The 72089-nt window shown below is 44.0% G+C and overlaps 1 protein-coding gene across 1 annotated transcript; it reads left to right on the top strand.

Moving 5' to 3' along the window:
• Positions 1-43014: 43014 nt before the first annotated feature.
• tinagl1 (tubulointerstitial nephritis antigen-like 1) lies at positions 43015-68244 on the top strand. The gene is made up of 12 exons (XM_069681421.1): positions 43015-43134; positions 46419-46729; positions 49504-49570; positions 56680-56772; positions 56871-56985; positions 59857-59983; positions 60361-60511; positions 60612-60798; positions 61788-61833; positions 62814-62937; positions 66899-66944; positions 67072-68244. Exons 2-12 carry the CDS (start codon positions 46426-46428, stop codon positions 67234-67236), a joined length of 1425 nt encoding a protein of 474 aa, XP_069537522.1. The 5' UTR covers positions 43015-43134; positions 46419-46425; the 3' UTR covers positions 67237-68244.
• Positions 68245-72089: the final 3845 nt, after the last annotated feature.

The following is a 72089-nucleotide window of genomic DNA, read 5'->3' as shown; positions in this document are numbered from 1 at the left end:
TACCTGTTGTCTTGATGTGTCATCCTACTGCGTCATTATACCTGTCGTCCTGGCTGTCGTCTTACTGCGTCATTATACCTGATGTCCTGATATGTCATACTACTGCGTCATTATACCTGTCGTCCTGGCTGTCATCTTACTGCGTCATTATACCTGTCTTCTTAGTTGTCATCTTACTGAGTCATTATACCTGTTGTCCTGCTGTGTCATCCTACTGCGTCATTATACGTGTCATCCTGGTTTATCATCTTACTGCGTCATTATACCTGTCGTCCTGGCTGTCATCTTACTGCGTCATTATACCTGTCGTCCTGATTTGTCATCTTACTACGTCATTATACCTGTTGTCCTGGCTATCATCTTACTGCGTCATTATACCTGTCGTCCTGGTGTGTCATCCTACTGTGTTATTATTCCTGTTTTCCTGATGTGTCATCCTACTTTGTCATTATACCTGTCGTCCTGGCTGTCGTCTTACTGCGTCATTATACCTGTCGTCCTGGCTGTCATCTTACTACGTCATTATACCTGTTCTCCTGATGTGTCATCCTACTGCGTCATTATACCTGTCGTCCTGATGTGTCATCCTACTGCGTCATTATACCTGTTGTCCTGGCTGTCATCTTACTGCGTCATTATACCTGTTGTCCTGATGTGTCAACTAACAGCATCATTATACCTGTTGTCCTAATGTGTCATCCTACTGTGTCATTATACCTGTTGTCCTGTTGTGTCAACTTACTGCGTCATTATACCTGTTGTCTTGATGTGTCATCCTACTGCGTCATTATATCTGTCATCCTGGCTGTCATCTTATTGCGTCATTATACCTGTTGTCCTGGCTGTCATCTTACTGTGTCATTATACCTGTTGTCCTGTTGTGTGTACTTACTGCGTCATTATACCTGTTGTCCTGATGTGTCATCCTACTGCGTCATTATACCTGTTGTCCTGGCTGTCATCTTACTGCGTCATTATACCTGTTGTCCTGCTGTGTCAACTTACTGCGTCATTATACCTGTTGTCCTGATGTGTCATCCTACTGGGTCATTATACCTGTCGTCCTGGCTGTCGTCTTACTGCGTCATTATACCTGATGTCCTGGCTGTCATCTTACTGCGTCATTATACCCGTCGTCGTGGCTGTCATCTTACTGCGTCATTATACCTGTTCTCCTGATGTGTCATCCTACTGCGTCATAATACCTGTTGTCCTGGCTGTCATCCTACTGCGTCATTATACCTGTTCTCCTGATGTGTCATCCTACTGCGTCATTATACCTGTGCTCCTGTTGTGTCAACTTACTGCGTCATTATACCTGTTGTCTTGATGTGTCATCCTACTGCGTCATTATACCTGTTGTCCTGATGTGTCATCCTACTGCGTCATTATACCTGTCGTCCTGGCTGTCGTCTTACTGCGTCATTATACCTGATGTCCTGATATATCATCCTAGTGCGTCATTATACCTGTCGTCCTGGCTGTCATCTTACTGCGTCATTATACCTGTTCTCCTGATGTGTCATCCTACTGCGTCATTATACCTGTTCTCCTGGTGTGTCATCCTACTGTGTTATTATTCCTGTCGTCCTGATGTGTCATCCTACTGTGTCATAATACCTGTCATCCTGGCTGTCATCTTAATGCGTCATTATACCTGTTGTCCTAAAGAGTAAACTCACTGCGTCATTATACCTGTTGTCCTAATGTGTAAACTTACTGCGTCATTATACCTGTTGTCCTGATGTGTCATCCTTCTGCGTCATTATACGTTTCGTCCAGGCTGTCATCCTACTGCGTCATTATAGCTGTCGTCCTGGCAGTCATCTTACTGCGTCATTATACCTGTGCTCCTGGTGTGTCATCCTACTGTGTCATTATACCTGTTGTCCTGATGTGTCATCCTACTGTGTCATTATACCTGTCGTCCTGGCTGTCGTCTTACTGCGTCATTATACCTGATGTCCTGATATGTCATCCTACTGCGTCATTATACCTGTCGTCCTGGCTGTCGTCTTACTGCGTCATTATACCTGATGTCCTGATATGTCATCCTACTGCGTCATTATACCTGTCTTCTTAGTTGTCATCTTACTGCGTCATTATACCTGTTGTCCAGATTTGTCAACTTACTGTGTCATTATACCTTTTGTCTTGATGTGTCATCCTACTGCGTCATTATACGTGTCGTCCTGGCTGTCATCTTACTGCGTCATTATACCTGTTGTCCTAATGTGTAAACTTACTGCGTCATTATACCTGTTGTCCTGATGTGTCATCCTACTGCGTCATTATACCTGTCGTCCTGGCTGTCGTCTTACTGCGTCATTATACCTGTCGTCCTGGCTGTCGTCTTACTGCGTCATTATACCTGTCGTCCTGATGTGTCAACTTACTGTGTCATTATACCTGTTGTGCTAATGTGTCATCCTACTGCGTCATTATACTTGTTGTCCTGGCTGTCGTCTTACTGCGTCATTATACCTGATGTCCTGATATGTCATCCTACTGCGTCATTATACCTGTCGTCCTGGCTGTCGTCTTACTGCGTCATTATACCTGATGTCCTGATATGTCATCCTACTGCGTCATTATACCTGTCTTCTTAGTTGTCATCTTACTGCGTCATTATACCTGTTGTCCAGATTTGTCAACTTACTGTGTCATTATACCTTTTGTCTTGATGTGTCATCCTACTGCGTCATTATACGTGTCGTCCTGGCTGTCATCTTACTGCGTCATTATACCTGTTGTCCTAATGTGTAAACTTACTGCGTCATTATACCTGTTGTCCTGATGTGTCATCCTACTGCGTCATTATACCTGTCGTCCTGGCTGTCGTCTTACTGCGTCATTATACCTGTCGTCCTGGCTGTCGTCTTACTGCGTCATTATACCTGTCGTCCTGATGTGTCAACTTACTGTGTCATTATACCTGTTGTGCTAATGTGTCATCCTACTGCGTCATTATACTTGTTGTCCTGGCTGTCATCTTACTGCGTCATTATACCTGTTGTCCTGATGTGTCAACTTACTGTGTCATTATACCTGTTGTGCTAATGTGTCATCCTTCTGCGTCATTATACGTTTCGTCCAGGCTGTCATCCTACTGCGTCATTATAGCTGTCGTCCTGGCAGTCATCTTACTGCGTCATTATACCTGTGCTCCTGGTGTGTCATCCTACTGTGTCATTATACCTGTTGTCCTGATGTGTCATCCTACTGTGTCATTATACCTGTCGTCCTGGCTGTCGTCTTACTGCGTCATTATACCTGATGTCCTGATATGTCATCCTACTGCGTCATTATACCTGTCGTCCTGGCTGTCGTCTTACTGCGTCATTATACCTGATGTCCTGATATGTCATCCTACTGCGTCATTATACCTGTCTTCTTAGTTGTCATCTTACTGCGTCATTATACCTGTTGTCCAGATTTGTCAACTTACTGTGTCATTATACCTTTTGTCTTGATGTGTCATCCTACTGCGTCATTATACGTGTCGTCCTGGCTGTCATCTTACTGCGTCATTATACCTGTTGTCCTAATGTGTAAACTTACTGCGTCATTATACCTGTTGTCCTGATGTGTCATCCTACTGCGTCATTATACCTGTCGTCCTGGCTGTCGTCTTACTGCGTCATTATACCTGTCGTCCTGGCTGTCGTCTTACTGCGTCATTATACCTGTCGTCCTGATGTGTCAACTTACTGTGTCATTATACCTGTTGTGCTAATGTGTCATCCTACTGCGTCATTATACTTGTTGTCCTGGCTGTCGTCTTACTGCGTCATTATACCTGTCGTCCTGATGTGTCAACTTACTGTGTCATTATACCTGTTGTGCTAATGTGTCATCCTACTGCGTCATTATACTTGTTGTCCTGGCTGTCATCTTACTGCGTCATTATACCTGTTGTCCTGGCTGTCATCTTACTGCGTCATTAGACCTGTTGTCCTGCTGTGTCATCCTACTGCGTCATTATACCTGTCGTCCTGGCTGTCATCTTACTGCGTCATTATACCTGTCGTCCTGGCTGTCGTCTTACTGCGTCATTATACCTGTTGTCCTGATGTGTCATCCTACTGCGTCATTATATGTTTCATCCTGGCTGTCATCTTACTGCGTCATTATACCTGATGTCCTGATGTGTCAACTAACAGCATCATTATACCTGTTGTCCTAATGTGTCATCCTACTGCGTCATTATACCTGTTCTCCTGATGTGTCATCCTACTGCGTCATTATACCTGTTGTCCTGGCTGTCATCTTACTGTGTCATTATACCTGTTGTCCTGTTGTGTCAACTTACTGCGTCATTATACCTGTTGTCTTGATGTCTCATCCTACTGCGTCATTATACCTGTTGTCCTAATGTGTCATCCTACTGCGTCATTATACCTGTTCTCCTGATGTGTCATCCTACTGCGTCATTATACCTGTTGTCCTGGCTGTCATCTTACTGTGTCATTATACCTGTTGTCCTGTTGTGTCAACTTACTGCGTCATTATACCTGTTGTCTTGATGTCTCATCCTACTGCGTCATTATACCTGTCGTCCTGGCTGTCATCTTACTGCGTCATTATACCTGTTCTCCTGATGTGTCATCCTACTGCGTCATTATACCTGTTGTCCTGTTGTGTCATACTACTGTGTCATTATACCTGTAGTCCTGGCTGTCGTCTTACTGCATCATTATACCTGATGTCCTGATATGTCATCCTACTGCGTCATTGTACCTGTCGTCCTGGCTGTCATCTTACTCCGTCATTATACCTGTCGTCTTAGTTGTCATCTTACTGCGTCATTATACCTGTTGTCCTGATTTGTCAACTTACTGTGTCATTATACCTGTTGTCCTAATGTGTCAACTTAATGTGTCATTATACCTGTCATCCTGGCTGTCGTCTTACTGCGTCATTATACCTGTTGTCCTGCTGTGTCAACTTACTGCGTCATCATACCTGTCGTCCTGGCTGTCATCTTACTGCGTCATTATACCTGTTGTCCTGATGTGTCAACTAACAGCGTCATTATACCTGTTGTCCTGGCTGTCATCGTACTGTGTCATTATACCTGTCGTCGTGGCTGTCATCTTACTGTGTCATTATACCTGTTGTCCTAATGTGTCATCCTACTGCGTCATTATACCTGTTTTCCTGATGTGTCATCCTACTGCGTCATTATACCTGTTGTCCTGATGTGTCATTCTACTGCGTCATTATACGTGTCGTCCTGGCTGTCATCTTACTGCGTCATTATACCTTTTGTCCCGATGTGTCAATTACTGCGTCATTATACCTGTCGTCCTGGCTGTCATCTTACTGCGTCATTATACCTGTCGTCTTAGTTGTCATCTTACTGCGTCATTATACCTGTTCTCCTGATGTGTCAACTTACTGCGTCATTATACCTGTCGTCCTGGCTGTCGTCTTACTGCGTCATTATACCTGTTCTCCTGATGTGTCATCCTACTGCGTCATTATACCTGTTGTCCTGGTGTGTCATCCTACTATGTTATTATACCTGTTGTCCTGATGTGTCATCCTACTGCGTCATTATACCTGTCGTCCTCGCTGTCGTCTTACTGCGTCATTATATCTGTTGTCCTGATATGTCATCCTACTGCGTCATTATACCTGTCGTCCTGGCTGTCATCTTACTGCGTCATTATACCTGTTCTCCTGATGTGTCATCCTACTGTGTCATTATACCTGTCGTCCTGGCTGTCGTCTTACTGCGTCATTATACCTGATGTCCTGATATGTCATCCTACTGCGTCATTGTACCTGTCGTCCTGGCTGTCATCTTACTGCGTCATTATACCTGTCGTCCTGGCTGTCGTCTTACTGCGTCATTATACCTGATGTCCTGATATGTCATCCTACTGCGTCATTATACCTGTCGTCCTGGCTGTCATCTTACTGCGTCATTATACCTGTTCTCCTTGTGTGTCATCCTACTGCGTCATTATACCTGTTGTCCTGATGTGTCATCCTACTGTGTCATTATACCTGTCGTCCTGGCTGTCGTCTTACTGCGTCATTATACCTGATGTCCTGATATGTCATCCTACTCCGTCGTTATACCTGTCTTCCTGGCTGTCATCTTATTGCGTCATTATACCTGTCTTCTTAGTTGTCATCTTACTGCGTCATTATACCTGTTCTCCTTGTGTGTCATCCTACTGCGTCATTATACCTGTTGTCCTGGCTGTCATCTTACTGCGTCATTAGACCTGTTGTCCTGCTGTGTCATCCTACTGCGTCATTATACCTGTTGTCCTGATGTGTCAACTAACAGCATCATTATACCTGTTGTCCTGCTGTGTCATCCTACTGCGTCATTATACCTGTTGTCCTGATATGTCATCCTACTGCGTCATTGTACCTGTCGTCCTGGCTGTCATCTTACTGCGTCATTATACCTGTCGTCTTAGTTGTCATCTTACTGCGTCATTATACCTGTTGTCCTGATTTGTCAACTGACTGTGTCATTGTACCTGTTGTCCTAATGTGTCAACTTACTGCGTCATTATACCTGTCGTCCTGGCTGTCATCTTACTGCGTCATTATACCTGTTGTCCTGATGTGTCAACTAACAGCATCATTATACCTGTTGTCCTAATGTGTCATCCTACTGCGTCATTATACCTGTTGTCCTGGCTGTCATCTTACTGTGTCATTATACCTGTTGTCCCTTTCTGTCAACTTACTGCGTCATTATACCTGTTGTCTTGATGTGTCATCCTACTGCGTCATTATACCTGTCGTCCTGGCTGTCGTCTTACTGCGTCATTATACCTGATGTCCTGATATGTCATACTACTGCGTCATTATACCTGTCTTCCTGGCTGTCATCTTATTGCGTCATTATACCTGTCTTCTTGGCTGTCATCTTACTGTGTCATTATACCTGTTGTCCTAATGTGTCATCCTACTGCGTCATTATACCTGTTGTCCTGGCTGTCATCTTACTGCGTCATTAGACCTGTTTGTCCTGCTGTGTCATCCTACTGCGTCATTATACCTGTTGTCCTGATGTGTCAACTAACAGCATCATTATACCTGTTGTCCTAATGTGTCATCCTACTGCGTCATTATACCTGTTGTCCTGATGTGTCATCCTACTGCGTCATTATACCTGTCGTCCTGGCTGTCATCTTAATGCGTCATTATACCTGTCGTCTTAGTTGTCATCTTACTGCGTCATTATACCTGTTCTCCTGTTGTGTCATCCTACTGTGTCATTATACCTGTCGTCCTGGCTGTCGTCTTACTGCGTCATTATACCTGATGTCCTAATGTGTCATCCTACTGCGTCATTATACCTGTTGTCCTGCTGTGTCAACTTACTGCGTCATTATACCTGTCGTCCTGGCTGTCATCCTACTGCGTCATTATACCTGTTGTCCTGATGTGTCATCCTACTGCGTCATTATATCTGTCATCCTGGCTGTCATCTTACTGCGTCATTATACCTGTTCTCCTGATGTGTCATCCTACTGCGTCATTATACCTGATGTCCTAATGTATCATCCTACTGCGTCATTATACCTGTCGTCCTGGCTGTCTTCTTACTGCGTCATTATACCTGTTCTCCTTATGTGTCATCCTACTGTGTCATTATACCTGTCGTCCTGATGTGTCATCCTACTGCGTCATTACACCTGTCGTCCTGGCTGTCATCTTACAGCTTCATTATACCTATTGTCCTGTTGTGTAAACTTCCTGCGTCATTATACCTTTTGTCTTGATGTGTCATCCTACTGCGTCATTATACGTGTCGTCCTGGCTGTCATCTTACTGCGTCATTATATCTGTTGTCCTGTTGTGTCAACTTACTGCGTCATTATACCTGTTGTCCTGATGTGTCATCCTACTGCGTCATTATACGTTTCGTCCTGGCTGTCATCCTACTGCGTCATTATAGCTGTCGTCCTGGCAGTCATCTTACTGCGTCATTATACCTGTGCTCCTGGTGTGTCATCCTACTGTGTCATTATACCTGTTGTCCTGATGTGTCATCCTGCTGTGTCATTATACCTGTCGTCCTGGCTGTCGTCTTACTGCGTCATTATACCTGATGTCCTAATGTGTCAACTTACTGCGTCATTATACCTGTCGTCCTGGCTGTCGTCTTACTGCGTCATTATACCTGATGTCCTGATATGTCATCCTACTGCGTCATTATACCTGTCGTCCTGATTTGTCATCCTACTGCGTCATTATACCTGTCGTCCTGGCTGTCATCTTACTGCGTCATTTTACCTGTCGTCCTGGCTGTCGTCTTACTGCGTCATTATACCTGTTGTCCTGATGTGTCATCCTACTGCGTCATTATACGTTTCGTCCTGGCTGTCATCCTACTGCGTCATTGTAGCTTTCGTCCTGGCAGTCATCTTACTGCGTCATTATACCTGTGCTCCTGGTGTGTCATCCTACTGTGTCATTATACCTTTTGTCCTGATGTGTCATCCTACTGCGTCATTATACCTGTCGTCCTGGCTGTCGTCTTACTGCGTCATTATACCTGTTGTCCTAATGTGTAAACTTACTGCGTCATTATACCTGTTGTCCTGATGTGTAAACTTACTGCGTCATTATACCTGTTGTCCTGATGTGTAAACTTCCTGCGTCATTATACCTGTCGTCCTGGCTGTCATCTTACTGCGTCATTATACCTGTTGTACTGATGTGTCATCCTACAGCGTCATTATACGTGTCATCCTGGTTTGTCATCTTACTGCGTCATTATACCTGTCGTCCTGGCTGTCGTCTTACTGCGTCATTATACCTGATGTCCTGATATGTCATCCTACTACGTCATTATACCTGTTGTCCAGATGAGTCATCCTACTGCGTCATTATACCTGTCGTCCTGGCTGTCGTCTTACTGCGTCATTATACCTGTCGTCCTGATGTGTCAACTTACTGTGTCATTATACCTGATGTCCTGATATGTCATCCTACTGCGTCATTATACCTGTCGTCCTGGCTGTCATCTTACTGCGTCATTATACCTGTCGTCCTGGCTGTCGTCTTACTGCGTCATTATACCTGTTGTCCTGATGTGTCATCCTACTGCGTCATTATACGTTTCGTCCTGGCTGTCATCCTACTGCGTCATTATAGCTGTCGTCCTGGCAGTCATCTTACTGCGTCATTATACCTGTGCTCCTGGTGTGTCATCCTACTGTGTCATTTTACCTGTTGTCCTGATGTGTCATCCTACTGTGTCATTATACCTGTCGTCCTGGCTGTCGTCTTACTGCGTCATTATACCTGATGTCCTGATATGTCATCCTACTACGTCGTTATACCTGTCGTCCTGGCTGTCGTCTTACTGCGTCATTATACCTGTTGTCCCTTTCTGTCAACTTACTGCGTCATTATACCTGTTGTCTTGATGTGTCATCCTACTGCGTCATTATACCTGTCGTCCTGGCTGTCGTCTTACTGCGTCATTATACCTGATGTCCTGATATGTCATACTACTGCGTCATTATACCTGTCGTCCTGGCTGTCATCTTACTGCGTCATTATACCTGTCTTCTTAGTTGTCATCTTACTGCGTCATTATACCTGTTGTCCTGCTGTGTCAACTTACTGCGTCATTATACCTGTTGTCCTGATGTGTCATCCTACTGTGTCATTATACCTGTCGTCCTGGCTGTCATCTTACTGCGTCATTATACCTGTCGTCTTAGTTGTCATCTTACTGCGTCATTATACCTGTTCTCCTGATGTGTCATCCTACTGTGTCATTATACCTGTCATCCTGGCTGTCATCTTACTGCGTCATTATACCTGTTGTCCTAATGTGTAAACTTACTGCGTCATTATAACTGTCGTCCTGGCTGTCATCTTACTGCGTCATTATACCTGTTGTCCTGATGTGTTATCCTACAGCGTCATTATACGTGTCATCCTGGTTTATCATCTTACTGCGTCATTATATCTGTCATCCTGGCTGTCATCTTATTGCGTCATTATACCTGTTGTCCTGGCTGTCATCTTACTGTGTCATTATACCTGTTGTCCTGTTGTGTGTACTTACTGCGTCATTATACCTGTTGTCCTGATGTGTCATCCTACTGCGTCATTATACCTGTTGTCCTGGCTGTCATCTTACTGCGTCATTAGACCTGTTGTCCTGCTGTGTCAACTTACTGCGTCATTATACCTGTTGTCCTGATGTGTCATCCTACTGGGTCAATATACCTGTCGTCCTGGCTGTCGTCTTACTGCGTCATTATACCTGATGTCCTGGCTGTCATCTTACTGCGTCATTATACCTGTCGTGCTGGCTGTCGTCTTACTGCGTCATTATACCTGTTCTCCTGATGTGTCATCCTACTGCGTCATAATACCTGTTGTCCTGGCTGTCATCCTACTGCGTCATTATACCTGTTCTCCTGATGTGTCATCCTACTGCGTCATTATACCTGTCGTCCTGGCTGTCATCTTACTGCGTCATTATACCTGTTGTCCTGCTGTGTCAACTTACTGCGTCATTATACCTGTTGTCCTGATGTGTCATCCTACTGCGTCATAATACCTGATGTCCTAATGTGTCATCCTACTGCGTCATTATACCTGTTGTCCTGATTTGTCAACTTACTGTGTCATAATACCTGTCATCCTGGCTGTCATCTTAATGCGTCATTATACCTGTTGTCCTAAAGAGTAAACTGACTGCGTCATTATACCTGTCGTCCTGGCTGTCATCTTACTGCGTCATTATACCTGTCGTCCTGATTTGTCATCTTACTAAGTCATTATACCTGTCGTCCTGGCTGTCGTCTTTCTGCGTCATTATACCTCATGTCCTGATATGTCATCCTACTGCGTCATTATACCTGTTGTCCTGATGTGTCATCCTACTGTGTCATTATACTTGTCGTCCTGGCTGTCATCTTACTGCGTCATTATACCTGTCGTCTTAGTTGTCATCTTACTGCGTCATTATACCTGTTGTCCTGATGTGTCATCCTACTGTGTCATTATACCTGTCGTCCTGGCTGTCATCTTACTGCGTCATTATACCTGTCGTCTTAGTTGTCATCTTACTGCGTCATTATACCTGTTCTCCTGATGTGTCATCCTACTGTGTCATTATACCTGTCGTCCTTATGTGTCATCCTACTGCGTCATTATACCTGTTGTCCTGGCTGTCATCTTACTGTGTCATTATACCTGTCGTCCTGGCTGTCGTCTTACTGCGTCATTATACCTGTTCTCCTTATGTGTCATCCTACTGTGTCATTATACCTGTCGTCCTGATGTGTCATCCTACTGCGTCATTATACCTGTTGTCCTGGCTGTCATCCTACTGCGTCATTATACCTGTTGTCCTGATGTGTCATCCTACTGCGTCATTATACCTGTCGTGCTGGCTGTCATCTTACTGTGTCATTATATCTGTTGTCCTGCTGTGTCAACTAACTGCGTCATTATACCTGTTGTCCTGATGTGTCATCTTACTGCGTCATTATACCTGTCGTCCTGGCTGTCGTCTTACTGCATCATTATACCTGATGTCCTAATGTGTCAACTTACTGCGTCATTATACCTGTCGTCCTGGCTGTCGTCTTACTGCGTCATTATACCTGATGTCCTGATGTGTCATCCTACTGCGTCATTATACCTGTCGTCCTGATGTGTCAACTTACTGCGTCATTATACCTGTTGTCTTGATGTGTCATCCTACTGCGTCATTATATCTGTCGTCCTGGCTGTCATCCAACTGTGTCATTAGACCTGTCGTCCTGGCTGTCGTCTTACTGCGTCATTATACCTGATGTCCTGATATGTCATCCTACTGCGTCATTATACCTGTCATCCTGGCTGTCATCTTACTGCGTCATTATACCTGTTGTCATGCTGTGTCAACTTACTGCGTCATTATACCTGTTGTCCTGATGTGTCATCCTACTGTGTCATTATACCTGTCGTCCTGGCTGTCATCTTACTGCGTCATTATACCTGTCGTCTTAGTTGTCATCTTACTGCGTCATTATACCTGTTCTCCTGATGTGTCATCCTACTGTGTCATTATACCTGTCGTCCTGATGTGTCATCCTACTGCGTCATTATACCTGTTGTCCTGGCTGTCATCTTACTGTGTCATTATACCTGTCGTCCTGGCTGTCGTCTTACTGCGTCATTATACCTGTTCTCCTTATGTGTCATCCTAATGTGTCATTATACCTGTCGTCCTGATGTGTCATCCTACTGCGTCATTATACCTGTTGTCCTGGCTGTCATCCTACTGCGTCATTATACCTGTTGTCCTGATGTGTCATCCTACTGCGTCATTATACCTGTCGTGCTGGCTGTCATCTTACTGTGTCATTATATCTGTTGTCCTGCTGTGTCAACTAACTGCGTCATTATACCTGTTGTCCTGATGTGTCATCTTACTGCGTCATTATACCTGTTGTCCTGTTGTGTCATCCTACTGCGTCATTATACGTGTCGTCCTGGCTGTCATCTTACTGCGTCATTATACCTGTTGTCCTGATGTGTCAACTATCTGCGTCATTATAGCTGTCGTCCTGGCAGTCATCTTACTGCGTCATTATACCTGTGCTCCTGGTGTGTCATCCTACTGTGTCATTATACCTTTTGTCCTGATGTGTCATCCTGCTGTGTCATTATACCTGTCGTCCTGGCTGTCGTCTTACTGCGTCATTATACCTGTTGTCCTGCTGTGTCAACTTACTGCGTCATTAAACCTGTTGTCCTGATGTGTCATCCTACTGCGTCATTATACCTGTCGTCCTGGCTGTCAACTTACTGTGTCATTATACCTGTCATCCTGGCTGTCATCTTACTGCGTCATTATACCTGTTGTCCTAACGTGTAAACTTACTGCGTCATTATACCTGTCGTCCTGGCTGTCATCTTACTGCGTCATTATACCTGTTGTCCTGATGTGTCATCCTACTGCGTCATTATACCTGTCGTCCTGGCTGTCAACTTACTGTGTCATTATACCTGTCATCCTGGCTGTCATCTTACTGCGTCATTATACCTGTTGTCCAAACGTGTAAACTTACTGCGTCATTATACCTGTCGTCCTGGCTGTCATCTTACTGCGTCATTATACCTGTTGTCCTGATGTGTCATCCTACAGCGTCATTATACGTGACATCCTGGTTTGTCATCTTACTGCGTCATTATACCTGTCGTCCTGGCTGTCATCTTACTGCGTCATTATACCTGTCGTCCTGATTTGTCATCTTACTACGTCATTATACCTGTTGTCCTGGCTGTCATCTTACTGCGTCATTATACCTGTCGTCCTGGCTGTCATCTTACTGCGTCATTATACCTGTTGTCCTGATGTGTCATCCTACAGCGTCATTATACGTGTCATCCTGGTTTGTCATCTTACTGCGTCATTATACCTGTCGTCCTGGCTGTCATCTTACTGCGTCATTATACCTGTCGTCCTGATTTGTCATCTTACTACGTCACTATACCTGTTGTCCTGGCTGTCATCTTACTGCGTCATTATACCTGTTGTCCTGTTGTGTCAACTTACTGCGTCATTATACCTGTTGTCCTGATGTGTCATCCTACTGCGTCATTATACCTGTCGTCCTGGCTGTCGTCTTACTGCGTCATTATACCTGTTGTCCTGATGTGTCATCCTACTGCGTCATTATACGTTTCGTCCTGGCTGTCATCCTACTGCGTCATTATAGCTGTCGTCCTGGCAGTCATCTTACTGCGTCATTATACCTGTGCTCCTGGTGTGTCATCCTACTGTGTTATTATACCTGTTGTCCTGATGTGTCATCCTACTGTGTCATTATACCTGTCATCCTGGCTGTCGTCTTACTGCATCATTATACCTGTCGTCCTGGCTATCATCTTACTGCGTCATTATACCTGTTCTCCTGATGTGTCATCCTACTGCGTCATTATACCTGTCGTCCTGATGTGTCATCCAACTGCGTCATTATACCTGTCGTCCTGGCTGTCATCTTACTACGTCATTATACCTATTCTCCTGATGTGTCATCCTACTGTGTCATTATACCTGTCGTCCTGATGTGTCATCCTACTGCGTCATTATACCTGTCGTCCTGGCTGTCATCTTACTGCGTCATTATACCTGTTGTCCTGATGTTTCAACTAACAGCATCATTATACCTGTTGTCCTAATGTGTCATCCTACTGTGTCATTTTACCTGTTGTCCTGTTGTGTCAACTTACTGCGTCATTATACCTGTTGTCTTGATGTGTCATCCTACTGTGTCATTATATCTGTCATCCTGGCTGTCATCTTAGTGCGTCATTATACCTGTTGTCCTGGCTGTCATTTTACTGTGTCATTATACCTGTTGTCCTGTTGTGTGTACTTAATGCGTCATTATACCTGTTGTCCTGATGTGTCATCCTACTGCGTCATTATACCTGTCGTCCTGGCTGTCATCTTATTGCGTCATTATACCTGTTGTCCTGCTGTGTCAACTTACTGCGTCATTATACCTGTTGTCCTGATGTGTCATCCTACTGCGTCATTATATCTGTCATCCTGGCTGTCATCTTACTGCGTCATTATACCTGTTGTCCTGATGTGTCATCCTACTGCGTCATCATATCTGTCGTCCTGCTCTTTCGACTGAATGTATCATTATACCCGTCGTCCTGCTCTGTCGACTGACTGTGTCATTATACCTGTCATCCTGTTGTGTCAACTGACTGTGTCGTTATATTCGTGTCCTGCTGTGTCGACTGACGGCGTCATTATACCTGTCGTCCTGTTGTGTCGACTGACTGCGTCGTTATACCTGTCGTCACGTTGTGTCGACTGACTGTCGTTATATCTGTTGTCCTGCTGTGTCGACTGACCGTGTCGTTATAACTGCTACCCTGCTGTGTCGACTGACTGTGTCATTATACCTGTCGTCCTGTCATGTCGACTGACTTTTTCGTTATACCTGTCGTCTTGTTGTGTCAACTAACTGCATCGTTATACTTGTCATCTTGTTGTGTCAACTGACGGCGTCATAATACCTATCGTCTTGATGTGTCGACTGACTGTGTCGTTATATCTGTTGTCCTGCTGTGTCGACTGACGGCGTCATAATACCTGTCATCCTGTTGTGTCGACTGACTGCGTCGTTATACCTGTCGTCACGTTGTGTCGACTGACCGTGTCGTTATATCTTTTGTCCTGCTGTGTCGACTGACGGCGTCATTATACCTGTTGTCCTGTTGTGTCGACTGACGGCGACATTATACCTGTCGTCCTGTTGTGTCTAGTGACTGCGTCGTTATACCTGTCGTCCTGTCGTGTCGACTGACTGTGTCGTTATATCTGTCATCCTAATGTGTCGACTGGCTGAGTCGTTATATCTGTTGTCCTGCTGTGTCGACTGACTGTGTCGTTATATCTGTTGTCCTGCTGTGTCGACTGACGGCGACATTATACCTGTCATCTTGATGTGTCGACTGACTGTGTCGTTATATCTGCTATCCTGCTGTGTCGACTGACGGCGTCATTATACCTGTCGTCCTGTTGTGTCGACTGACTGCGTCGTTATACCTTTCGTCTTGATGTGTCGACTGACGGCGTCATTATACCTGTCATCCTGTTGTGTCGACTGACTGCGTCGTTATACCTGTTGTCCTGCTGTGTCGACTGACTGCGTCATTATACCTGTCGTCCTGTTGTGTCGTCTGACTGTGTCGTTATATCTGTTGTCCTGCTGTGTCGACTGACTGTGTCGTTTTAACTGATTCCCTGCTGTGTCGACTGACTGTGTCGTTATACATGTTTTCCTGTTGCGTCGACTGACTGTGTCGTTATATCTGTTGTCCTGCTGTGTCGACTGACTGTGTCGTTATACCTGTCGTCCTGTTGTGTCGACTGACTGCGTCGTCATACCTGTCATCCTGTTGTGTCGTCTGACTGTGTCGTTATAACTGCTACCTTGCTGTGTCAACTGACTGCGTCATTATACCTGTCGTCCTGTTGTGTCTAGTGACTGCGTCGTTATACCTGTCGTCCTGTCGTGTCGACTGACTGTGTCGTTATATCTGTCATCCTAATGTGTCGACTGGCTGAGTCGTTATATCTGTTGTCCTGCTGTGTCGACTGACTGTGTCGTTATATCTGTTGTCCTGCTGTGTCGACTGACGGCGACATTATACCTGTCATCTTGATGTGTCGACTGACTGTGTCGTTATATCTGCTATCCTGCTGTGTCGACTGACGGCGTCATTATACCTGTCGTCCTGTTGTGTCGACTGACTGCGTCGTTATACCTTTCGTCTTGATGTGTCGACTGACGGCGTCATTATACCTGTCATCCTGTTGTGTCGACTGACTGCGTCGTTATACCTGTTGTCCTGCTGTGTCGACTGACTTTGTCGTTATATCTGTTGTCCTGCTGTGTCGACTGACTGTGTCGTTATAACTGCTACCCTGCTGTGTCAACTGACTGCGTCATTATACCTGTCGTCCTGTTGTGTCTAGTGACTGCGTCGTTATACCTGTCGTCCTGTTGTGTCGACTGACTGTTTCGTTATATCTGTTGTCCTGCTGTGTCGACTGACTGTGTCGTTATACCTGTCGTCCTGTTGTGTCGACTGTCTGTGTCGTTATATCCCTTGTCCTACTGTGTCGACTAACTTCGTCATTATACCTGTTGTCCTGTTGTGTCGACTGACTGCGTCATTATACCTGTCGTCCTGTTGTGTCGACTGACTGCGTCGTTATATCTGTTGTCCTGTTGTGTCGACTGACTGCGTCATTATACCTGTCGTCCTGTTGTGTCGACTGACTGCGTCGTTATATCTGTTGTCCTGTTGTGTCGACTGACTGCGTCATTATACCTGTCGTCCTTTTGTGTCGACTGACGGCGTCATTATACCTGTCGTCCTGTTGTGTCGACTGACGGCGTCATTATACCTGTTGTCCTGTTGTGTCGACTGACTGCGTCCTTATACCTGTTGTCTTGATGTGTCGACTGACTGTGCCGTTATATCTGTTGTCCTGCTGTGTCGACTGACTGTGTTGTTATATCTGTTGTCCTATTGTGTCGACTGACGGCGTCATTATACCTGTCGTCCTGTTTTGTCGACTGACGGCGTCATTATACCTGTTGTCCTGTTGTGTCGTCTGACTGTGTTGTTATATCTGTTGTCCTGCTGTGTCAACTGACTGCGTCATTATACCTGTCGTCCTGTTGTGTCGACTGACGGCGTCATTATACCCGTCGTCCTGTCATGTCGACTGACTGTGTCGTTATATCTTTTGTCCTGTCATGTCGACTGACTTTGTCGTTATATCTGTCGTCCTGCTGTGTCGACTGACTGTGTCATTATACCTGTCGTCCTGTCATGTCGACTGACTTTGTCGTTATATCTGTTGTCCTGCTGTGTCGACTGACTGCGTCATTATACCTGTCGTCCTGTTGTGTCAACTAACTGCATCGTTATACTTGTCAACTTGTTGTGTCAACTGACGGCGTCATAATACCTGTCATCCTGTTGTGTCGACTGACTGCGTCGTTATACCTGTCGTCCTGTTGTGTCGACTGACTGTGTCGTTATATCTGTTGTCCTGCTGTGTCGACTGACTGTGTCGTTATATCTGTTGTCCGTTTGTGTCGACTGACGGCGTCATTACACCTGTCGTCCTGTCGTGTCGACTGACTGTGTCGTTATATCTGTTGTCCTGCTGTGTCGACTGACTGCATCATTATACCTGTCGTCCTGTTGTGTCGACTGTCTGTGTCGTTATATCCGTTGTCCTGTTGTGTCGACTGACTTCGTCATTATACCTGTCGTCCTGTTGTGTCGACTGACTGTGTCGTTATATCTGTTGTCCTGCTGTGTCGACTGACTGCGTCATTATACCTGTCGTCCTGTTGTGTCGTCTGACTGTGTCGTTATATCTGTTGTCCTGCTGTGTCGACTGACTGTGTCGTTTTAACTGATTCCCTGCTGTGTCGACTGACTGTGTCGTTATACATGTTTTCCTGTTGCGTCGACTGACTGTGTCGTTATATCTGTTGTCCTGCTGTGTCGACTGACTGTGTCGTTATACCTGTCGTCCTGTTGTGTCGACTGACTGCGTCGTCATACCTGTCGTCCTGTTGTGTCGACTGACGGCGTCATTATACCTGTTGTCCTGTTTTGTCTAGTGACTGCGTTGTTATACCTGTCGTCTTTATGTGTCGACTGACGGCGTCATTATACCCGTCGTCCTGTCATGTCGACTGACTGTGTCGTTATATCTGTTGTCCTGCTGTGTCGACTGACTGTGTCATTATACCTGTCGTCCTGTCATGTCGACTGACTGTGTCGTTATATCTGTTGTCCTGCTGTGTCAACTGACGGCGTCATTATACCCGTCGTCCTGTCATGTCGACTGACTGTGTCGTTATATCTGTTGTCCTGCTGTGTCGACTGACTGTGTCATTATACCTGTCGTCCTGTCATGTCGACTGACTGTGTCGTTATATCTGTTGTCCTGCTGTGTCAACTGACGGCGTCATTATACCTGTCGTCCTGTTGTGTTGACTGACGGCGTCATTATACCTGTCGTCCTGTTGTGTCGACTGACTGTGTCATTATACCTGTCGTCCTGTTGTGTCGACTGTCTGTGTCGTTATAGCCGTTGTCCTACTGTGTCGACTGACTTCATCATTATACCTGTCGTCCTGTTGTGTCGACTGACTGCGTCATTATACCTGTCGTCCTGTTGTGTCAACTGACTGCGTCATTATACCTGTCGTCCTGTCGTGTCGACTGACTGTGTCGTTATATCTGTTGTCCTATTGTGTCGACTGACGGCGTCATTATACCCGTCATCCTGTTGTGTCAACTAACTGCATCGTTATACTTGTCATCTTGTTGTGTCAACTGACGGCGTCATCATACCTGTCATCCTGTTGTGTCGACTGACTGTGTCGTTATATCTGTTGTCCGTTTGTGTCGACTGACGGTGTCATTATACCTGTCGTCCTGCTGTGTCGACTGACTGCGTCATTATACCTGTCGTCCTGTTGTGTCGTCTGACTGTGTCGTTATATCTGTTGTCCTGCTGTGTCGACTGACTGTGTCGTTTTAACTGATTCCCTGCTGTGTCGACTGACTGTGTCGTTATACATGTTTTCCTGTTGCGTCGACTGAGTGTGTCGTTATATCTGTTGTCTTGATGTGTCGACTGACTGCGTCATTATACCTGTTGTCCTGCTGTGTCGACTGACTGTGTCGTTATATCTGTTGTCCTTTTGTGTCGACTGACGGCGTCATTATACTTGTCGTCCTGTTGTGTCGACTGACTGTGTCGTTATATCTGTTGTCCTGCTGTGTCGACTGACTGCGTCATTATACCTGTCGTCCTGTTGTGTCGACTGACTGTGTCGTTATATCTGTTGTCCTGTTGTGTCGACTGACTGTGTCGTTATACCTGTCGTCCTGTTGTGTCGACTGACGGCGTCATTATACCTGTTGTCCTGTTGTGTCGTCTGACTGTGTCGTTATATCTGTTGTCCTGCTGTGTCGACTGACTGTGTCGTTATAACTGCTACCCTGCTGTGTCAACTGACTGCGTCATTATACCTGTCGTCCTGTTGTGTCTAATGACTGCGTCGTTATACCTGTCGTCTTGATGTGTCGACTGACGGCGTCATTATACCCGTCGTCCTGTCATGTCGACTGACTGTGTCGTTATATCTGTTGTCCTGCTGTGTCGACTGACTGTGTCATTATACCTGTCATCCTGTCATGTCGACTGACTTTGTCGTTATATCTGTTGTCCTGCTGTGTCGACTGACTGCGTCCTTATACCTGTTGTCTTGATGTGTCGACTGACTGCGTCGTTATACCTGTCGTCCTGTTGTGTCGACTGACTGTGTCGATGTATTTGTTGTCCTATTGTGTCGACTGACGGCGTCATTATACATGTCTTCCTGTTGCGTCGACTGACTGTGTCGTTATATCTGTTGTCCTGCTGTGTCGACTGACTTTGTCGTTATATCCGTTGTCCTGCTGTGTCGACTGAGTACGTGATTATACCTGACGTCCTGTTGTGTCAACTAACTGCATCGTTATACTTGTCGTCCTGTTGTGTCAACTAACTGCATCGTTATACTTGTCGTCCTGTTGTGTCAACTAACTGCATCGTTATACTTGTCATCTTGTTGTGTCAACTGACGGCGTCATAATACCTGTCATCCTGTTGTGTCGACTGACTGCATCGTTATACTTGTCGTCCTGTTGTGTCAACTAACTGCATCGTTATACTTGTCATCTTGTTGTGTCAACTGACGGCGTCATAATACCTGTCATCCTGTTGTGTCGACTGACTGCGTCGTTATATCTGTTGTCCTGCTGTGTCGACTGACTGTGTCGTTATATCTGTTGTCCTGCTGTGTCGACTGACTGTGTCGTTATATCTGTTGTCCTTTTGTGTCGACTGACGGCGTCATTATACCTGTCGTCCTGTTGCGTCGACTGACTGTGTCGTTATATCCGTTGTCCTGCTGTGTCGACTGAGTACGTCATTATACCTGACGTCCTGTTGTGTCAACTAACTGCATCGTTATACTTGTCGTCCTGTTGTGTCAACTAACTGCATCGTTATACTTGTCATCTTGTTGTGTCAACTGACGGCGTCATAATACCTGTCATCCTGTTGTGTCGACTGACTGCGTCGTTATACCTGTCGTCACGTTGTGTCGACTGACTGTGTCGTTATATCTGTTGTCCTGCTGTGTCGACTGACTTTGTCGTTATATCTGTTGTCCTGCTGTTTCGACTGACTGCGTCCTTATACCTGTTGTCTTGATGTGTCGACTGACTGCGTCGTTATACCTGTCGTCCTGTTGTGTGGACTGACTGTGTTGATGTATCTGTTGTCCTATTGTGTCGACTGACGGCGTCATTATACATGTCTTCCTGTTGCGTCGACTGACTGTGTCATTATATCTGTTGTCCTGCTGTGTCGACTGACTGTGTCGTTATATCCGTTGTCCTGCTGTTTCGACTGACTGTATCATTATACATGTCGTCCTGTTGTGTCGACTGACTGTGTCTTTATATCCGTCGTCCTGCTCTGTCGACTGACTGTGTCATTATACCTGTCATCCTGTTGTGTCAACTGACTGTGTCGCTATATCCGTGTCCTGCTGTGTCGACTGACTGCGTCATTATACCTGTCGTCTTGATGTGTCGACAGACGGCGTCCTTATACCTGTCGTCTTGATGTGTCGACAGACGGCGTCATTATACCTGTTGTCCTGTTGTGTCGACTGACTGTGTCGTTATATCTGTTGTCCTGCTGTGTCGACTGACTGTGTCGTTATAACTGCTACCCTGCTGTGTCAACTGACTGCGTCATTATACCTGTCGTCCTGTTGTGTCTAGTGACTGCGTCGTTATACCTGTCGTCTTGATGTGTCGACTGACGGCGTCATTATACCCGTCGTCCTGTCATGTCGACTCACTGTGTCGTTATACCTGTCGTCCTGTCATGTCGACTGACTTTGTCGTTATATCTGTTGTCCTGCTGTTTCGACTGACTGCGTCCTTATACCTGTTGTCTTGATGTGTCGACTGACTGCGTCGTTATACCTGTCGTCCTGTTGTGTGGACTGACTGTGTCGATGTATCTGTTGTCCTATTGTGTCGACTGACGGCGTCATTATACGTCTTCCTGTTGCGTCGACTGACTGTGTCATTATATCTGTTGTCCTGCTGTGTCGACTGACTGTGTCGTTATATCCGTTGTCCTGCTGTTTCGACTGACTGTATCATTATACATGTCGTCCTGCTGTGTCGACTGAGTACGTCATTATACTTGTTGTCTTGATGTCTCGACTGATGGCGTCATTATACCTGTCATCCTGTTGTGTCAACTGACTGTGTCGCTATATCCGTGTCCTGCTGTGTCGACTGACTGCGTCATTATACCTGTCGTCTTGATGTGTCGACAGACGGCGTCCTTATACCTGTCATCTTGTTGTGTCAACTGACGGCGTCATAATACCTGTCATCCTGTTGTGTCGACTGACTGCGTCGTTATACCTGTCGTCACGTTGTGTCGACTGACTGTGTCGTTATATCTGTTGTCCTGCTGTGTCGACTGACTTTGTCGTTATATCTGTTGTCCTGCTGTTTCGACTGACTGCGTCCTTATACCTGTTGTCTTGATGTGTCGACTGACTGCGTCGTTATACCTGTCGTCCTGTTGTGTGGACTGACTGTGTTGATGTATCTGTTGTCCTATTGTGTCGACTGACGGCGTCATTATACATGTCTTCCTGTTGCGTCGACTGACTGTGTCATTATATCTGTTGTCCTGCTGTGTCGACTGACTGTGTCGTTATATCCGTTGTCCTGCTGTTTCGACTGACTGTATCATTATACATGTCGTCCTGTTGTGTCGACTGACTGTGTCTTTATATCCGTCGTCCTGCTCTGTCGACTGACTGTGTCATTATACCTGTCATCCTGTTGTGTCAACTGACTGTGTCGCTATATCCGTGTCCTGCTGTGTCGACTGACTGCGTCATTATACCTGTCGTCTTGATGTGTCGACAGACGGCGTCCTTATACCTGTCGTCTTGATGTGTCGACAGACGGCGTCATTATACCTGTTGTCCTGTTGTGTCGACTGACTGTGTCGTTATATCTGTTGTCCTGCTGTGTCGACTGACTGTGTCGTTATAACTGCTACCCTGCTGTGTCAACTGACTGCGTCATTATACCTGTCGTCCTGTTGTGTCTAGTGACTGCGTCGTTATACCTGTCGTCTTGATGTGTCGACTGACGGCGTCATTATACCCGTCGTCCTGTCATGTCGACTCACTGTGTCGTTATACCTGTCGTCCTGTCATGTCGACTGACTTTGTCGTTATATCTGTTGTCCTGCTGTTTCGACTGACTGCGTCCTTATACCTGTTGTCTTGATGTGTCGACTGACTGCGTCGTTATACCTGTCGTCCTGTTGTGTGGACTGACTGTGTCGATGTATCTGTTGTCCTATTGTGTCGACTGACGGCGTCATTATACGTCTTCCTGTTGCGTCGACTGACTGTGTCATTATATCTGTTGTCCTGCTGTGTCGACTGACTGTGTCGTTATATCCGTTGTCCTGCTGTTTCGACTGACTGTATCATTATACATGTCGTCCTGTTGTGTCGACTGAGTACGTCATTATACTTGTTGTCTTGATGTCCCGACTGATGGCGTCATTATACCTGTCATCCTGTTGTGTCAACTGACTGTGTCGCTATATCCGTGTCCTGCTGTGTCGACTGACTGCGTCATTATACCTGTCGTCTTGATGTGTCGACAGACGGCGTCCTTATACCTGTCGTCTTGATGTGTCGACTGACTGCGTCATTATACCTGTTGTCCTGTTGTGTCGACTGACTGTGTCGTTATATCTGTTGTCCTGCTGTGTCGACTGACTGTGTCGTTATAACTGCTACCCTGCTGTGTCAACTGACTGCGTCATTATACCTGTCGTCCTGTTGTGTCTAGTGACTGCGTCGTTATACCTGTCGTCTTGATGTGTCGACTGACGGCGTCATTATACCCGTCGTCCTGTCGTGTCGACTGACTGTGTCGTTATATCTGTTGTCCTGCTGTGTCGACTGACTGCGTCCTTATACCTGTTGTCTTGATGTGTCGACTGACTGCGTCGTTATACCTGTCGTCCTGTTGTGTGGACTGACTGTGTCGATGTATCTGTTGTCATATTGTGTCGACTGATGGCGTCATTATACATGTCTTCCTGTTGCGTCGACTGAGTGTGTCGTTATAGCTGTTGTCCTGCTGTGTCGACTGACTGTGTCGTTATATCCGTTGTCCTGCTGTGTCGACTGAGTACGTCATTATACTTGTTGTCTTGATGTCTCGACTGATGGCGTCATTATACCTGTCGTCCTGTTGTGTCGACTGACGGCGTCATTATACCTGTCGTCCTGTTGTGTCGACTGACTGCGTCATTATACCTGTCGTCCTGTTGTGTCGACTGACTGCGTCGTTATACCTGTCGTCCTGTTGTGTCGACTGACGGCGTCATTATACCTGTTGTCCTGCTGTGTTGACTGACTGCGTCCTTATACCTGTTGTCTTGATGTGTCGACTGACTGTGTCATTATACCCGTCGTCCTGTCGTGTCGACTGACTGTGTCGTTATATCTGTTGTCCTGCTGTGTCGACTGACTGCGTCCTTATACCTGTTGTCTTGATGTGTCGACTGACTGCGTCGTTATACCTGTCGTCCTGTTGTGTGGACTGACTGTGTCGATGTATCTGTTGTCATATTGTGTCGACTGATGGCGTCATTATACATGTCTTCCTGTTGCGTCGACTGAGTGTGTCGTTATAGCTGTTGTCCTGCTGTGTCGACTGACTGTGTCGTTATATCCGTTGTCCTGCTGTGTCGACTGAGTACGTCATTATACTTGTTGTCTTGATGTCTCGACTGATGGCGTCATTATACCTGTCGTCCTGTTGTGTCGACTGACGGCGTCATTATACCTGTCGTCCTGTTGTGTCGACTGACTGCGTCATTATACCTGTCGTCCTGTTGTGTCGACTGACTGCGTCGTTATACCTGTCGTCCTGTTGTGTCGACTGACGGCGTCATTATACCTGTTGTCCTGCTGTGTTGACTGACTGCGTCCTTATACCTGTTGTCTTGATGTGTCGACTGACTGTGTCATTATACCTGTCGTCCTGTTGTGTCCACTGACTGTGTCGTTATATCTGTTGTCCTGCTGTGTCGACTGACTGTGTCGTTATATCTGTTGACCTATTGTGTCGACTGACGGCGTCATTATACCTGTCGTCCTGTTGTCTCGACTGACGGCGTCATTATACCTGTTGTCCTGTTGTGTCGTCTGACTGTGTCGTTATATCTGTTGTCCTGCTGTGTCGACTGACTGTGTCGTTATAACTGCTACCCTGCTGTGTCAACTGACTGCGTCATTATACCCGTCGTCCTGTCATGTCTTCATCCATGGCGGAATAGGCCTCCAATGCCTTTCCCGTCAGTAAAGGCACCAGTCTGTAGGCCCACTCAGTCTCTGGCCACGCCCAAGTTTTGGCAATCCGCTCAAAGCAGAGGAGGTAGGTTTCAATATCCTCACCAAACTTGAATGGAAGCAACTTGGGGTCCTGCTGCTGTAAGGCTGCTGCTGTTGATGGCTGCGGATGTGACGCTGTTGTTGGTGCTGGTGATGGCTGCTGCAGGGTGTGAAGAGTTGTGGGGAGTCCTATTAGGGAGACATTGCTCCACGCGCTGGGACTAGAACTGGCTACTGGGGTAGGCGACTGATTGCCAGCTTGGATGGCTGTCCGTAGGCCTCCGAGTTCCCCCAAGAACATTTCTTCCCTGTCCCTCTGAGCACCAATAAAAGGACGTATCAGCGCGACCATCTCCTGCTGTGGCGGCGCTGCAAGGGGAGGCTTGGATGAGGACCCAGCCTCCTACTCATCTTCAGGATCTGTTTTAAGTTTGGCTGTTTTGCTCCTGGCTTGTATTTTCCTTTGCCCCCCCCGGGGACCCGTTGGGTGGCCATCCCACCACTGCCACCAAATGTCACACTCTGACCTAGAGTGAGGGTAGTATGTCGAAAGGCTAACTAAAAGAGGTGCAATTTAACCTCAAAATGTTCGAAAAGGGTAGCAAGACAAAGTCCAATTGATGCAAAAAATTAAGTGGTTTATTGCTCTTCAAAGACAGTCAAGCGACAGCTGAGCAAATGAAACAAAAATGCAGCAGAAAAATATTTACATCCACAGGCCAGAAGCTCCATACAGCACCACAGTCCTTCTCTGACTGCTGAGGCAGTGTAGGTTCCCTCCATTTAAAGGCTAAGCCCCTCCCACTGGACCATACCATCTTTAATTGAACTCAATTAAGTAATCAATTTAACCCTACATGTTATTTTCAACATCAGAACCCATTACAAAGTCTATTTACATTTATTTACCATAAATTTAAGGAGTCATCAAAGCTTTCACATGATATCCAAGCTAAGAATTAATTTACAACTCCATTAAACACTCCCATCAGTTGGTATGGTGCAGTAAGATGGACTGAGCATGCTCCATACTTTTACTCAGGCACTATAAAAGACACCCTCAAACTATGCTCAGGTCCTTTGTCACTGCCCAGCACCAGGAAGCACTGTGGTAAGAGAAGAAAAACATAATTAGATACAAACTCATGATACACCAACTTTGAACATTAAAGATTTAACTCAAAACCACAAATATGTGTTTAAATGTGTTTCTGTGAAACTTTATGGGGGAAATTGCACAGGCAACTTACTGTGATGTTAAATGTAGTTCAGTGTGTGCACCCACTAAACAATCAGTAGCATGCTACCTGGCTAACATGTGGCATGTGAAATGAGTGATGGTGTGGTGTGCTAGTGTGGTGTGTTACCAGTGGCAGGGGAAACTGCCACAGTCGTTATACCTGTCGTCCTGTTGTGTCGACTGACTGTGTCATTATACCTATCGTCCTGTTGTGTCGACCATCTGCGTCGTTATGTCTGTTGTCCTGCTGTGTCGACTGACTGCGTCATTATACCTGTCGTCCTGTTGTGTCGACTGACTGTGTCGATATATCTGTTGTCCTCCTGTGACTGACGGTGTCATTATACCTGTCGTCCTGTTGTGTCGACTGAATGCGTCGTTATACCTGTCGTCTTGATGTGTCGACTGTCGGCGCCATTATACCTGTCGTCCTGTTGTGTCGACTGTGTCATTATACCTATCGTCCTGTTCTGTCGACTGACTGCGTCGTTATATCTTTTGTCCTGCTGTGTCGACTGACTGTGTCGTTATATCTGTTGTCCTGCTGTGTCGACTGACGGCGTCATTATACCTGTTGTCCTGCTGTGTCGACTGACTGCGTCATTACACCTGTTGTCTTGATGTGTCGACTGACTGCATCATTATACCTGTCGTCCTGTTGTGTCGACTGACTGTGTCATTATATCTGTTGTCCTGTAGTGTCGACTGACGGCGTCATTTTACCTGTTGTCCTGCTGTGTCGACTGACTGCATCATTATATCTGTTGTCCTGCTGTGTCGACTGACTGTATCACTATACATGTCGTCCTGTTGTGTCGACTGACTGTGTCGTTATATCCGTTGTCCTGCTGTGTCGACTGACTGCGTCATTATACCTGTCGTCCTGTTGTGTCGACTGACTGTGTCGTTATATATGTTGTCCTGCTGTGTCGACTGACGGCGCCATTATACCTGTTGTCCTGCTGTGTCGACTGACTGCATCATTATATCTGTTGTCCTGCTGTGTCGACTGACTGTATCACTATACATGTCGTCCTGTTGTGTCGACTGACTGTGTCGTTATATCCGTTGTCCTGCTGTGTCGACTGACTGCGTCATTATACCTGTCGTCCTGTTGTGTCGACTGACTGTGTCGTTATATATGTTGTCCTGCTGTGTCGACTGACTGCGCCATTATACCTGTCATCATGTTGTGTCGATTGACGGTGTAGTTATATTTGTTGTCCTGCTGTGTCGACTGACTGTGTCTTTATACCTGTCATCCTGTTGTGTCGACTGTCTGTGTCATTATATTCGTTGTCATTCTGTGTCGACCGACTGTGTCATTATACCTGTCGTCCTGTTGTGTCGACTGACTGTGTCGTTATACCTGTCGTCTTGATGTGTTGACTGACGGTGTCATTATACCTGTCGTCCTATTGTGTCGACTGACTGTGTCGTTATACATGTCATCCTGCTGTGTCGACTGACGGCGTCATTATACCTGTTGTCTTGATGTGTTGACTGACGGCGCCCTTATACCTGTCATCCTAATGTGTTGACTGATGGCGTCATTATACCTGTCGTCCTGTTATGTCGACTGACTGCGTCGTTATACCTGGTCGTCCTGTTGTGTCGACAGACGGCGTCGTTATACCTGTCGTCCTGCTGTGTCGACTGACTGTGTCGTTATACATGTCATCCTAATGTGTCGACTGACGGCGTCATTATACCTGTTGCCCTGCTGTGTCGACTGACTGCGTCGTTATACCTATCGTCTTGATGTGTCGACTGACTGCGTCGTTATACCTATCGTCTTGATGTGTCGACTGACGGCGTCATTATACCTGTCGTCCTGTTGTGTCGACTGACTGCGTCGTTATACCTGTCGTCTTGATGTGTTGACTGACTGCGTCATTATACCTGTCGTACTGTTGTGTCGACTGACTGTGTCGTTATATCTGTTGTCATGCTGTGTCCACTGACTGTGTCGCTATATCTGCTGCCCTGCTGTGTCGACTGACAGCGTTGTAATACCTGTCGTCTTGTTGTGTCGATTGACGGCGACATTATACCTGTCGTCTTGATGTGTCGACTGACTGTGTCGTTATGTCTGTTGTCCTGCTGTGTCGACTGACTGTATCATTATACATATCGTCCTGTTGTGTCGACTGACTGTGTCGTTATACCTGTCGTCCTGTTGTGTCGATTGACTGTGTCGTTATATCCGTTGTCCTGCTGTGTCGACTGACGGCGTCATTATACCTGTCGTCTTGATGTGTCGACTGACTGTGTCGTTATGTCTGTTGTCCTGCTGTGTCGACTGACTGTATCATTATACATATCGTCCTGTTGTGTCGACTGACTGTGTCGTTATACCTGTCGTCCTGTTGTGTCGATTGACTGTGTCGTTATATCCGTTGTCCTGCTGTGTCGACTGACGGCGTCATTAAACCTGTCGTCCTGTTGTGTCGACTGACGGCGTCATTATACCTGTCGTCCTGTTGTGTCGACTGACTGTGTCGTTATATCTGTTGTCCTGCTGTGTCGACTGACTGCATCGTTATACCTGTCGTCCTGTTGTGTCGACTGACTGCGTCGTTATATCTGTTGTCCTGCTGTGTCCACTGACTGCGTCATTATACCTGTCGTCCTGTTGTGCCGACCGACTGCGTCGTTTATCTGTTATCATGCTGTGTCGACTGAATGTGTCGTTATACATGTCATACTAATGTGTCGACTGACGGCGTCATTATACCTGTTGTCCTGCTGTGTCGACTGACTGCGTCATTATACCTGATGTCTCGATGTGTCGATTGACGGCTTCATTATACCTGTCGTCCTGTTGTGTCGACTGACTGCGTCGTTATACCTGTCGTCTTGATGTGTCGACTGACGGCGTCATTATACCTGTCGTCCTGTTGTGTCGACTGACTGCGTCGTTATATCTGTTGTCCTGCTGTGTCCACTGACTGCGTCATTATACCTGTCGTCCTGTTGTGCCGACCGATTGTGTCGTTTATCTGTTATCATGCTGTGTCGACTGACTGTGTCGTTATACATGTCGTCCTGTTGTGTCGACTGACTGTGACGTTATACATGTCATCCTAATGTGTCGACTGACGGCGTCATTATACCTGTTGTCCTGCTGTGTCGACTGACTGCGTCATTATACCTGATGTCTTGATGTGTCGATTGACGGCGTCATTATACCTGTCGTCCTGTTGTGTCGACTGACGGCGTCATCATACCCGTCGTCCTGTTGTGTTGATTGACTGTGTCATTATACCTGTCGTCCTGTTGTGTCGACTGACTGTGTCGTTATACATGTCACCCTAATGTGTCGACTGACGGCGACATTATACCTGTTGTCCTGCTGTGTCGACTGACTGCGTCATTATACCTGTCGTCCTGTTGTGTCGACTGACTGTGTCGTTATACATGTCACCCTAATGTGTCGACTGACGGCGACATTATACCTGTTGTCCTGCTGTGTCGACTGACTGCGTCATTATACCTGTCGTCTTGATGTGTCGACTGATGGCGTCATTATACCTGTCGTCCTGTTGTGTCGACTGACTGCGTCGTTATATCTGTTGTCCTGCTGTGTCGACTGACTGCGTCATTATACCTGTCGTCCTGTTGTGCCGACTGACTGTGTAGTTATATCCGTTGTCCTGCTGTTTCGACTGACTGCGTCATTATACCTGTCGTCCTGTTGTGTCGATTGACTGTGTAGTTATATCTGTTGTCCTGCTGTGTCGACTGACTGCGTCGTTATATCTGCTATCCTGCTGTGTCGACTGACTGTATCATTATACATATCGTCCTGTTGTGTCGACTGACTGTGTCGTTATACCTGTCGTCCTGTTGTGTCGATTGACTGTGTAGTTATATCCGTTGTCCTGCTGTGTCGACTGACTGCGTCATTATACCTGTCGTCCTGTTGTGTCGATTGACTGTGTCGTTATATCCGTTGTCCTGCTGTGTCGACTGACGGCGTCATTATACCTGACGTCTTGATGTGTCGACTGACTGCGTCATAATACCTGTCATCCTGCTGTGTCGACTGACTGCGTCATTATACCTGTTGTCCTGTTGTGTTGACTGACTTTGTCGCTATATCTGTTATCCTGCTGTGTCGACTGACAGCGTTGTTATACCTGTCGTCCTGTTGTGTCGATTGAGGGCGACATTGTACCTGTCGTCTTGATGTGTCGACTGACTGTGTCGTTATATCTGCTATCCTGCTGTGACGACTGACGACGTCATTATACCTGTTGACTTGATGTGTCGACTGACGGCGACATTATACCTGTCGTCTTGATGTGTCGACTGACGGCGTCGTTATACCTGTCATCCTAATGTGTCGACTGACGGCGTCATTATACATGTCATCCTGTTGTGTCGAACGGACTGTGTCATTATACCTATCGTCCTGTTGTGTCGACTGACTGTTTCGCTATATCTGCTGTCCTGCTGTGTCGACTGACAGCGTTGTTATACCTGTCGTCCTGTTGTGTCGATTGACGGCGACATTATACCTGTCGTCTTGATGCGTCGACTGACTGTGTCATTATGTCTGTTGTCCTGCTGTGTCCACTGACGGCGTCATCATACCTGTCGTCCTGTTGTGTCGACTGACTGTGTCGTTATATCTGCTATCCTGCTGTGTCGACTGACTATCATTATATATATCGTCCTGTTGTGTCGACTGACAGCGTCATTTTACATATCGTCCTGTTGTGTCAACTGACTGTGTTGTTATATCTGTTGTGCTGCTGTGTCGACTGACTGTATCATTATACATATCATCCTGTTGTGTCGACTGACTGTGTCGTTATATCTGCTATCCTGCTGTGTTGACTGACTGTATCATTATACATATCGTACTGTTGTGTCGACTGATTGTGTCGTTATATCCGTTGTCCTGCTGTGTCGACTGACGGCGTCATAATACCTGTCGTCTTGATGTGTCGACTGACTGTGTCGTTATATCCGTTGTCCTGCTGTGTCGACTGACGGCGTCATTATACCTGTCGTCCTGTTGTGTCGACTGATTGTGTCGTTATATCCGTTGTCCTGCTGTGTCGACTGACGGCGTCATAATACCTGTCGTCTTGATGTGTCGACTGACTGTGTCGTTATATACCTGTCGTCCTGTTATGTCAACTGACTGTGTTGTTATATCTGTTGTCCTTCTGTGTCGACTGACTGCGTCATTATACCTGTTGTCCTGTTGTGTTGACTGACTGTGTCGCTATATCTGTTATCCTGCTGTGTCGACTGACAGTGTTGTTATACCTGTCGTCCTGTTGTGGCGATTGAGGGCGACATTGTACCTGTCGTCTTGATGTGTCGACTGACTGTCTCGTTATACCTGTTGACTTGATGTGTCGACTGACGGCGACATTATACCTGTCGTCCTGTTGTGTCGACTGACTGTTTTTTGACGACAGGGGGGGTGGTTACTCAAATTCAGATTTCAGGTCGAATTCTGACTTCAGTTTTTGACCCCCATTTTTCACGACAGGGCCGGGGTGGTTCTCAAATACAGATTTCAGGTCGATTTTTGGTCGATTTCAGACTTCAGTCTTTGACCCTGTTTTTTGACCTCAGGGGGGGTGGTTACTCAAATTCAGATTTCAGGTCGATTTCTGACTTCAGTTTTTGACCCCAATTTTTCACGACAGGGCCCGGGTGGTTCTCAAATACAGATCTCAGGTCGATGTTTGGTCGATTTCAGACTTCAGTTTTTGACCCTGTTTTTTGACGACGGGGGGGTGGTTACTCAAATTCAGAATTCAGGTTGATTTCTGACTTCAGTTTTTGACCCTATTTTTTGACGACAGGGGGGGTGGTTACTCAAAAACAGATTTCAGGTCGATTTTTGGTCGATTTCAGACTTCAGTTTTTGACCCTGATTTTTCACGACAGGGCCGGGGTGGTTCTCAAATACAAATTTCAGGTCGATTTTTGGTCATTTTCTGACTTCAGTTTTTGACCCTGGTTTTTGACGACAGGGCCGGGGTGGTTTCTCACATTCAGATTTCAGGTCGATTTTTGGTCATTTTCTGACTTCAGTTTTTGACTCTGTTTTTTGATGACGGGGGGGTGGTTTCTCACATTCAGATTTCAGGTCGATTTTTGACTTCAGTTTTTGACCCCGATATTTCACAACAGGGCCGGGGTGGTTCTCAAATACAGATTTCAGGTCGATTTTTGGTCGATTTCAGAATTCAGTTTTTGACCCCGATTTTTCACGACAGGGGGGGTGGTTACTCAAATTCAGATTTCAGGTCGATTTCTGACTTCAGTTTTTGACCCCGATATTTCACAACAGGGCCGGGGTGGTTCTCAAATACAGATTTCAGGTCGAATTTTGGTCCATTTCAGAATTCAGTTTTTGACCCTGTTTTTTGACGACAGGGGGGGTGGTTACTCAAATTCAGATTTCAGGTCGATTTCTGACTTCAGTTTTTGACCCCGATATTTCACGACAGGGCCGGGGTGGTTCTCAAATACAGATTTCAGGTCGAATTTTGGTCCATTTCAGACTTCAGTTTTTGACCCTGTTTTTTGACGACAGGGGTGGTGGTTACTCAAATTCAGATTTCAGGTCGATTTTTGGTCATTTTCTGACTTCAGCTTTTGACCCTGTTTTTTGATGACGGGGGGGTGGTTTCTCACATTCAGCTATCAGGTCGATTTTTGGTCATTTTCTGACTTCAGTTATTGACCCTGTTTTTTGACGACGGGGGGGTGGTTCTCAGATACAGATTTCAGGTCGATTTTTGGTAATTTTCTGAGTTCAGTTTTTGACCCTGTTTTTTGCCGACGGGGGGGTGGTTACTCAAATTCAGATTTCAGGTCGATTTTTGACTTCAGTTTTTGACCCCGATATTTCACGACAGGGCCGGGGTGGTTCTCAAATACAGATTTCAGGTCGAATTTTGGTCCATTTCAGACTTCAGTTTTTGACCCTGTTTTTTGGTGACGGGGGGGTGGTTTCTCACATTCAGCTATCAGGTCGATTTTTGGTCATTTTCTGACTTCAGTTTTTGACCTTGTTTTTTGACGAGAGGGGGGGTGGTTTCTCACATTCAGCTATCAGGTCGATTTTTGGTCATTTTCTGACTTCAGTTATTGACCCTGTTTTTTGACGACGGTGGGGTGGTTCTCAGATACAGATTTCAGGTCGATTTTTGGTCATTTTCTGACTTCAGCTTTTGACTCTGTTTTTTGATGACAGGGGGGGTGGTTTCTCACATTCAGCTATCAGGTCGATTTTTGGTAATTTTCTGACTTCAGTTTTTGACCCTGTTTTTTGACGACAGAGGGGGTGGTTACTCAAATTCAGATTTCAGGTCGATTTTTGACTTCAGTTTTTGACCCCGATTTTTCACGACAGTGCCGGGGTGGTTCTCAAATACAGATTTTAGTTTGATTTTTGGTCATTTTCTGACTTCAGTTTTTGACCCTGTTTTTTGACGACAGGGGGGGTGGTTACTCAAATTCAGATTTCAGGTCGATTTCTGACTTCAGTTTTTGACCCCGATTTTTCACGACAGGGCCGGGGTGGTTCTCAAATACAGATTTCAGGTCGATTTTTGGTCATTTTCTGACTTCAGCTTTTGACTCTGTTTTTTGATGACAGGGGGGGTGGTTTCTCACATTCAGCTATCAGGTCGATTTTTGGTCATTTTCTGACTTAAGTTTTTGACCCCGATTTTTCACGACAGGGCCTCGGTGGTTCTCAAATTCAGATTTCAGGTCATTTTTGGTCATTTTCTGACTTCAGTTATTGACCCTATTTTTTGACGACGGGGGGGTGGTTCTCAGATACAGATTTCAGGTCGATTTTTGGTCATTTTCTGACTTCAGTTTTTGACCCTGTTTTTTGCCGACGGGGGGGGTGGTTACTCAAATTCAGATTTCACGTCGATTTCTGACTTCAGTTTTTCGTCCTGTTGTGTCATCTGACTGCGTCATTATACCTGTCGTCTTGATATGTTGTCTTACTGCGTCATTACACCTGTCGTCCTGTTGTGTCGTCTCGTTGTGTCATCTTACTGCGTCATTATACCTGTTGTCCTGTTGTGTCATCTTACTGCGGCATTATACCTGTTGTCCTGATGTATCATCTGACTGTGTCATTATACCTGTTTTCCCGATGTGTCATCTCACTGCGTCATTATACCTGTTGTCCTGATGTGTCATCTTACTGCGTCATTATACCGTCATTATACCTGTTATACCTGTTGTCCTGATGTGTCATCCTACTGCGTCATTATACCTGTCGTCCTGGCTGTCATCTTACTGCGTCATTATACCTGATGTACTGGCTGTCATCTTACTGCGTCATTATACCTGTTGTACTGATGTGTCATCTTACTGCGTCATTATACCTGTTGTCCTGATGTGGCGTCTTACTGCGTCATCATAGCTGTTGTCTTCATGTGTCATCCTACTGCGTCATCATACCTGTTGTCCTGATGTGTCATCTGACTGCGTCAATATACCTGTTGTCCTGATGTGTCATCCTACTGCGTCATTACACCTGTCGTCCTGGCTGTCATCTTACTGCGTCATTATACCTGTTGTCCTGTTATGTTGTCTTACTGCGTCATTATACCTGTCGTCCTGTTATTTTGTCTTACTGCTTCATTATACCTGTCATCCTGTTATGTTGTCTTTCTGCGTCATTATACCTGTCGTCCTGTTATGTTGTCTTACTGAGTCATTATACCTGTCGTCCTGTTGTGTCATCCTGTTGTGTCATCCTGTTGCGTTATCTTACTGCGTCATTATACCTGTCGTAATGTTGTGTCGTCTTGTTGTGTTGTCTGACTGCGTCATTACAGCTGTCGTCCTGTTGTGTTGTCTTACTGAGTCATTATACCTGTCGTCTTGTTAAGTTGTCTTACTGCGTTATTATACCTGTCGTCCTGTTATGTTGTCTTACTGCGTCATTACAGCTGTCGTCCTGTTGTGTTGTCTAACCGAGTCATTATACCTGTCATCACGTTGTGTCATGTGACTGCGTCATTATACCTGTCGTCTTGTTATGTTGTCTTATTGCGTCATTATATTTGTCGTCTTGTTGTGTTGTCTGACTGCGTCATTACACCTGTCGTCCTGTTGTGTTGTCTTACAGCGTCATTATACCTGTCGTCTTGTTATGTTGTCTTATTGCGTCATTATATTTGTCGTCTTGTTGTGTTGTCTGACTGCGTCATTACACCTGTCGTCCTGTTGTGTTGTCTTACTGCGTAATTATACCTGTCGTACTGTTATGTTGTCTTACTGCGTCATTTTGACTGTCGTCCTGTTGTGTCATCTGATTGCGTTGTTATAGCTGTCGTTCAGAGGTGTCGACTGTTTGCATCATTATACCCGTCGTGCTGTTGTTTTTTCTGACAGCGTCGTTATACCTGTCGTCCTTTTATGTACAGTAATTGTTACCTTTGAAGTGATCTTCAGCTTAAACCCCGGATTGTTCCAGTCCAGCAAAATTTGAATGTGTATGCGTAGGAAAAATATTACAGTGCATTTTGCATTTTACAGAGCATTTAATATTCAGCACTTACCGTTTATATTGTTTATGACTCCCTTGCCCTTTTGACTTTTGTGACATAGCCCAAACACTCCCCTCGTCCTGCCTTAGTCATCTCTGTTTGGCCCATTTTTGCATCCTCTCCATGGTAACGTTCTGTGTAAAACTGCATGACATTGAAAGTGACGCTCAATGTTCTGCAGGCGTCCAGGAATCTCAAGTCCTTGCCAGCCTGCTGTAGCAAACAACAAGGGGGTCTGCTCATACAGCCCCTGCCTGCTGTCTTCTTCCCTGGCCCCAACACAAGGCTCTGCAGCAAAACACAGCAACCTTAGTCCAGCATGTGTCTCATTAAATGCATTCACACGCACTTCCTGTAGCCAATAAGACCCTCAACTGTCCCACTGTGTCTGAATAAAAATCGCAGAGGCACGAGAGTTAATTGTAAACAACTTGCCGGACTGAGAGAGGAGTGGGAGAAAGAACAGGAGGGAGGATGTTCAGATTTCCAGGGAATGTCTAATGTTGGCCCAAAATAACACTCAGTCAGACCTTAATTGACCAGCTTAAACAAATAAACCAAATTCATCTGAACCCTATAATGTTTCTTCAGTCTCAAATTGCCCTGCAGATCAGTGTATCACTTGTGTAACAGTTGATTGAGTTAAACAGGATAAACACATGAAAAACACACGAGAGGTGAGGAGTGTTGCTGCCACCCCCGAGCCTCTTCGCTGGCCCTCTGAACTCTGGTCTGCTCCAAATAAAGCAATAACTCTTACTCTGGGCCAAACCTGCCTCCGCTTTATTTGTGGAAAAGATACTTTTCAAGAAATCAAGCTGACTAAGAGTCATGCTGTGATGAGTCATAGCAGCTATCACTCGATGGGACAGCTACTTACTTACTTAACTAAAGTGTACATTTTTAGGTTTAAGCACACTAACCTTACTTACTGACCCACTTAAAATACTTTTGCGAATCACATTGTGTTCTTTACAATTTTTTTCCCAATATCTTTGCGAGATAGGCACTATGAGAGGCATTATAAAGTAGAAGAGCTACTCCGGGGGGTAGCTGCTGTATAAACTACTGTAGATTTTAGGCTAACTAGGTTACCTGCTGTTAGCTGCTAACACCTATCCGCCTCAGACAAGACAATCTAACAGTAGTCATTCACATTAGCTCCCCAAGCTCTTCACTGGGCCATTTAGTCCCTAATACTGGTGTTTGGTTTTGAGGATTGTACATGGTTTCATACAAAAATTAGCTAAGTGAACCGATAAGTTGGGAGTTATTTAAGAGGTCCAGAAAAAGCTCCCCTAGCTAGCTAACCCAATCAACCTCTTTGCTAACTGTCCGTCAACTGGGGCGGTCTGAAATAATTTCATATGTTATGCTTTGGTCAATCAACCAGGCCTGTTGGATGTATAGGCTCAATTAGTGATGAGTGATGAGTACCTTTAGCGAATGGATGGGTGGATAGAGTGTAGGGGTGGGTGACAGGTATTGAGTGAGGGTATTAAGACCACCACGTCTGGGTCAGTCCCTGTGGGGATGGAGGGATGGATGGACCACCTGATGCCTGCTCTCAGCTCTTTGTTTAAAGTGAAGAGATGACATCATAGACAGGGAAGAGGGTGTGAATTAGAGGGAGAATCCATGAAGTGATTTTCCTCCCTTTGGAAGTCAAAGAATCTTTTCCTCCAAATCAAGCTTTCAATAATTTTTCATATAGTGGTTTCAACACAATGTTGACAATAATTCAGTCATATTTAAGCATGTGACTGGCATGGAAACACTTTTTACACACCAGAGATGTGTATGTGTTGTTGAAAAACTACAAAAGAATCACAGCAACAGGCCACTGCGTGCCACATACAGAGCCTTCTATATACTTATGACAACAAAATGTTGGAGGTCTCTACTTAATTAGACACCTCGAGGCACCGACTTATATGATATGTAATCTCTGGCACTGAAGACGTAGTGCTGTTTAATTTAAAGTGATAAAATACAGACAAGAATCTTTTTGAATGGATTTATAGTGGTCTTTGAGTGAGTGCTTGTATGATTTAATATACATGCAAAATAGGCTCCTTAAAATAAGTCACGACACGGCAGGGTTTTAAGTGTTTTAAGGGAAACTTTTTGTTTGCTGTAATGTCAATGAATTTTATAACAACGTAATTAGTTAATTATTTAACTTAGAAGAAATGATCATCTTACCGTAATTACACCGCTACATAGTCCTGGAACAATCACTAAAAGGATACTAACACGCAAACATCGGTACAATTAGTGATGACCATGACTCTGACTTTCAAATATAGTTGATATTTTTATCCAGGCTCATGGCTTACAACATCTGTTGAGCTTGTAATTTATGGATGATCTAAAGAAGAATTTGTCGCTGACATGGATGAGTTCAGAAACTTTCAGCAATTCAGTTTCTTTCCAATGATTCAGGATTTGTCACTTCTCAGTCAGCAATAATCACTCTGCAAGTCTGCGGTTTCACAATCAATATGAATCTGACGTGACAGACGCACACACACGTGAGGGTGGCCGAGGTGACAGACTGACTGACCTTTACAGCAAATGACATCCTGCTTTCCATGCTGAGTTGGACCATTTTTTCATCTCATGATGATGAATGTGTTTGACATTGATGGAAAATGTTTTTTATCTTGAATTACATCGCAAGTGATATGATATAGAGAATTGTTTGTGTCTCAAAATGAGATTCATAAATTTGGAATTTGTAACAACAAATAGGTGAGTTCATCATCTTGTTTCCTCTTTAGCTCAGTCAGTCATTTTTAGGGATTGACCTTACATCCTTATTTTCCAATGTAGTTTCAAATCTGCAAACTTCACAAGGATTTTCACATCCCTGCAGTCATGTAAAAAAAAAAGGTCTTCCTTTTCCCATCCGTGTCTTCGCTACACTGACCATGGAAGGTGTTTTGTCTTGGAGATAAGCAGAACAAAAGCAAATGTTGGGACCTGTTTTTCCTCAACATGAGAAGAAGGTTTTGAGCCTGAAACTGACCTGAACAAGAGGATTATAGAGAGAAAGGGCACTAGAATAGATGTGTCTCATATTCCAATCTGTTTGAGGCAACAAAAGTACATCGCCTGCTCTTAAAAACAAAACCGTAAAGTGTCACAGCTCCAGCTGCAGGAAAGAGAGAACAAACAGTACAATAAGGTTCTGATATTCCTCCAAACGTCTGTGCTTCTCATCTACACTAACATGCACTTGTTTTTCCGTACACCTGCCTCAGAAACATCTAGAAAGATTGTTGATGCCACGTGTCTCCCGTCAGCTCATCCTTGTTTACTATCAGCTGCACTCATCCGGCATGTTCCTGGAACAGGAAATGCACCAGAGACATGGAGATGGATGTGTGTCCACCACTCCTCCGTAGGGTCAGGAGAGCAGGCCTCCGCTCTGACACAGTGCAGCTGGGATTCCCGGCCTCGCTGCGTAGCATCATGGGAGGATTTTGACGCAATGGTTAGGAGAAGAAGAGAGGGATTGTTTCTGGGGATGAGTGTGTGTGTGTTTGGCCCACGCCATGTGTCTGTCAAGTCCTATCTCAAATCTAGATTCTTCATCCTCAAGTGTATTTATCACATTTAAGGCCTCTGGCATCCACATTAGCCTTCTAACTATTTAAGGGGCTTATGTATCATGTAACAGTTAGCATAAGCTAAAAGTAGAAACTAGTTTCAATCCAAATTCGAAAGTTTGTCATTAAAATTTCTTTGAACTTTCCATATACTGGGTTTGAATTGGGTTTTTTTTTAAGCTTGAATATTTATTCTGTAATTAATTCCACCATTGAAAAACAAGAAACTCACAAGTCCAGCTATCTAGCGTTAGCATCGTCTGCTGGTCAAGTATAGCATCCGGTGGTGACACCAAGGGCCGAGGATGCTGAACGTTAACTGTGGTTGTCTGTTGTGGGCGCAGGGACTTTAGTGCATGCCAATGAGGATCTATTTTCAGCAGCGGGTGATATTTGTGGCAGAGGAAGCTTAGCACCAGCTAACCAAACAGAGCCATCATTTAGCATTGTATTCATAGCTTTGATCTAAGCTAACGTTACATGTTTGGCTAACTGCTAATTAGGATATGGATAATAAAGTATTTTGTAGGCCATTTAGAGCATTTTTACTATTTCAAGCCAAATTTCCTTTAATGTCAACTGATTTAACAAATAGTTTGGTGCACACAAATGTGTTTTTGTGTGTGTGAGCGTGTCCTATACCCGCTGAGGCCTCGTCATGTATGTATAACTTCTATTGTTACCATGTGTGTCCTCTGCCTCCACAGTTGGGTCTATTTCGGGGAAATTAGCTCACAAACAGAAGCACTGCTGGCCTGATATCTGGTTCCTTTTTTCTTCTGCTGCCCTGAAGAATGAAGTGTCATGTTTAAACATCTGGAGGGGTCACTGAGGTCTGAGTCACAACAGGCCGGGTCAGGCCTACGCTTGTACATATCAAATGTACACCAGTTCATGAGTGTTACAACACAATGCCTACAGATCTTGTGAAATGCGTTTCTAACAGCCATGTAAGGTGAATCACTGGAAATGAATCACACACACACCCTCGTCTGGTGACTTCCTCCTCTGATTCAGGGGGTCTGTTAGAGATAATCTGAGGGTCCTCAATTAGCACACACACACACACACACACACACACACACCTTCTCCTACAGATGGCTACAATCAACCTCTTGTGCATTTACGGCCAATAATGCATCACAGCCATATTCTTCTACACATGACTCATTTGCTGCCAGTAGCTGCATAATATAGCATTCTTTACACGTTAGTACGACTTAATCAATCTTCAGCAGAAGGTAAACAACATGTACAGCAATTATTGAGAAGGTGGGGACAATAAAACACAGTAAGCACAGCTCAGAGCACCTTTTTTTCAAGGAGTTGTGTAAGAGGTGTTAAAGCCATAATTACAGTGTTGTATGAAAAGTGACCCTGTTACCCATAACTGTCTCATCTTTGCTCGTATTACTGACAGAAACCGTCTGAGAGCTTTTCTGTCATGAAAGTTGGAGACACTGTTTTTTCAGTTTTCAGTAAGGTTATTGCACAGGAAGCTTTAAGCGTCTAAGTGTACAGTTGGACTTCCTGCACATTATAAATAAGATATTTACTTCTCTATTCCAGTGGTTACCCACCTACTGTTGTATCACAATCAGCCTTGGTCTTTACATTTAAAATTAAAGTTCTAACATCCTGTATAAGAACTTCAAGTTATTTTCAGCCAAATAGTAATAAATCTTTCAGACATAACTTCAAAGCAACAGTTGATACTGAATTATTGTCTCATGAACCAGTCTGCAGTAGTTGCCTAAAGCAGTTTATTTGGGTTTTTCATTTCAGTTTAGCTGTCTGACAGTGGTATGTGAGTATATACCATATAGCATTATGCAACAGACAGAGGAATGTGTCTCTGAATGCCTTCCAGTTAATCAGTCTGTGGTGAGGCCTCTGTCTGCACTATGGGAACGTCACTAACAAGGCCATGCCACTGTGCGGTATAAAAGTAGTTTATTTGGAATATGCTAGGACGAGAGGGGGTTGAAGTAGTGCAGGATGAGAGGGGGTCGATGTAAGGTGGGATGAGACGGGGTCATAGTAGGTTTGGATGAAAGGGGTCAAAGTATGGTGGGATAAAAAGGGGTTGAGGTAAGGTGGGATGAGAGGGGGTCGATGTAGGGTGGGATGGGAGGAGGTTGAGGTAAGGTGGGATAAGAGGGGGTCAAAGCAGGATTGGATGAGAAAGAATCCAAGTAGGGTTGGATGAGAGGGGGTTGCAGTAAAGTAGGATGAGGGGTTGAAGTAGGGTTGGAAAAAAGGGGTCCAACTAGGGTGGGATGAGAGAGGGTCGAGGTACGGTTGGATGAGAGGGGCTTGAACAATGGTGGGATGAGAGGGGGTCAAAGTAAGGTTGGATAAAAGGCGGTCAAAGTAAGGTGGGATGAGAGGGGGTGCAGGAAAAGGAAAAGGATGCTTCGCAATGTATGTAAATGTTCTACAAGTGCATTTGATGCACTAATTCAATGTACTGACATTGAAGCATCTTTGTTTCTGGAGTGCTCTCCTTTGTCCTGAAAAGGTTTTTGGGGTTTCTAGTTCCCACTCCACCCACCTACACAGTTATTGATCCAGCCTTCAGCTTATTAAAAAACCCAGAGGGGGGTCTGTGGCACAGCTGTGTGTTTGGGTACCACCATTTCAGAGTCCTAAATATCCTGTGTAGCATTCTTATTCAGGAAACGCAAAGAAGCGGACTCAAAGCATACTCACTTTGAGTAATAACAGTGGAAAAATTCTGATATTTCTTTTTTTCTTTAATTAAGCTTTAAAAAGTAGGGAAGTAGCCTGCGACAGGGTAAATTTTTTAATTAATATTGAACTGCAAAAAAGAATGTCCTTTATTGAATCTACTCAGCTTGTAAAAAAAGCAGATGTTACAAAATCGAGGCAAATGACATAAACAGATTGTAGACATGGGACAAGTGGATCGTGCATGAAGAAAAACATCCGTAATATTTAGTACATTCAGACTATTTGGCCTCCCTAACACACCGGCCAAAACATCATCTCCAGAGGCTAGTTTGTAACTTTCTAGAAGCTCGGAGGTCTTTCTCGGGCTATCCCATAATTTCTTGGCTGCCTGGGGTGCAAAAATATGCTGTCCATGACCACTAGATGGAGGACAGGAGTGATCAGCAGTGTGTGTACAACAGAAGCAGAAGCAGATTTGACCCTGCAGGGGAAGGGAAAACACAGATAGTGGAGGGGAAACTGCTGTAAGAGAAAGTGGCAGAGGAGGAGAAGGAGAAGGAGGAGGAGGAGAGAGAAGGTAGAAGTGTCTGAGTGCAAACTATTTCACTTTCAAATTTGAGGTTCCAGTCTGATAAGGAGAGGAAAGGCATGAAGAGATAGCAAACCTGTAGGAGTGTGAAAGTGTATAGGAGAGAGAGAGAGGGAGAGAGGGCAGGGGGCAGTGAAGCAGGGCAGAAAAGGGGGGTTGTCGAGGGGGGGAGTGGTTACCTCCTGCCTGTATATAGAGAAGACAGAGTGTGACGGAGCAGAGCCTGAGAGAGAGAGAGAGAGAGAAAGAGGAACAGAGGAGAGACTGACCTTTTACCCGAGCCTTCTCTACCTGTGAAGGACTTCCTGAGAAACACTTCTGCAGTTTTTATCGGATTACAAAAGCAGGATTTCTCTGTCAACTCGAGGTAACAACAGATTTTGCTTTCTTCACTTTTCAACAGCAAATTTCTTTTGATGCCAGGCAGGTGCAGCGAGTTTATTCTCAGCTCATGTTACCGTAAATATCTCTGATTTATGGAAACTTTAAGCTCCTTTCTTTCACATGTTTGCTAATAATCATTACTTTTCTGGGATTAGAGCTTTTCTTTATTTAGCCAAAGACACAGATGTTAGTCACGTCCCACTGTTATGACATATTTACCTTCTGGGTGGGTGTGATCGCAGGTCACAATATTTTATTAATAGCTTCAAGAACATGAATGGGAAACTTGTGTGCTTTTCTCCCCCGGAGGTTGTCGAGTTCAGCGAGTGTGTCCCCGCTCTAAACTGAGACTCTTGATACACCAAGGAAAAGTTATCCCATCATTCACCTGTTGTGCGCACCTCATAAGACACCTGTGCAGCTTTGTAAATGTACTTTTTTGTGAGTTTTTTAGACATAAAGCTGCTCAGATAACTTTTAATGAGTGTGACAGAGAGGGAAAGCGAACTGAAAGAGCTTTTGTACGGACATGAGCTGAGCCAAGATGCCTGAATTATCTGGTGGGTGGTGCAGAGATATCTTGAGTTCAGCTGTTCAGGGTGGGCCTAGGACATGTGTAAGTAGGGGACATTAATGATTTGGTAATATATTTCAAAGCCATGGACCAACACAAATTAGAACGTGTAGTCAAGGTTTTAAGATATGCACTCTGATATTTCTCTCTCTACTCTAATACAAAGCAGAGGTGAATACATTTGCCTTCTGGTGCCCACAGCGTTAAAACATTACACTTTAAAATATTAAACAAGCTTGCATAGAGTGACTTTCTTCTGCAGGATGTAGTTCCAAAGTTTCACATTGGGGTCTGTGCATTATTAGGAATAACCTGGACGCTGCTGTTGAATTATTACTCAGAGACAAATATATTAAAACCTGTGCAAATAAAAAGTAAGCAGATCCCACAAGAAGTCAGGTATACGTTTTGTTATTTTGCTGTACTGGCCCTTTAATATATTGTATGATATAATTAGGCATCCTCATTGTGTTGCACAGCTTACTGAGATGAGCCAGGTCTGGGTTGCTGTGATGAAGATGCAGCTGAGGCAGGGAAATCAAAAACTTCTGTGTGATGTGTGAATGTACTGTACATTATCTGTGTGTGCGTGTGTGTGTGTGTGTGTGTGTGTGTGTGTGTGTTTGAGTGTGTGTGTGTGGCCTGTGCTAATGGTTTATCTGCAGTGTGGGATCAGTGGCTCGGCTGCAGCTGTCTGGAGCTCTGATGGGCCATATGGCAGCTTCTGTGACACTCTGTACAACCCGTGTTTCATCGGACTAAAAGGAGCTGAGACATCGATGTGCGATGTGTCAAAAGATCTATTAACTACTGTTTGGAATCATATTCAGGCCCGTCTTTGCCTTATTTTGTTTATATGTTTAGATTAATTACTCTTGTTGATTTATCAGCTAGATTAATATGATCTCACCAGGGGAGATCTGTACAAACTTAATCAAATATTTTCCTAAATTGAAGCTACTTTGACTTTATTTTAAAGTTAGTTAAGTACTAAGTTTCTCTGTATCAGGATATTATTGATTAAGGCCCAGTCAGCACCCTGCCTGATTAGCACTTGTGTGTGTTTTGACCTGAAGGCCCCAGCAGCTCGTTGAGCAGACTGGTGGGTGTTTTATTGCTCTGCTGCTCAGAGTCTGCCACAACAAAACACTGGCGTGAAGGAGGAGACCTGCCCATCCCATGCTGCCATATGCTCATGTGTATGTGTGTGTGTGTGAGAGAGAGAGTGAGGGGTGTGCGAGCTTTAACTAAAGGCACAGTCATGCAGAAAACAGCACAGTGCAGATCTTTTCCAGAGCCCCCTCTTTATGTGTCCATTGTGCTCTGAGATCTGATTGGTTAATTAAGGATGCTATTTATGTAAGCAGCCGGCCAACCCCCTCCTCTTTGTCCGGCCTTCACACAGGCTAATCCATCTGGTAACCTGAGACCGATACACGCATCCACACAAGCAGCCATACATTGGATTATTGCTTGACCTTTGTTAGGCCTAAAAGACAGAGTCACTCATGCACTCGCACACTTAGCCTGATCGTTAAAGGTGTTAGCATACTTAGCATAAATGGGTATATGAGAGAATAAATAGTGTGATAGTTGCTCTAAAATGCTTTATTGTGATGTGATCATACAATATTTAATATAACTGTACTATGTGATGTATTGTACTCGTTAGCTTAAAGCTAATCTTCATCTGCAGACCCTTACTGATCAGCAGCTGCATCAAAAAACACATTAGTTCTTGTGACTGCATTAAACAGAGGTTAACTGTGTGTGTATGTTCCCCATACGTGTCCTGTCACGATGCTCCAGCATGGCGTTTAGATAAACTCCATTGTCTCAGAGGTCCATTAATGCAGCATGTGGGTTGTGACAATTTTCCTTCAGTGTGGCTGATTAGTTCTGACAGCAGGACATTACTTTATTTCCGTGGCTGTGATCACGTGCTAATCATGGATGATAACGTCCCCTCCCTCATGCTGGAAACGGCCGTGGCTGGCCTCTGTTTGATTAACGAACGAATTTAATTACAGGATGATTAGAGTGCGGATGTATTTATGTGCTAAAGCAAACATTGTTTCATTAGGGAAAATAATAACAGTGCAGGACGGAATAAATACCAGCGCTAATGAAGGATTAATTATTATTGATACAAACATTAAGGTGATATGAAGGGCTTAGAAAAAAATATGAAAGAACCTTTCACCCTGAGCCCTAAGGTGACCCCATCATGCATCATATTTAAAGACCTCTGTGTTTCTATCATTGCAGACTTGTTTTCCAGCACGTTCTTACTAAGTGTTTTCTCATATCGAGCTGCTGTTTGTCTTGGCTGCGTGTAAGGAAAATTGTAAAAATAAGCAGATGATCTCCAAGGATCATGTGGGACCATTTGCTGCCAGCTCTATTTTAATGTATCAAGTGTGTGTGTTACTAAGTGTATATTGTTCATTGTGTGTGGAACTGCACACCAAGGGGGGCGGATAGTGAGTTGGCAGCAGTCATAACCCAATTATGCTGCTCACAGTGCAACCTCTTCACCTCTCTTCCTGTGAAGTGTGACAAGCAGGTCAACTTTTGCTAAAATGTTTCCACTTCAAAATAAAAGTATGCATTAGATGAAGGGCCTGTCTGATATAGTATGAACCTTACCTTTACATCTGACATCCTATTTCCTGTCCCCTTCCTTTGCACAGATTTATCATGAAGCTCTTCCTGTTGTCTGTGGCGGCGCTGCTCCTGGTGGTAGGAGAGAGTACTGCAGACAGAATCCTGTCCAGAAGGACCAAGAGGGAGCTTGCCAGTCCGCTCCACGTGGGCGGCATCAGGGACCCGTTTGGCTCGTACTGCCAGAGGAGAGGAGGCTGCTGCCCCGGCAGAGATGACCTGTGCACGGTCCCCTACCTGGACACCATCTGCTACTGCGACCTGTTCTGCAACCGCACCGTGTCTGATTGCTGTCCCGACTTCTGGGGTCACTGTTTAGGCATAGAGCCACCTTTCATTGGTAAGTGAAGGGGACACAGGCCAATGTGTAAATGTGTTTATGTGTGCGTCAGTGGGTTTTGCAGGAGGGTGTGTGGGCCTGTCGTAGTTAGTCAATTTGTTCAGAGAGCAGCACAGAGACACCCCACTGACACACAGTGCTGGATCACAGTGCAAAGCTGCAGGATACCGAACAATTAATTACAATTACCGTGCTTATGTACTTTAATTTGAACTCACAACAAAGAAACATGCTTTAGATTCGGGAGTAGGTAGAAAAGGGAGCTAGAACGCCCTGGATGTCTAAAAATCCAGGGGGTTCCAGAACTAGCACTATGTTTTTATCGGATAAGGATAAATACAGTCCAGATACAAGACCGTAAAACAAGCCTTTGTGGCCCATAACGCACATAAAAGCCACCATTTTTGTTAATTGTTGGATTTCTGTTTTTATTAATAAATCTAGGAAGGGGCGGCTACAATTAAAACATTAATATTGGGTAAGAAAAAGACTGAAAGATACGTCCCTTATGTGAAGATAAAAGTTCCCCACTTTCTATCTTGACAACATTTGGACTCCCACATAGTCACAGTGCCACTCAGTCTCTCTAGGCAGAGGTGTAAAATGTGCCAGTGACAACAGAGACCTACCTGAGAACAGAGCAGAGAACAGTAGGCTTCTTATTAACCCAGACAGAGGGAGGGCTGAGGGGTGGATGGAGGGATGAATGGAGGTCAGGAGAAAGAATTTGGGCTATGTGGAGGAGGAGGAGATGTATGAGACAGCGGGTGTAGGACGTGAGGCAGAGGCGTGTGTGCAGGTATACGTGTTCCATGGACGACAAGGTAGAGGGGTCACAAGGTGAGACATGAACACAAAGGCATGAATAAGAGCGTGCACACTGATGCATTAAACTACAGGGTCACTTTGCATGGAGGAAAGCTGCGGTGCTTCAAAAGATAGGGGGTGACAGATATTTACAATAGGCGCTTTTTCTTATCGCTGCAGTCACAGATTGTTAACGTCCATAACTCAGTTTTGAATGCTTTATTAAGCTGGACATTATTGTGTTGTTAAAGTCGTATCATTTTCTGATATTAAAAAGGAGAAATTGCATTGCTCTGAAGGTCTGCCATATTAAAACTGTCATATCATCCTTTTACAGAAAGAAAGAAGCATATTTCCCCTGTATAAATTCGTTCTCTGTCAATGTGTAACTTTCTGCAGCTCTGAAGTGACTGAATTGTGACAGACTGTGTGAGACAGCTGTGACGGAGGAGATGGGTATCAGAGGGCCTGAGTCATAAATCACACTATCAGCTCTGGGCCTCACACTAGGGGGAAAGGAAACCTGCGCACACTGTAAATTCTCAGCCTGCTCATGCCCTAAATTCCATATGAAATTTACACTGACAGCACCTTTCGCTGTGAATCATGTTGTAGATAAACCTCATTGTGAATCTGTCGCCAAGTCAATACAGTTTTCACAATGTGTAAAAAGTGAGCAGGGTTCAAATTTCATCTGGTTCACTGCCAAATCTTTTTCTGTTGTTTGTGACAATGCTGAGCGGACTACATCGATCATATTTAAGCTGCTGCTATTTTCCTCTGACATCATGCCCAGGGTGGGAAGCTCAAATGCATAATGTTGTACTACTATAATAAATGAGGGTATTATTTACATTTCACTGCTTCTCGATTGACTAGCATCTAAAAATACAATTAACAGTGAAAATCCAGGGATAAATCTGGTAAAATTTTAAGTTTTAACAACATATTTGACAAACCATTAGCTACAGTCAGATAACGGCTAACGTTGGCATCCAACCATGTAACTAGCTAAATTTACTGCTAGCTTCAAAGGGGTTAGAAGTTAGTATTACGATACTAAGGCTAACTTTATGTTCCCTTACTACTGTTATGTTAGCTAACTAACAGTATTTTAGCTTAAGACAGACTTTGTGTTAGCTAGCTAATGTTATAAGCTAGGGATTTCCTAGCTGGTGTTATGCTAGCTAGGAAGTGGTTGAACACCCACGCACATTAGCTGTAGTTTAACAGTAGCTAACGGGTTATATCAAATACATCATTTTACTGTGAAATATGGCCCAATGTCGCTCCGAAATATCGCTCAATGTCACAACAAGCTGTGAAATGAAAATGATTATCAGATACCCTACATTTCCACAACTTACAACCACAACATTGTAGCAATATTTTAGCCTCCACCCTGAGCATGACCTCAGAAGAAAATTACTGCTGTGTGAATATGGTGAATTGCAGCTCACAAATGGTTGTACATTGTTTGCTGCTTAATAATGTAAGTAATGAAGGGGCTATTTTTTTGGCCCTTTTCCTTAGTCTCTCTAGAGGTGGTGAAGTGGAGCGTAATCTGGTTAAGGCATGACGAGGGCCCAAGAAGCCTGGGAAGGCAGGAAAGAAGCTAACACCACATTCCTACACTGGATTACTGCAGCTCAGAGCTTCTTAGACCTCACATATTCTCTGTGCACACTCACATACACACATACACACATACACACACACACACACACACACGCACACACACACACACACACACACACACACCAGGGGTTTACAGTTAACACTTTTATTGTGGTTCCAAGTGAAGGACTTTTGCTACTGTGATTGTATGGTATTTAGTGTGAGTGCCGTATATGTAGGATCTTTGTGTTTAGAGCATGGCTTTACTTGAGATTAGTAGTAGGATCTTTGTTGTTTATTTTCTTCAAACCCATATATGTTAAGCTACTACTCTTTTTTTCCCCTCTTAGGCACCTGTGAGAGAAATGGAAACAGGTTCTTTACAGGGCAAACATACAAAGAGAACTGCAATTTATGGTACGTAAACCCCTCTTCCTTCCCCTGTGTCTCTTTTAACCCCCTAAATCACGGCTTTTCCTTTAAATGTCCCCTTGAGAAGCTGAAACTTTGAAAAACATTTCTTATGTGCTGTCTATACTTGTGCACTTACAACAAGTACATACAGCTTACATTAATGATTGCATGTTTACACTGATTGAAATATTCAAGCACAAGATGCCATGTTGTTATGGAGGAGCCAGATTTCACGCTGGAGTACAGTACCTCTGGATCTGTGCTGGAATTCAAAATTAAGTTGTGTGGGTTTACGAAATGTGTGTGTGTACACAGCATGTGTTTCTTATAATAAATCCACTGGTGGCTTTATGGAGTAATATTGATGTTTTGAGCGGAAATCTTACAATGATCCCATGATGGTCATATCTTTACGCACACACTGACCCTGTCAACCTCCACTTCCTCTGCTGTTTGTCATAACTCTATCCATTATAAGTTACTTTGACATCTCACAGGAGGAAAAGCACAAGTGGTACTCATCAAATCAGTGATAGCTGAATTCCATTCAGCACCCTCAGTCTCAGGGTTGTGGCATTGTATATGCTATGGCACACTGTTGTGGCTCATTTGGAAACTTGAATGGAACACAGCCCTCGTTAAGGTTATTGGTAACACCTGTGGGTTTCCTTCTTTAACGAGTCAGAATGACAGCTTGAAAGAAGCCTAGAGTAAGGTATGAGCGAAATTACATAGAAATGTAAGAAATGTTAATGTAAAGTAATCAAAAGAACAGGTTTTAGGCCTGTTATTGTTACATGTTTAAATCCTTAATCTCTATACTGAAACTTTGAGAATATTTAATAATGTTAAGTGTTACGGAGAACAATATTTTTGGGTTCCTTGAGGGCAATATCTGTCCTTCCTGCAGTTAGTCCATCACATTGGTAGACTGAACCATCTGAATGCCTATTGGATAGATTGCATGTAATTACCAATAGATTTTCATGTCCTCACTCAGGTAAAAATGTTCAATTTACGACTAAATACCTGCCGAACTAACGACGCCTTCATCAGCCTCAGCTGTACTGGGTAGAGAACAAAATATCGATATTGATAATATGATACAATTATTCTATCGCTGGCACCAAATATCAGTATTTTTTTTTTAATTCAGCACTCTAAACAGATCTTCCTGCCAATTTGAGTCATCAGACATAATTTCTTATCTCAGTTTGTATCAAAATCTGTGAAACGGACACCCAATTGCAGTGAATAATACATTAATTCTGCACTTCACCTTTTAAGGGCATTTTGTATTCTTTAGTTAATCAGATATCGTGATGTGTCATTAAATGATTGTTTTGTAATATATCAATTATCGCAGAATCGCTGTATGGTGATATTATCGTTAGCGTGGGCCACATATCCCATATCGTATTGTGAGTTACCCTGTGATTCCCACCCCTAGTATTGGGTGTTTAATAGCACTAGTTAGCATGCTAAGATGCTAAATTTAGATGATAAACACCATAAACATACCTGCTAGCATAATTGTACATTTTTCAAACTTATTGGTCCTTTAATTCAACAGGTTATGCTGATAGGTCAGTTGTTTATTATTAAGCCTTTTCGCTGAAAGTGAAGAACACCTTTGTGGTCTGTGTTTGTATCTGTAGCTGCATCAGTGAGAAGAAATCAAACAGGCCTTGTGCTAATTTCCCATCTTGTGGCAATATTGTGGATGCCAACCCCTACAACATTTTGTGTCATGTCTCACACTGAGTAACAGGTTGAATCATAATTGAAGAGATTTCCTGCTGAGCCTTTGAAAAAGTAAAAATCCACTTTCCTGTAATTCATAAAACTGAGGCTGGATGTTGTCATAAAAGACATGTATACTCTTGTTTTGACTCGTTGAGTAGACCTCCCTGACAATGTTGCATTATGATTTCCAGTTCAGGGATACTGATGGACATATACACAAACAGCTCTTCACTTTATGACCCTGAGATGAAGTTAAGAGTTTCTAAAAACAGTATTTCAGATTAGCTCTCAGTTACAGTAAAGTGTCTTTTATCTCTATGGCCTTCTACACAATGAGGGCAACAGAGTCCATGTGGCTGTTGTCATTTTTCGGCAGGATATTGATGGCAGTCAAGGAGAGGAGAGCAGCTCTTAAGAGACTGGAGGAATGAGACAGAGGGGGAGGAGGAGGAGGAGGTCAAGTGGGTGGAGGGAAAGTGAATTCCTCACCTGTGCTTCACTGTGGTTTCTCACATCTGTGTCATTTGATGTTCCTCAAAAACCCTGTATGTGTACGTGTGTGAAGTGCACACTTGCACACAAATATTGATTTAACATCCATTTGAACATTTGTTTTATATTTGTTTTGCAACGAGAGCAGACTCACGACAGGTCTTACAAAAACCATGCTGACCCCGCTGATCTCTACATGCCCTTCTTTTTTAAGCTTTGCAGCTGTTTGACTCCAGTTTGATAGGCTTTTATCAAGGAAGCTCGAATAGGTCTGACCTCAGGGGTCTGTTGGGGCCAAAATATGAATACGTAACTTCTTGAGGAAAGACTTGTGGGAGTTTACCAAACAAGCTGTGTGCTAAAAATAGCCTCTTTTATTCTAGGTCACCAGAAAACAGCATTTAAGTGCTAACTCCACCTTTCACCTCCAAACAAAAGAGTCCTTTGCACAAACGCCCTCACACGTGCTTGTTAAGGCAACGCACATGGTCGCTTGAAAAGTTGCACCACAACTCTGGCACAATGGCACGCACACACTCCCATTTCCTACTCCCACTCTCTCCACTTTTTAATTTCCCAAACGTGCATGCTCCCAACTCCTCTTCCTCTCTGAGTCGACATGCTGCTCTCCCTCTTTACCCTCCAACGTCTCTCATTAGGAGAGGTCGAGCCCAAACACACTCTTATCTCAGCACCCACATGACACCCTAACCACTGGCTAACAGCCAAATATCACAGCTACAGCCTGTAAAGATACGCTCTTTGACATCGCTATCACAATCAGTATGAACTTTATCTTTACCACAGTACTGATGTAGCTGGAAATAACTCCTCGGCATGTGTGAAGATGTTGCGCAGTAATGGCATCTCCAGTTGAGGAGTTCCTCCCTGAGTTGTTTGCATCCTGATAACTCTTTATCTGCTCCAAATGAGCTGAAACATGGCGCCTCCTGCTCACATCTGCAATCTCACACAGCCCACAGGACCAGCTATCTCTGTCAGCTGGCACTTCAGATTGGACATCAGCCAGTCCAAGTTTAGCTGTCCTAAATTATCCTCTGCTTTCTAAGAAAGTGTCGTTCATCTTTTCTAGTTGAGGCATTGTTGATACTTGGTTGATTTGGAAACTTTATTTACTAGTTGCTTTTTTTTCACGCCGGGTCCACTAATCAGATTCACGGATTGTCTCTTTCCTTTTGGACCAAAAACTTGCTCAAAGTGATGGCTAAGGAATGAATGCTATGAATGATAATGGAAAAGTATCAAAAGGATCACCTTTTTTTCCCAGGGCATGTAATAAACTCACCACCTCCATACTAGACAGCTGTCTTAGACTTTAAATTGATCGTCAACATTCAATAACACCCTCTCCAAACCCTTATAATAAGAGGGTCTCTCTCCAATCAGCGACAGAGAGTAAGAACCAAGATACAGCAAAGGGCAGAGGTTGGAGTCGAACCAGCGGCCGAAGCGTTGAGGCCTTTGACTCTGAGTATGGGATGGCCTGCTCTTTCAACCAGCTGAGCTAAACCAGCATGCCTCGAGTCAGATTATGATCTCTTCTCAACTGATGAATCAGCTGAGCTACGACTGCAGATCAGACATAGATTGTATTAGCAGGGGGAGAAAGCTTGGCACCGATTAACCCATCAGATTTGCCAAGCAGCTGCACCAAGACTTAGCAGCAGTAGCAGAAATTTGCCCAAGAACTTAAGGATTATCAAGGGAGGGAAGCCACTGGGCTTTCTTCAGGCACACTCGTACCAAGCCAAGGATGTAGTTTAAAATGTCTTTACTGAACCAGGGCATCTCTCATAAAAACAACATCAAAGAAATAAATGCAGACCGGTTTAGACCCTCATCGGGTCTTTCTCAGGGCGTGGTTAGGAAGACTGTTCCTAGTGGCTCCCCTCCCTCGACAGTTAACGCCTTAGCCTTAAAGAGCACCTGGCATTCACCTGGATTTTAACAGCTTTCTACTGTGAGCACCTGGTATCTTTTTTTTTTTCCTAAATTAAGAATTAATTTAAATACTTTTACACAAACCTCTTTATCAGTTAATCCAAAGAGGACTATTTATTTATTAGTGACTTACTAGTTCCAATAATAGAAGCAAGCCATGAGGCCTTTCTTGTTGAGACATTCTCTCTTAAAGTCAAAGCACACGCTATGAAAAGTATGCAAGTCTTTGAAAACCCCTGTGCTACATGATGTTTTTACGATTCATATGACAATACACCTCATGTGACCCAGGTGTGAGTGCAGTCGTATGTATCCATGCACGTGTGTGTATCTGTAAGGTCTCAGAGGGGAAGAGGGTGTCTTCCCACTAATCGGGAGTGTGACCAAGAATGTGAAATATGGCCTCCCACTGTCTCAGCAGCCGTCATATTTCATTCTCAGTCACACACTGTCCCCCTGTCTTCATGAGTCTGTCATTACGCCTGTCATTTGCGTGTGAATGAGTGTGTGTTTTGGACTTCTCCTGTGTGAATTTATTGCTGTTTTTGACCCACAGGCACTTAGCACCACTGCATGTATGTGCTTCTGCTGAAGGGAGGGAGAGGTCAAAGGTCACTGTCTCTTTACTCCAGTGAAAGTGGTGAGACTGTCTCCTGTGGGAGGCTGAGCAGACACTGGTGTAAATTCTGCCCATGTGTGTTTGAACATTGTACTTGTGTCTCTGAGACGCAGCAGGGAGGAGTGCAGCGTGAGAGGGGACACACACTCAGTCGGCTTCACTGGGACTTAAGGGGAATTTCGCCTCTTCGTCATTGTGTGTTTGTGTTTAATGATCCTCTCGGGCAGGTTCCCCTCTCTGTAAACATAATGTCTGATGTACAGTCGACTCTGAGGTCTATACACGCCTGTGTGGGAAACACCCCTCATTGTTTCTCTCTTACAACACACTCATTTATTATGCAGTCCCAAAACATCTGCTGACCCTGAAGCTGCTATACACAGTCATTTATGATGACTTTAGTTAATGACCAGGTAGTCTAAGTGAGAGCGAGCCGAGATGGAAAATATTTACAGTCAGACAGCAAAGAAAAAATCCACAGAGCTTTAAAATCTGTGGAGGGGAATGTAAGAATTTAGCTTGACACCTGCAGGTGATTCATTTAAAAAGGACATAAACCTGAGTGTAGTCCAGCTAAAATCAGTGCGTACTTTCAAAGACTAAAAATGAGAAGGAAATGAGCCATTGCTTATAAAGCTCTCTGTAAAAGACTGGGTTTAAATATTATACAGTATAGTCTAACATTTTGGAAAATTAGCTAAGCACAAAATGTAAGTAACCCAGTTTTTTGTTTAAACTTATGAGAAGAAATTGCCAAATAGAACTGTTATTTTTGACGATCTTATTATGCCCTTTTCACTGCCTTGAGCTTATGGCACCTTATTTCCTGTTTCGATAAAGGAGGCTTTTATTTTGAAAGGAAACCAATGACTTCCTGGTGATCGAGAACGGTAACGGTAAAAGTGAACGGTCAACAAGTTAAATGTGTTTTATCTTGGCACCCCCTAAAGAGGCATAAGCTGGTTTGTGGTTTTTCGTTAATAATTCTTAAAAATTACCAGTTGAAGTGTCTTCTTTTGGAGGGATAAGCTACATAACGCCTAAAACAAAATGGACTTATACCTCAACATATTTTTTTAGCTTCAGCTTTTGCGCAGATAAACAAACAAGGTATAGAGTGTTGTTCAGCAAGGCTTCAGAAAGGCTGGCAAGTAGTGTTTTTAAATGACCTTTGACAGAGCCAAGGGGTGTGTTCAAAATCTTTATGGTAAGCTAAGCTAACCAGCTGCTGGCTGTACCTCTGTATTTCGGCGACTGCACAGACATGAGAGGAATATCAATATTAACACCTCACTGTCTTAAAATGTCAAACTATTTTTGTTAGAAATTATGCAGCATGAATGTGGAATATGTAAAGACTTTAAAGTTGAGCCTCCCATAGTTATATGCTTTAAAAAAATAAATGTAACCACTGAATTATTCTGTATTATTTTAGTGTCTCTTCTCTTCAGTGTTTAGTTTTGTCAACACACCTGCTTGTAGGAAATGTGTGATATTGTATAAATGGTTACTGCCTTAAACAATTTGGTTCAAGTTTAAGTGACTGTGGTTAATCTGTTTGTTTAGCTGCAACGTTCTTTACACATTAACTTTCAAGTATCACTAAAGGTGAACTAAAGTCATGACTCATTCCTGTGAGTAAGCTTTGTGTATCACACAGTTGTTGTTAAGTACAAATTGAGGTACTTGTTCTTTAATAATGCAGTTTTATTTTGTAATTCTACATCACTATAGCACATGCCGAAATAGGGGTGCTGGTTAAAATGTACCTTCTTAAACATAAAGCATTGCTATAGGTTTGTACAGTACACAAGGAGCCAAACTTCACAATGACCACCACTAGTCTGGCGGCACACGCTGTCTCACACACACACACCCTCACAGTGAGTCATCAGAAAGTACACAGTGCAAGCTATTTTTAAGCATTCCCAAAGTAAACACAGTCGTCATCATTAATATCCTGTCCTGTTATCTCTTCTGTCATCTTCCTGACTTCTTCCGTCGCCCTGCTCCCTTCTGACTAAAAATGGATTTGTGTTTCTGCAGCCTTAAAAGGCTCAATGTCTCCTTTAACCTCTCCCTCAGTGCTCTCCCTCGTTTGTCCTTTTTTATAGTATTTCCCAGTTACTGACTTTCTTTTCTCTGTAATAATGCCTTATTTAAGTGCTCCACTGAGAATTTACATATTTGTTTATGTCAGTTTGAAATTATAAATTCAGCAGAAATATAGTCATTGCAACTGTTTTCATGCTGCTGAATGCTTTTAATGGTTTTTATTGTCTGTCCTCTGCAGCACATGTGGAACCACAGGACGCTGGGAATGTGAGCAGAACGCCTGCCTGATGGAGTCTGACATGATCAATGCCGTCAACAGAGGAAACTACGGGTAAAAAACAAGCACAGGCACACTTAATCACAAATACACAATGGTTTTTAATGGTCTACAATACAACCATTAATACACATCTCCTTATCTGCTTTCAGGTGGAAGGCAGCTAACTACAGCCAGCTCTTCGGCATGACTCTAGACGAGGGTATCCGGTTTCGCCTGGGCACACAGAGACCCTCCAGGACTATAATGAACATGAATGAGATCCAGGTATGGGACAGTCTTCATCCTCCAATATGACTTTTGGTGCTAGTAGGCCCCAACTCACCCTAAATAAGTTGTCGAAAGAGTAAAATATAGGTGGTCAAGTTCCTTAAGGCACAGGTACAAATTTCAGAGTTGAAATTCTTTACTAAAAGGGCCCTCAAGCAACTCATGAAAACCTTGCTAGCCCCAGTGTTAGCTGACCTTTGACCTCTGACCCTACTTTAAAAAGTTGACAGGAAAGGGCGAAGTGTCCTACAATGATTAGAGGATTATCATGTTACTTGTTGCTACTGGGTGTGACCTTTGAACCCTGAGTGTCACTTTAAAATTCCAATTTAGAAACTATTAATTTACACACATACATCACATGTGACACGTTTGTCTTTTAGTAGCAGTATATTAACTTAAAGGTACTATTACCACGATGGCTTTTGCTTTGAACTTCAGAGGGCTGTACTACGAAGCAAGTTCAACATACCCAGGCTTTCTTTGGGTAAGCTTGCTCATTAAAGCCTCAGCACCAGTCAGAGATAACGGGTATCACAAAGGTGGTTATGAAGTTTCTCTGTTAACCCAGGCTTCCTGCTTCAGGCTCGGTGCACTCACAGAAAGAGGTGCGTTTTACGCGTCATTTGCCGCTTCTTCCACACAAAAAGGAGCGATCATCGGCTGTCTGCTTTAGTCAGACTGTTTAAATGAGAAGCGATGATGATTATTTAAAAGTTATTACGGTAAAAACAATGCTGCTGCAATAAGACAAGAAAGGAATGCAGCAGAAATGTATTCTGTTAATACGTAAATTAAAACGTAAATGTTGATTTTTTACCACACAAAGATCTTTATTTCTAATGTGACAACTACACAAAGTACAACTCTTAAACTGGAGCAATGATACACAGGATTTCATTAGTATAGCCAGGAAGTGCTGTTAGGTCAGATACTTTCACTTCATGAAAAAAGCAAAGAAATAACAGCCGTGTAAAACGGACTTGGCAGGAAATTAGGACCAAATTTAAAATCGTGATCCAGTGTCCTTAGATGGTGTCTTCATTGTTCTTATACTGATGATCTGCTGGATCATCCAAACAGGTAAATCTGCTGCAAACAGGTAAAAACAAGAAGAGGGAGACTGAAGGGGTTTCATATCATATTCATCACTAACTGAATGCATAGGCTCCGTGATGTGATGTATACAGTGTGTGCTACTGTAACTGCACAGCTTCATTCTGTGTCTTTACATACGTTAACGTACGCTTTGCAGAGTAAGTTACCATGGTGATTTAGCCAGGTTAAAAGAGAGCCGGCTTCGTAACACAGAAAACCCTGGGTTTTGGCTCTAATCTCGCTTCGTAGTACACTCCTCAGGTTCTGCTGTATACCAGTCAGATACTAGTTTGATTCAGTGTGTGTGTGTGTGACACATGGAGGTCAGAGAGATGTGCAGTAAAAGGGAGCAGGAAGTTTAAGCGACAGATGAGACTGCAGACAAAGTGCGATGTTGCAGATGTCTTGTGGTTTTGACTTCCACAAAGGTTCCTGCATACCTCCTGTGAGTTTATGATTCTCTACATGCGGGTGCAAACATAAGACAACAATCGAGCGCTGATCAAAATGTTTCCCACTTAATTACGGTGACTTGTTGCTCTGTCTGGAACCTCGGCCTCCTCTGATCCGCTCAGTCTTTGTTTACATTATACTCAGACAGATTACATAAGGCAGAAGCAAAACATCACACACAGACGATGGAGGAGAATAGTGGCCGTCTCCCCGCCTCCATCCTTTCATCCATCCATCCATCCTCACTCCCCCCCTGCTTACATTCCACAACCGAAAAAAACCTCACGACTCGCCCTCCTTCTTCCGCCGTCAGCGTGTCCCCACCTGTGCCAGGAGCCAGATCACAGCCTCGCAGCCCATTCATAAATCTCTCTCCCTCTCTACTTCCTGTCTGTCACTGCACTCCAGTGAGAAATCGTGAATTCATCAATGAATGCATTACACAACGCCACATTCTTGCAGCTATTTTTTCCTCTTTAATCACGCCTTCAGGTCAGGTGCGTCTGTGCTTTTGTACTTTGACCTTCCACACATACAAACCTCTGACCAGCAGCACATTCCTTAGTAATGCATCAGGTGTCCGTTTGAGCTCTGAATACCTCACTATTAACCAGAGGAATGCAGCCCCGCTGAGAGAGAGAGAGAGAGAGAGAGAGAGAGAGAGAGAGAGAGTGAGTCGTACAGAAGTGTGCTCTCTGTTATCGCACACAACCGGGAGATTAGGAGAGCATCCAACCTGGAGTGGAGACTAATAGAGCGAGTATGTTTGGCATCTGAGAAGCACCTGCGAGTGAATACCAGGAAGATGTCGTAGACGTTTCCTAATTATGATTTATAATCACAGTGATGAAGATATTTTAAATAGAGGTGGCTGCTTCTGTGAGAGCTGCAAGTTTGGTTTTATACTGATGTAACCAAACAGCCTCATGGTCTCATGGAGATGAACCAGGTCAAAGGTTCCTGTCTGTTCTACAGCGTCATTGATTGACACCAGGCCTTTAAATGAATCCCTTTCCATTACAGAGTTGATAAACAGACTGATGTAATCAAAAGTTTTTTTTATACCTAGAATTTTAATTAGTTCTGTTGTGGGCAAACATTTACTCTCCACTGACTGGCAACAAATCCCACTACACCTTTATTTTGGGGGTTTTAACTCTTTTGTGTGAGTTTCTTGCCTCTCTTAAGATAATCATTGTTTTGACTTAATGTTTTCTCAATGATAGCTCTGTGAGAGTGATTCAGCTCCATTGTTGTATCATTGCAGGCTTGTAAATACTCTCTCTCTTTCTTTTCCTGGCTCTGTCTCTCTGTCAGATGAACATGGATCCTCAGAGCGACCGTCTGCCGCTCTACTTCAACTCAGTGGAGAAGTGGCCGGGAAAGATTCACGAGCCTCTGGACCAGGGGAACTGTGCTGCATCCTGGGCTTTCTCAACCGCAGGTAGAGCAGGAAAACAAATGGAGGGAAAATGAAGACATATGGGAAAGAAAAGAATAAGACATTTTGACAAGGTGCTACAGGGTTAGGTGGCCTTGGTTCAAAAAGTCAAGCACCCAGACATTGAAGCCATGTTAAGTATTTTTATTTAAAGTTTTACCTCTGGTCTGTGCTTTTAAATATTTATGAACAAGTGCTTGCGGCTCCTAAGGATTATTTTACATTGGTTAGCTTCCTGAAGACCCAAAATTGAAACAATATAGAGAAGAAAACCTCCAAATCACAAAATCATGTGGTTTAATTGTAAAATAATTAAGTACCATTCTTTTTTAATTGATTTTTGCTGTTAAAAATTGTAACGTTTTTATCTTCTTCACTAGCTGTGGCTTCAGACAGAATCTCCATTCAGTCAATGGGTCACATGACTCCTCGGCTGTCCCCCCAAAACCTTATTTCCTGTGACACACGCAACCAGGGAGGCTGCGCAGGGGGACGCATCGATGGAGCCTGGTGGTACCTCCGGCGTAGAGGGTAAAAACTTAATTTTATATGAACTAGAAACAACAAAACAATAATGTATACAAGAATGTTTGGTGATTTATTTTTTCCCATTCCCCCTCTTCTCTCACAGAGTGGTGACTGAAGACTGTTACCCGTACCGACCCCCGCAGCAAACACCTGCGGAGGTGGGCCGCTGCATGATGCAGAGCCGCTCGATCGGCCGGGGTAAGAGGCAGGCCACGCAGCGCTGCCCCAGCGCACACAACTACCAAAACGACATCTACCAGTCCACGCCGCCCTACAGGCTCTCCTCCAACGTAAGCAGCACAAAACATGCTTACATGCATATACAGATGGTTGATTAGTTACAACCATCTGGTCTTAGATCTCGCAGGCAGCTTTCATAATCTTGCTGTACATTTTTTGGAGTCCCTCGTGCTACAGAGGACTGTAAGCTCTCTCACGTGCTTCTTACAGTAGATGTTTTTGCACACTTTCCTCATGCATTCTTGCCTCGGATGTAAGTGAGCTTGGGAATGTAGGGGATTAAATGCTAGACAGCACTCCTTACTGGATTTAATTAATTAATTGGATAAACAACAGGCCAGTGAGTCCATATACAGACTGCACTCTAGATATAATTTTCCATAATCGTATTGTACTATCATTTTAAGAGTCTAAAGTGTGTCTGAATTAGATTTCTATGTTTACCATCTAATATCAAATTACTCGGCTGTCATTGCAAATCATCTAATCATGATTTGCCATAAAAGTCAGTTATATTGTGGAGTGTCACTTGAACGAATCATACTCAAATAATAGAACAATGAACTGTTCTAAAAGACATTAACGCTGATTGCTGTGAGAAGTGTGTGTAGAGAATCTAAATTTAGAAACACAGTCTTCTGCTCCACTCATGTAGAGAGAAAATCTGCCCGCACTTATTAGCTTAAAGTATCACGTAACACTGATAAATCTGTTTCCAGAAGCCCCTCTCTGCATGCAGCTGCGGCCGCTGAGCTGCAGCCGACATGTGGTTCCATCAGCCGGCATCCATCAGCGCTAAACGACGGCTAATGCCTCTCGAAATCATTACAGCCTGTTGTTTCTGTCTCCCGATGGCCTGTGAAGTCAATAAGCCAGGCATTAAAGCCAAGGGGCCCTGCTGGACTCAATCTTGTTATCTGACTTTTAGCATCCAAGGGGGGGGTTTGTTTTCATCCTCTCCATTTCACCGACATTTAATGATCTTCCTGTCTGTCTATCTCTCTCTCTCCTATAAACTCTTCTTTCTGTCGTCTCTCAGGAAAAGGAGATCATGAAGGAGATTATGGATAACGGTCCTGTGCAAGGTAAGAAAACCCTTAAATAATTATTAAGCATCAACATTTGCTCCTTTTTAAAGAGCAAAACAACTCCTCACTCCCAGGGAAGACATAAATCAGAACAAATGCACCTTGAAGCCTCGTGTTAGGTATCCGACCTCTGATGATGTCATGTTTGACCTTGTCATCCTGATGGTTTTGCCCCTGGTTTCAACTGTGACCTCTCTCACCTGGTCAAAAATGATGGGCCTTTATGTACCCTCCTTTACTAGTCCGCCTCACTGTCTGGTGCCCATATGGACCATTGTCAAGTACACTTGAATACCAGAGTCACGTGTAGGTGTGTGTGCGTGAGTGTGTGTGTGATTCTCTATGAGCCTGTGCCAGCCTCTTGTTATATTGTTTATCAGTCCTGGAGAATGTATTGGCTTCATGTCGAGTTTCCTTTTTGGCTTTGAGTTTCTCTCTGACACAAAGGCATAGAGGTGTGTGTGTGTGTGTTTACTTACGCATTGTGTTTTATCCTGAATGGTAGGGGTGGCGGGGGGGTCAACTCTATCTTTCCAGCTGTAGAACAGTGTGAGTGTGTGTGTGTGTGTGTGAGTTCAGTGCAGGTAGACCTCCAAAAGAGAGAATTTCTCAGAACTGTTTCTCAAAGTTATTCCCATTGAGCCGGAATAGGAAAGTCACAGGGAGTGCACAGCTGAGCTCACATTGGCACACACACATGCATACAAACACGCACACACGCTGTCTGATGTCTGGGTGTGTGTGACTCAGGGGAGACATTGGAAATTGTTTGATGAAATTGGGTAATTACTTTTTGATTAATGCTTGTTTTAGTAAGATTTTTATCTCTCCCTGTGTGATTGATTCAACAACCTTTATAAAAGATCTCATATTATTTGTGTGTGTGTGTGTGTGTGTGTGTGTGTGTGTGTGTGTGTGTGTGTGTGTGTGTGTGTATTATCCGCCTGCTTATTCTCCGTACTTGTTTGGTCTTGCAGCTATTATGGAGGTCCACGAGGACTTCTTTGTCTATAAGAGTGGGATCTACAAACACACTGACGTCAGCTTCACCAAACCTCCACAATACCGCAAACATGGAACGCACTCCATCAGGATCATCGGGTAAGTTACTGGTATACAGTGCAACATGTTAAGTATGCTTGTTGTTGGTTTACCTAGTTTATCAACAGCTTATTAGTCATGCAAAATATTCACACAGCGGCCATTTTTTTCTCTCTTTTTTTTTTTTAAGATTATGTTTTTGGCCTTTGGCTTTATTTATAGGACAGCTGAAGATAGACAGGAAATGCTGGGAGTAGAGAGTGGGGGATGACATGCACCAAATGATCGGCAGACCGGTAGTCGAACCTGCGATCAGTGCAACGAGGACTGTAGCCTCTGCACATGGGGCATGCTCTACCGACTGAGCTAAACAGCGCCCCAGCGGCCATTTTTTCTCTGATGTCAGGCTCATGGTGGGAAACTTTATTGCTGTTGTGTTATAGGTTTGCTAATTGTATAAATGTTGGAAATCTGACATATTCTCATTTTACTACTTCAATTTGATAAACAACTGAATAAGCAATAGCGTGTAAAAATCACAGGGACAACTGTTACTACAGCTAACGTTAGCATTCGACCAGTTCAAAGCTATCATTACAGTTAGCTAGATAACATTGTAGTTAGCTACCATTACAATTACCTAATATTTAAGCTACCTTAGCTAACACAACATTTTTGTCATGTGTTCATCTCCTGGGTTATATTTTCAAAGTTAAACTACACATTAAACCATTAAGTACCCACAACTGCTTAACACTGACATGAAACCATTTGCAAGCTAAGATTACTTTAGCTAGCTAACATTACAATTAGATAACATTATCAGCTAAAAATAACCTAGGACAGATTATTCTGCCTTTCTTGGTGTGCTACACTCTCTGCTATTTTTCCAAAGTAAAACCTCATCTCAATGAACCCATTAGGTACCCACAGCTGTTACTCAACAGCTGAACACTAGCAGTAAAACAATTCAGAGCTAACATCATCGTTAGCTAGCTAACTTTACTATTAGATAACATTACCATTAGCAAACATTAGTCTTAGCTAACATTAACCTAAGCTAGGTTTAAATGCCTTTCATATTTTGTCACACTATCGAACAGTAACGTTAGCTAGGAGGTGGTTGATGTTAGTCTAACAGGAGCTAATGGGTTGTTTTTACATGGACATGGCCAAATGTCCTTACATATTTTCCTTACCTATTGTCTTTTTTAGTTTAGTCAATTAAGTGAAATAATATACATTTCTCAGATTCTGAATTTAAAACCTGAACTACAGCAGAACATCACAATAAGGGCAGCTGAGTTTACCTCCTGAGTGTGACATCTAAAAAGAAAAAAAAAGCCTTCCTCTCGACCAAAGTCTCCACGTAGGCAATTTTGTTTTACTGTTTCTACAAGCTCAACAGAAGCCACATCAGCAGGACAAACTGTTTATTGAGGGTGAATCATGTTTAATTGAGTAGCTGCTGGTATCGGACTTGATTCAAAGCCTCACCTGCACGTGTGTTTGCATACACCTGAGTGTGTACGTGTGAACAAACTTCCCTCCCTGTCTGTTGCCCTTGAAGACACACCTCGTCTCGGCTCCTCTGTCTGCCCCAGACGAGCCCCCCTCTCCCTCCTCCTCTATCTATAACTGTGGCGACCGCAAATATGCAGGCGGGTAGACTGCCGACACACCTGCATTACCTGCCCCCACCCCTCTGTCTGTCTTTATTCCCCTCTCCTCCTCTGTTTCCTGCTTCATCTCTTCTATCATCACTCCTCAGCCGCTGCCCGTCTGACTCACTGACCAACCTGCTTCCTCTCTTTTTCTCCGCTCATCATCCAAGCCAAACACTTCTTGTTGTAGCTTAGACTCTCCTCAGACGGACAGGTAGCTGTTTGCTGCTGTTTTTATGTTGTTTGGAGGACAGTGAGAGGCCAGGAGGGGCTTTGACCTGTAAAAAACCTGAGACATGCTTTTTACAGGGTCTTCTCTGCGAGCTAACAGCTGGTTTTGAAAGTGTGTCTGCCTTGAAAACGATACATTGCTGCTCACTTTCTAAATGAGAATAAATGAGCAGGTACCTTGCAATGGGACTATAATCGGAGCTCAGGAATGTATGTTTATGTGCATTTCACTTTACCTTATTATCTCAGCGTTGGAGCGTGTACCTGCTTTCTAAAAAAAAAGAGCCAGACAGAGGATATCGGTGCGATGATAAAAGCAGTCTCTCTCTTTTATCTGATTGGCCCTTGAAGTAGACTAAACAATTACCAGCGGCTTTCCTTTTTTTGATGCCCTTTCATGTTCATGTACTGTATATTTTATGACTTTTTATCCAATGGCATGTACAGGCATGCGTATGATAAACACTCCATTCCTCAGCTTCCAACCTGCACTTAGCTTACTTAAATCACATACTTCATACATAAGAACTCAGTGTTCTGAAATGTATGAAGTGACCTGTGATTAAATCTCTACAGCCTCAGTTGGTCAATAAACTTTGGAGGTATGCCTGCTATGAGATGACGATGAGGATTCCCAACGTTCCTGAACGCCTCCTGCTCTTTGGCTCCTTGTACTGCCGCTGTGACTCCTCACTGTCCTCCGGGCGAGTGGATGTGGATGTAGCAGCGACACTGGTTTAGGGGCAGATTGAGAAGAGGAGGAGATAGAGGAGGAGGAGGGGCTGTGTGCGTAGTGTTTTGAGCTCCAACCTGCCAGCCACAGGCATCAGTGTGTTTACACAGACCAAATCCCACAGCGATGCGTTCCTTTAAGCCCAGCGCCTGGGAAAGTTTGTGGAGAGAGCATTGAGGTCCACTGTGGTGGAAAGGGCATTGTCTGGGCTGCTGATCCCGACCGCACCGGACAGAGAGAGGGGGATCAATCCATCGGAGGGAGGAGGTCAGGGGCGTCGGGGAAGGGCGGGGCACGTGGGCACAGCGGTATGCCCATCATTGTCCCCCAGTGAGCAAGGGAGCTGATTGGAGGCCTGATAAGAGATCAGCAGTGGTCCGATTCTGTCTGGCTCTGTCTATATCAATACAGATGCAGGCGGGCAGGCATGCATATGGGATCACACACACATTAGCAGGTGTGTATGTGCTCAGACACACAAACCTCGTCCCTCCGGTGTGTTTCAGGTTGCAGATTTTGTTTACACAGCTGATTTTAATGAGTCTGCTACTGTTCAGTGTGACGTCTCCCTCAGTCAGGGAAACATTGAGCTAATAAAGTCACTCGCTGATAGACGGCTGGCACCATCTGCCTGCGTTGTGGTGGCAGGTTACCCAGTTGGCAGAGCCCGACTCCAGCCACTCCATTTCCCAGCATTCCTTTCCTCTTTAAAAAGATAACAAGCGGTTCGGGCACCGGGAGTCTCTTGGGAAACGGAGGGCTCGGGGTGCAAAAACAGGATGGGAATTGGCCTCGGGAGAATGTTTTGATCATGACAGGCAGAAACGGCGGGCGTCTAAAAATTTGGCAGTGGCTAAGCTAAGAGCAAAGTGCAAGGCATGATGGGAATTTATGGGCTTTTGCCAATGTTTCCTGAGAACAAAGCTGCCTGAGACGCGGAGTAAAGATAGGCCTCTGAGTTCAGACATCTATATTTGTGTGCTAGTTAGACTGTCAGTGTATTGATGGGCTTGAGGAGGTTCCACTTCCTCCTAACCTTCCCTCTACTTCCTGTTTCGTGTCTGGAGTGCGGAAATGTCAGGGAAAAGGGGGAACTCCGTGTTCTTTGGATTGGAATGATGTAGGAGTGCAACAAGGCGGTGTCCGTCCATAAATACTTCATTTTCAGGATGTTGTTAAAAAGATGAAAGATTTCACCTTCCCCTCCTTTTCTTCATCCGCAATGCCAAGGGTGTCTGAGGTGGACACATTCCTGAAAGTGTTTACATCAGACATGTTTGCTAGAAAGTATCCAAAATAGCAGGGCAACTCTGACACAGACATTTGAGGATATTTTGTTGACTCTTTATTTGAATGCATTTTGAGTAACAGTTCTTTTTGCTTTGTGCACCAGGTGGGGAGAGGAGAGAAACTTTGATGGGACATTGAAAAAATACTGGGTAAGATTTCTTCTTTTTTTAAACAAACTCATGTATTTAATTTAAAAGTGTAACATTTCAAGCCCAAATTAGCTCTTAATTTGCACAAATATGCTTCAAATATGGTCTACTGTACTTTACTTTTCAGATCGCTGCCAACTCCTGGGGGAAGAACTGGGGAGAGAACGGCTACTTCCGCATCGCCCGCGGGGACAACGAGTGCGAGATTGAAACGTTTGTGATCGGCGTGTGGGGCAGGATCACGATGGAGGACATGCGCAACCATCACCACCATCGTCGCCGACACATTTAGAGACAAAACAGATGTTAAGAAAACCCCATCGAGACCTTTGTTTTTAACCCAGAGGAGTCTCAGAACTTCAGCACATTACACATCAAGCTGGCTGGGACCGCCATAAGCTCCTGGACCCTTTCTCTTTTTATATTTACTTCACCCTCGGGATCAATACAACCCCTCTTCTCCTCAATCTTTAAGGACAACCCTCCCTGTAACTAATGGTTTATGGCGCTAAAAAACAAAGAAAAAGTGAACTAAGCTAAAGCTCTTCTATGCTGCCGTGCAATCAGGCACCTCAGGTACCTACTGATTCCAAAGACAACACTTCCCAGAATCCTCAGTGATGCATTTCAATGGCCGATGACAGAAAGAGAAGCTAAAATTGATCTTTTCCTTCATCTTTGTGCTTCTTTGTCAACCTGAACGTCTAGTCCTTTCTAGCTCTAAATCTAAAACCCAGACAGACCTGATTTCAGAGGGACAGCTTGAAAAAAAGAGGAAATCTGAGAGCCAGATTATCAGACATCAGAGCTTTTTAAGGGAGACACACCCAGCCGAAGTGTGTAACATGATAATATATCATAGATGACCTTACTGACATTCACCTGTCAGATATACGGAGGCACAGAGGCACGGTTTGGCTCATTCTTTCAGTTTTAGAGAGGACACTTGAAACAGTAGGAGGTTTGATGTGGAGTATAAGAAGATTTTTAGGAGGATTTACAGTGCCACCTACCATAACCAGCAAGCAAAATGGCTCCCACACCTTCACCTTAAAGCAAATTAATAATGAAAGGTTGAATCTCAGCCTTTCTTCTGCCTCTTTAAGCATCAGTGGATAAGATTAAAGGGGGGGTATTGTGCTAATTCCAAGCTTCATATTTCACTCTTTGATACCTGTGGTGTAGCTTAGCATAATTTACAGTTTAAAAAACTAATTTTTCTCACACCGGTGCCCTGTGCAGGCCCTCATGCAGCCTCTGCCTGAAACGACTCAGTCAGCTCTGTCCCTTTAAGAAACCCCCCCCCCCCCCCCACAAGCCTGCTTTCTTCTGATTGGCCAGCACGCCGAAGCCTGCTGTGACATCACAAAGTGCAGGGTGTAGAAAAAAACTGTGTGAAACCTGGCGTTGACAGAAGCCTGCAGATTGAGCTGAAAACTCCAACATAATTTTACCTACAAACTTGTCTTACAATGTGAAACAGCATAATACCCCCTCTTTAAATATTTTTCATTTGGTCGTGGCTGCAGGATATATTAATAATTTCCAGTTGTGCTAAATGCAAAAAGTGACCTTAAACAAGCTTCAATAAAAGCCATGCTGCCATCTCATTTGAAAAACTAAACTCTGATGTGGTTTAAAGATGTGATGCCTTAAAGAACCCAGTGTTTGTGTACAGTAGTCTTAATACGCTCTCTTACAGTTTGAGCTAAAGATTATATTTTATGTTTCATATTACTACGTTTTTTTTTTTAACATGTACTGTATTTAGTTACTTTCATAACACACTCATCACTCAGTCGCTTTCCTGCTTGTGCTTCTAGTTGTGCCTGTTTGACCACAGTGAGGAGGATGAGGGAGGATGCTGCTATAACGTCTGGTCTGTGCTTCAGTATTTGACTGCAGAGTCTTTAGTTTGATGCATTCCTGATGTAATAAACATGTGAGGCCACTTTTAACTTCACACAGGTCACAGATTAGCTGTTTTTCTGTTTGTTCTTATATTTTATACGTCATTTTTAGTGCCTTTCTTTGCTGCAATACCACAGCGCCTTCTGAGGCTGGCTGATTGAGGGATTCTCTCATCAATCTTTTTTGGAGCGCAGCCTCACTTAAAAAGAAAAGCATGGCGTATTATATCCACTTAACTTGAATTACATGCCGCTCTGCTTCAGCTGCAACTTCAAAAGTCTCTTCCATTTCTATATCATCATGTCTTGTGATCTTAAAGGTCCCTCTATCCTCTCCTTTAAGCATGGATACGCAGATAAAAGCAAAGACAAATGTCTGGATGGACAGGCAATGTGCAATGTGGCAGAAGAGCTTAAGAAAGATGAGTCAGTTATTGCAAGTTTCTCATCAAAAGGACTGAATATTTGCTTTAGTTTTGATGTCAGCGATAAAGAGAAGCCCATTAATATGAGATGCTCTTACAATAAATGACACAAAGGACAATGTGAAATCTTCTGTTTATCTTCTTTCAGCAGAAAGATGCAGATTCTTCTCATATTTATATATTTTCCATGGACTAAACTTGCATTGCTAGACTGGTTTACGTTACTGTACTCGCTGAAAGTTCGGTCCTGATGTTTCATTACAATGCACACATATTTTCACCAGTGAGGTTGGTTAAGACATTTAGAGAGAAGCATCAATATGAGCTGCATGTTCAGGACTTTCACAGAACTGGTGTGTTAAAGTGGTCTGGGAAAAACGGGACAAACGGCTTTTTTCATGCAGAAGGAAGTGTGTAAATCTGACCAAAGCTGGACTCATTTAGTTTCCGATTTGTAGAGAGATCCTGTCGTCAATGTCCTTCAGTTTGACTCACAATATGTTGGGTAATTGGTGATTAGCTTGGGCATAAATGCTTTATATGACACTGATTATAACTCCTGTGTGCTGCAGCATTTTGTGTCACATTCGTTTTTAAATAAAGTTTCAAATGGGATCAAATTAATCGACCACTCCTCTAAAAAGTCCCCATCAGAAGCTGCAGCGAACGTTCCCTCAGAAGTTGTGTATTTTATGTCAAATGAACCACTCCATAGCCACTGATGTGTCGACTTTATTTATGACAAGATGTGTAAATTATATTCTTTTATCCTGTGTTTGAATGTTTTATTATCTCTCTGTCTCTTGTATTGTGTGCACTAAATGCAAAACCACATTAGTGTTCACTTGTGCTGCACAATAAAGTCTTTACAAAACCACCTCTGTGTCCCTGCGAGGGTTTGCAGCTGCAGCTGTGCAGTTTGTATCGTAGGAGCATTGAGATGATCAGGGGGGGAAAATGCCTGATATAGTCTGCATGTGTGCAGATTAGATGGTGGAGAAGGTGAGTGATTTCTGGGAACATCAGGGATCAGTGTGGCACAATGGGAGGGGTGGGCGCGGGGTGTTTGGGGGGAAGCTGTATGGGACGAGGCCGGGTGGGATGAGGACAGTTTTGATAAGGTCCTGCTGTGTCAGCGGACTCTTCCGTCACTGAGAGCAATAACTCTGAGCATCAGTCAGTGGACAACCAGGCCAAAGAGTCCGCTGAATACATCACACAATATATACAGACGTATATTTGAGTTTTAAAAAAGCACATATATGTTCATTAAACAGTTTGTGTCTGAATTATCTGTAACATTTCGCCAAACTAGCCAAAGTTCGCTGAAATGTAAGATCTGACATCTTCCTCTGTGAGGAGCAGATTCATAAATATTCAGGAGGGAAACAGATCGTGAAGTTGTTCCATAAAACCCTCAAATTTACCGCTGATCATGTGATACAAAAATGGAAAGGTTTTGAGTATTTCTACCTTTAATGGCCTATAACAGTTTGTATCATTTAAGAGTTTCCTCCTAAAGCTGTGTGGCACGTTTCCTTGCAACTCTGCAAAGCTTACACCTAGCTTTAGCTTTGCACTAAAACCAAGGTGAACTTTGCACCCCCAAAACAACCTGATTCCTTGTTCAGGTGAGGCCACTTTGACCATAATGGCATAATAGTTTTATTATAATTTCACAGCATATTTTTGCTTTCTAAATCAACTCGTTTTCCCCAAGTTTGGCGAATATTAACCTCCTGTGTTGTGCTTTTATGTAATTATTGGTGCTGTTTTTATATGTTGTTGCTCCCTGGATAATTTTTTTTTTTTAAAGAATTAAATATGTCAGATATCATTTGACTCCTTAAACTTCCAGAATTCCTGCAGAGATGGTATGAAAGTGCGTTTGGCGTTCCTGTGCCTCTGTTTCCCGCATAAACACCTGGATGAACATCTGCCTCAGACAGCGACAGAGCTCTTACCTGGACGGAGGACTCCCTCCTGTTTGAAGTGAGACAGACTGCAGGTCTGTAAAATTAGCTTTAATGAGAAAATTGTCACATATATCAACAGGTCTGTCAGTGAAACTACCAGGTGTTTGCTTGTTCAACAAACAGTAACAGAAGGCCGCAGACGTGCCTCGGGGGGCTGACCTTCACCTTGCATTCCTGCATCGAATCAATCACCTATTAAACCTTTAAAGGACAATATTAGCACGGTTACACTTCAACTTTAAGCACACATGTGCTCTGGTCAGTTTCTGTCAGTAACACATGAGCTGTTTCAAAACAAATATTTGCTCTTGCGTTGCAATTTGACACGCTTTTATTCAGTCTTAAAGATGCAAAAAAACTTGTTAAATGTTATGCAACTTTATAATTTTGTCAGCCCCAGTTTCTATAAAAGTTGCCACTGCAGCTCTGCAAATTAATAATACTAATTTTTTTTTTTAAATGTGAAAATGTGCCAAGTATTCCTGGAGGACAATAAGACCCGGCCTGAGTGGATTATAAAAGCATCTGGAGAAAAGCACACAGTATTCCCGAGCTTATCTCCTCTCTGCAGCCACAGCGTATGGAAACTTGGATCAAGGGACGCGTCCTCTGACTGTTTACATTTCTCTCATTGTTTCTGCGTCACCAAGTAGCCAAAGCATTCATTATCTCAGCGGCTACTGCTCCTCTCCCTCCCAGCTGATGAAGAGGAGTGGACGAGTACCAAGAAAGAGTCGGAAGCAGCTATTAAAGACAGAGGCAGAGGAACAATCAGTGGCTGGAGACCCCACCCTGGTCCCCCCCGGTCCTGGAACATGGCCTCCTCTCAGGTTC

This window comes from Semicossyphus pulcher, unplaced genomic scaffold (genome assembly GCF_022749685.1).
Source record: "Semicossyphus pulcher isolate SPU_LCO1_2020_fin unplaced genomic scaffold, fSemPul1.0.p SCAF_5, whole genome shotgun sequence".
Lineage (NCBI taxonomy): Eukaryota > Metazoa > Chordata > Actinopteri > Labriformes > Labridae > Semicossyphus > Semicossyphus pulcher.
Note: the sequence above shows the minus strand (reverse complement) of the source record. Positions and strands in the feature narration are given on the sequence as shown.

What these genes read in the sequence shown, in the direction of transcription:
- tinagl1 (XM_069681421.1), top strand. Translation starts at nt 46,426, where the DNA reads ATGAAGCTCTTCCTGTTGTCTGTGGCGGCGCTGCTCCTGGTGGTAGGA. An exon ending in CATAGAGCCACCTTTCATTG is followed by an intron (nt 46,730 to 49,503) that starts GTAAGTGAAGGG and finishes TTCCCCTCTTAG; the next exon opens with GCACCTGTGAGAGAAATGGA. An exon ending in GTCAACAGAGGAAACTACGG is followed by an intron (nt 56,773 to 56,870) that starts GTAAAAAACAAG and finishes ATCTGCTTTCAG; the next exon opens with GTGGAAGGCAGCTAACTACA.